The following is a 72,089-nucleotide window of genomic DNA, read 5'->3' as shown; positions in this document are numbered from 1 at the left end:
ACTTCTCCCATGACTTATCTCTAAAGTGGGTATAAAATATTTATTAACCTCACTCTAATGATATATTTATTTGCTGCATTTTGTCCAGCCACTAGGTATCTCTGCATGCAGTATGGAATTCCAAGTGGGGCATGGTCCCTGGTAAACAAGGGAGGCAAAGCTGGGACTCAATCTGTGTGGAATCTTGTTTGATTATGTCAATAGATGTGTGTGTTTCTTTCAATAAACACTACCTGTTTTTCCATATGTCCAGGCCTTCACTGAGGGGTTGAAAGGCATAATTAGTCTGCTGGTCAAATGCTTTAAGACCTTCATATGAAAGGCGGTAGAGATATGCAAAGTATTATCATGTAACTCTATAACAACATGTTGTCTGGTATTTACAAGGTAATATCCTTGTCACCTTAGAGCATCCACCTTAAAAAAAAACCTCCAACAAATGTGAAGTGTTATTTCTATAAAGAGACTCTAAAAGTGCCACCAAAAGTGAGTGTGAGAACAGATGTTTTGGATACAGCCTGCTGGAGAATAGTCAGTGTTGCTGCTAGATATCACCCTCTTTAACATAGCATCTCAGGGTTATACCTACTCAGAATGATTGCCATTGTTGTTGTGAATGGGAAATTGACTGATGCCACTCAAACCTAGGCATGCTGAGAGATGCTGACAGAGAAGCCAACAAAGCTGAAATCGCTTGTGTACTCTAAACAACTACTAATTAACGCAGAGATGGGCTTTTGTCTCCATGCAGAACTGTATAATGCAGGCTGACGGATGGCTTTTTCCAGATGCTACTGAAGAATGGCTTTATTATCCCTATCTTTGCAACTTGAAAAATCACTCTTGGTTCTTTGGGAAAGCGCTAGGTGGGTTCTGCTTCCCAGTCCTTGTCATTTCTGCCTCTGACACTTGTTCTTACCTCCAGATAAAACAAACCGCCCCCTCTTCCCTGATGCCATTCCATCAGACAGCATTGGTTATGCCAGTCATAAAATCAAATGTGCGTTGACAACAAAGGGTATGTCTACACTGCAATAAAGAACCCCTGACAATGAATCTCAGAGCCCAAATCAATTGACTCGGGCTTACAGGGGTCAAGCTACAGGGCTAAAAACTTCAGGCTGGAGCCTGGGCTCTGAGAGCCCATGAGGGGAGAAGATCTCACAGACAGAATGTCTACACTGCTATTTTTAGTCCTGAGAGCCCAGGCCAGCCCCGGTTGTGCTTCGGGTCTCTTACGGCAGTGTAAATGTATTCTAAATCATCACGGTAAAAATTCCAGTATGGATAAATGTCCATAAAGGAAGTAAGATGTGGAGTTAGGAAAAAGAATGGATTAAAGTGCATTTAAAAAAAGATTAAGGCTAATCAGAGTTTAAAAAAAAACCATTTTGGTTACTTTAAAGCAAACGATACTATAATGTACTTGGTATATTACATCTTCAGTTGCAAAGTAGCATCTGCTACATAAAATGAAATGAATGAGTTACCATATGCAGGCAGCATAATGCGGACCCAAATTAAATGAAAACATTTCAGGCTATATGGTCCAATATGCAATTTGGGCCTTGGAAAATGCTGAGGTTTGTGCTATAGTCATTAGCAGTTGGCTAAAGTGTTGAACTTGCAACTACACAAACACATTCCATTTTTTAGCAACAGAGGCTGTCATCTGTGCATTCCATCTCCGGGAGGCATCAGCACTGGAGATTCAGGCCCGTATTGTTTAATTTATCATCTTTTTTTTATTTCTTACCATTTGTTTTTGCACCAGGCTGATTCAAATCTTTTGCAGCAAATGAAAATTTGCAGCAAAAGATCTGAGAGTGGAGCCCCAATTCAATGAATCGATTAAGAGAATACACTTTCATTTTAACCAACTGCCATGACAGAAATACAATGGAACCTTTCCAAAAGAAATAAACCTGTTAAGAAAATACATTGCTAATGTACCTAAAGATAAATTGAAGTAGACAAAGACATCTGAAACTGATCCAGCTACCACCTTGCCCAGCTTCTTGCCCTCTGAAACAAATACCTCTTACAGGAATAGTCTTATTAAGAGACCAACATTTTTGTACAGTAGTGTGTTATTCATTTAACAGATTGGTCTAAAGCTGCAGAAAAGAATCCCTCCTGCGTGAGTCCAGCTCCCTGAATCCGTACCATTAGCGGTTATTCTTCTTGACCTCCACTTGTTTGACTTAGGCTTGAGGTAGAAAGACTTAGGAAGCTGCAGGAGCCTCTCCATCGCTGGAAAACAGAAGAGTTTATTATCATGAAGCACTGATCCTTGTGAGAGTTCAAGGCTACTGAGATCTTGTGAGAGTGTTAAAAAGAAAATGATATATACGTTAACGGGATGCATCAGGTGGTGAAAAAGAAGGGGGAAAAGCCACATTAGAATAGCAATGAAGAGAGGCAATGGTTTGCATAATGCTTCATGTCTCTATGGCTCAGGTAATTATGCCCTCCCAAACCAGAACTGCATAGTCTGTGGTTTTACTCTGCTTGCTCGCATCCTAATCATTTGAATAAGGAAGATGCTAGCGATGGCTGTTTAAAAGCGATGACTAGGAATCCCCAACTGTGTGGCACGGACTGAAGTATTTGATGAATAAAAATACAACTGCAATAGAAAGCAAAGGGAAATGCAATGTCTGCTGATGTAACTACCTGTGCATCCATCTGTAAACTCTGAAACACCTGTAAAACCTGTAGGAAGTTACTTAGTAAGAAAGGCCATGTACACCGAATTTGCAGGCCATGTACACCAGGAAAATGGAATTCAATGGAAGAATTATGAAGAATAGCACTGTAACAAAACTGTGTGCACCTCGGACATCAAAGATGACATTATGCTGCACACCATGGTCATTTAGGACTTTATGTAGCAATGGGGAAAGAACTTGGAACCTTCTGGAAATCACAGGCTTCTACTTTTTAGAATCTCCTTCAGAATTCAGCAGTATTGGGACTGAAACACATGTTGCAGTTCTGAGCCCATCCATTAGAGGGCAGTGGGGTTCTAAATATCCACCAACCAGTCCATTCCATGTCATCAGTAGAAGAGGGAGTTGACTAATGTAAACAAACAAACAAAAAGTGATGGTACTTTTTAAAAATAAATTTGCTTCATCTGTTCTCAGACTTTTTATGCCCACCAAAGTTCTGTCAATGATTAGTATGGTTTGTATTAAAATAGCCCTTAAAGGCCCCGGCTGAGATCAGGACACCATTGTACCAAGTGCTGTGCACGCACCTAACAAGAGATATTTACTACCCTGAAAGCTTACAGTCTAAGTAGACAGAACGTTGGATAGCAGAAAGAAAGTATTATTAGTCCCATTTTGCAGCTGGAGAGCTAAGGCATAGAGAGATCGGCGGGATGCCCAAAGTTACACAGGAAGTCTATGGCGGGAAGTCTCCTCATTCATCCCTATCGCAAGACCATTTCTCCTTTATTGGCAGGAATGTCGGCCAGGTCAGGAAGTTATAGCTGAACATTGCCAAGTATTCATGGGAAGTGCCTTTCTCATCAACATGTCGCTTGCTTGTAGCACCTCCCTGTTCCAAAGGAGGTCTCCTGTCAAAGTATGGACCCAGTCCAACCTTGCTGGGCTGATGAGGTCTGGCAAAGTGGCATGACTGCAAATCTTCTCTCTAGTTCAGGATGAGGAAACATTTCCCACCGTCTCCTGTGGAATCTCATCTATTCAACCACAGGGTTAACACTGAAATGCTATGCCACATCCCGTTCTGTTAGCCCGAGTAATCTCCATGGGACGGGAATCCTCTCTATGCCATTAGGTCTGCCTTTTCCTGATACCTTTTGTTGTCTGTCTATCCCCTTCCTCATTCCTTCAGGTGCCTTAATATTTGTTCTTTCCAAGATAAGTCTTGCCAGTCCTCTAAGACACTCCAGGGCTCTGATCTGTTCTCTCTTGGTCTCCCTAAAGCATTAGTGAATGGACTGATGACTGGCAACGTTCCCATCCTCCATCCAAAAAGAAAGGTGAAGCGCTGCAGAGAAAAAGACACGTTTTCTAAAAATCTGAGCAAGCTGTTTTTTCACAAGTGAGCACGCATGGTTCCTTTTCCCTGTCTCTTTCATCCTGTGGGTGCATTCCGCACACGCAGCAGGCAAAGTTCAATAGCAGACAAAAACACATGCAAAATACCCCTATCCTACACCTGGTGTCTATCGCACCAAAGGGCCTGATGTTCACCTGATGTGAATCAGTGCTGACTGACTGAAGTCAGCGGCGCTGTGACAATTGGCGGCAATTCGGGTTTTGACCCTAAATGTTGTAACGATGGGATACGCATCTTCCCAATTGTCCCTGTCTGTGTTAATCTCTGACCCTCCTCCTTACTGATGTAATGACATTCATCCTTGGGAACCGCCTTCAGTGGCTGAAGTAGCCTCCTGATTCAGTGGGTGCACTATGAGAGTCCCTGCCTGGGATGTGGCAGGAGAGGCGGCACCGCTCAACATCTGGACCCAGCTGCTCACAGCAGGGAGAGGCCCTGCCTAGAGCCTGGGACATGCAGAAGCAGCACCCTATTCACTCCCCAGAAGCTCCCTTGGACAGATTTTGCCTTTAGGCCTCCATAGCGGGCTGCCACTCTGATGACGTTGCTGGGAGTGGCGCCACCTTGACGTGGGGACCGGGCTCTGGAGCTACGCACGGTTTTTTGTGCAAAGGAGCAAATGCAGATCACCCTCCACAGGGTATTTTGCACTCTTGATTTCATTATTTCTGTGAGTGCAATTGAACCCCTGAACCCCCCCTGCTAAAGCCAACCCCAATCAGCTCCCTTTGTTGTTCTGTCCTGAAAGTCACTATCACAGACAGCTGCTTCGTCCCCCTGTGAAGTGAGCTCCGTCCAGTTCCCAAGGAAGAAGTATCCACCTCTCACAAACACATCATGGGCACCCCAGCCCCACCATGATGGGCACCCTTATTGGTCATCTCAGTCGAGAGATCTAGGAATGCATCATGAGGTCTATGGGGTTGATGCCAAGCCCACTGAAGTCAAAGGAAGGCAGGCAGGGCAATGTCATGGACTGAGATTCAGGAGGCTTGGATTTGATTCCCAGCTCTGCCACTGCCCTGCTGGGTGGCCTTGAGCAAGTCACTTCACCATTCTGTGCCACGGTTTCCCGCCACCCTTTGTCTGTCTTGTCTACTTTGAGCTCTTTGAGGGCAGGGATTGTCTCATATGTTTGTACAGCACCTAGCACAAAATGACCCCAAACTTCGTTGGGGTTTCTAGCTACTATTACAATAAATAATGATAGTAACGGAAAGACTCTTATTGGCTTGAAAGGTCTTTGGATCGGATCCTAAACTACCCACAGGGCTGGGGATGAGGGCAGGGATGTCTGACACTGGAAAGGCAGGGAGGGGAAAACTCGTACGACCATTATATTAGCAGAAGACAGTCGCTATAAATAGAGGACTTTGATGTAGCACCTTTCACCAGCCCCAAATGTATACAAAATAGAACACAAATGACACATCCTGCCCTCGTAGCACCAGGAGTAGTCACTGGTGTAATTAAGGAGAGTGTGTAACTCTAGGAATTTGTGCTACATCTTCCTCTAGAGGCCTAGCACAGAATCTGCTGCTATGTTTGGTTTTTTTTAATGCACCAATTAAATGGCCCTATTGTACGTTAGCGCTAACAGTTAGCCTTATTGTTTGTAAGTGCTGTCCTCATTTTCCACGTACCAGATTTGAAAGACAGAACAACAGGAAAACAAATGTTGCCTTAGCAGAATATTCTGCGGGAGCTACGTGTACCTTGAGTCAAACTACAAACGCTGCTCGGACATGTCAAAATGCATTAACGGACAAGTTGTTAATCTTCTCTTTCACTTTAGGCAGCCAAAGACCAAAGCGAAGACAGCGGGGTCAGGTGTCCAGGATTTCTGAAGGTCAGAATGAAGGCATTTCTCGTGTAAAAGTGGCTGGACTCAAAGGATTAGTCCAGTTTCTCTGGTGTGTCTATCATTTAGACCCCAAATATTTTGCATCTAAATGATACACACTTACTCTCGTTTTTCAAGCAAAAAAGAGCCCAGAAGTGATTGCAACCCGGAGGCAGCACTAACAGATACTCTGGCAACATATGTGGATTTTATTGCTCCATGCCAATTTGCTTTACTATGCATGAAAAAAAAAATAAGTTGGTGCTGTTACCTTAGCAACTGCTGCATCCCATTATGGTGATGTTCTGCCTGAGGTATGGGAAGCCTTTTCTTAAAGGAGCCTGCACTTATTTATCTATTTCTTTTTTCTTGGCAATGTGCTAAAAGTTGATGCTGCCTCATCAGCGGCACCTGTGTGCATTCTGGTCCTGAACCAGCAGGAAACGCGATCATCAGTTATTCTTGTTGTTTACTATTTGTATTAGTAGAGCTCCAGGACTCCTCTTCAAGGATCTGGACCCCACGGCGGTAGGCGCTGTCCAAAGACAGAACAAGATGGTCCTTACCCCCCAAAGAGTTTACAATCAAAGTGTAAGATAAATGCTAACAGGTGGAAACAGACAGATAGCTAGGGGAGGGCAAGGAACCATTGAGACAATATTGGTCAGCGTGATAGGTGATGGACTTGCTGCTAAGCTGCTAGGAATAACAGCCTATTATTAGAGCTGGGTGATGCTCCTGGAATCGTCGCTTTTTGCTTGCTTTTGCGTCATTACCGTCCCAGCACATAAACAAAAAGCAGAAACCCCAGGGTGTTCTGTGGATTACAGTGAAGATCATAACCCACCTTAGTGTCACTCCAGACTTGGCCCAGTTTCATAACAGGTCTGCAGGCCTGGTGGAGAAGATGCCCTGAGTTTTGGCTCTATCATGGACTCTGGAAGTTTATTCACACGGCTCTATTGCCCCCGTATCCCCCACCCTTCCTGAAAAGTACTACATTAAATGTTCCAAAGCCATGCTCTTGGCCATTGCTGAAGAATACGATAGTTATTTCTCTATGAAAGGTCTTGACCTGATAAAGTGCTCTATACAGCTTTGTAACTGACAGAGCAGCACAATGAGTTTCTATTACAGGAGGAAGACTGTATTGTGGAAGCCTTTAAACACCTCCACATGCAATGATGGAGGCGTAGGGAGACTGGGAATCTAAATGGCCCAGAATGAACTCCCTGTGAACTAAAGAAGTGACATGTCATTATAAAGAATGATCTGTTTGACCTCAAGAACCTTTTCTCCACTCCTTCAGTGATCTGTGGATACTGCCCTAATATCCTTGTCCTACCTGCATTGTATGAATGCCTACAGAATGCTGCACCAAAGCACAGCTCTCTTTTATTTTTCCCTCCCCAGAGTAGAATGGGTCCCTACCATGGCTGCCTCCATTTGGGACCCATCATCAGGAGTTTCCACGTCCTGATCTTGGAGCTGGCTGGAGCCTTCATCTTAACCATGACTGCCGCATTGGCAGCAAGGATTGTCACGTTGAATTTAGACTAAATGCTCTTCAGAGCAGGATTCATTTCTCTACTTGCTGTGGAACGTGCTGGCCATTTTGAGGGTACCATTGCCAGTTTTGCTATCATTTTAGTTTTTCCCAAGTGATAAGGTTTTTCTTAAGAATAGTTTTGTTTGGGTGTCAATGCTAGTTATAGTGTAAGTGACTTACCAAAAGCCATATAATGAACGAGTGGCAGAGTCAGGAAGAGACCGAGGGGATTGCTCCAATGAAATACGACTACTGGAGAATCCTGGCCGCTTCTGAGAAAACGTGGAGTTTTCAAAACGTGGCACTACGTACAGCTACATCAGACAAGATCCTACGACACTCAGCTGAAACTGCACATCTAAATAGCTGAGAAATTTGGATCAGGGACTCGCCCCAAACTTGACAGCTGCCCACTATCTCTGTCAATGTCCAAATCAATGTCCCATATTCAAACACCACCTATCCCTATCCTTTGGAGAAGCTCAGGTCCAAAATTTGTGACGTGGATTGTGAGACCATATGTAATCCAAAAGAAAAAGAATGCCTCCCTGAATAGGCAATGCAATTAGCATTTACACCCCAAGAGGAAGAAATACGCTTCCATGCTATTTTCTCTGTCCTGTCTGTGCATGCTGGATTCTATATGAGTCTGCTGCAGGTTAGATCCTCTACAGTTCTATGAATATTGCCACATACAGGGTGAGAAACCTAGTGCTTGATACAAATTATCCTGTCACACAGCATGAGGGAGGATCCCATGCCAGCTATGCTCCTGCCAGGCCCCTTTCTCCTGTCATTTGACTCTTCAGATAGGAGATCAATAATACGGGTCAGCTTGGAAAATCAATCAGTCTGTGGACAACCCTTAACAGACAGCCTAAGAAATGTCAGCATAAATAATAAACCTCAAGAGAGGCTCGTAAGTATCTGGGGTTGCTTAATATATGAGGGTTGCGAGCAGGGGATGAGATGAGTAGGGTTTATAAACTAGTATCACTAGGTGCCTCCATTAATCAGTATCTTGGCTTTTTGCTCATCACGGCCCACGTGGTGCTACGAGCAACCTCTTACAGTGTAGTTCAAATGTGTTCCCATAGCAGTCTCAGATATTTTTCAGCCTACAGGATGGTTCTTGCTGCTTTGTGAAAAGGACACAGCTTCTTTGGGAGGACTGGATGGCTTAGGGAAATGACAACGGGATGTAGAGCGTTTCATCTCTATCTAGGTTGCTTGTTTGAATCCAACCCAAGCCCAGAGAGAGTGAAAGTTGTTATGATCTCATGGATGTTTTGCAGCCTACGACATGTCGCTTTGTCGGCCTCTGTTTCATCCAGCTCAAAAGTCAAAGGGTATCGCTTGGCTGTGATTGGTCACAGGAGTCACATGGTATTTTTCTTGTTTCCCTGATCTTGCAGGTAGGTGGATTTTGGTGCCAATCCTTGTGGGAAGTGAATTTAAAATTTGCTCTATGCGGGTGTTCCAATGTACGAGCTTAAAATTTGGCCTCCTGGAACATTCATGAAGGTAAAACTTGACTGCACGATCTTTGGGGAAAAGTGAACGTAAAAGGAGCCTGAACCCAGCAGAAGTGAATTTGCATAAAAACAAATACAAATGGCCATGGAAAAGTTTTTGCATTTTTGTCCGGCTCTGTAGGTAGCAAAGCCTTGGAGAGGTTGTTTTCACCATGCCTGGAATATTCTTACTCTCACTGGGAGAAGACAGCCGAGAGAGGCTAGTTAGTGGTTGTTAGAGAGCCATAATAGCCAGCTTACAGAATCAGCTTTGAGGGAAGCAGTCAGTCTGTGTCTTGAGAGGAAAATGGAAGGTTTTGTTTGTCTAAAGCACTCGTAGTGAAAGGGAAAGAAAACGAGGCCACATGAATTAACAGCAGCCATGTGGCCAGCTGGAGAAATAGCCAGACCACTGGATAGGACTATTCCCAATCCTTTAAAAATTGCAAGATTATTTCACATGTGCTGCAGCTTACATGCAACATGCAGCGGTACTGGATGGGGCAGGCACTGGTAATGAGGTAAACCGCTTTTTACCTATTTTTGCTGTTCTGGTGCTGTTTTTGAATCTAGCCCAGCATGGTCCCTCACGTGAAAGAAATAAAAGTAGAGGAGCCCTGAGGCTGCTCTTACTTGTGCCACAGAACGGCCAGGCCAGGACTGAAAGCTGTTTCCCTCTTGCAGCTGTTTGGTGGCTGATGGGCATTGCACTGGTTCCCAGACAGCTGAAAACACCATTGTAATTGGCACTAATCGACAATCTGATCAGAGATGCTGAGAGATGATTGAAACGGGAGCTAGCCCCTTGTCCATGGAGTCACTCAGGTAATGGGTGAGGAAGCTGACGCTGCTGTCAGCTTTGTAGGTGAATGGATGATCTTGGTGTCTAGGATTGGGCAGCTGATCCAACACCTTTCATGAGCACGAGTCCAATCAAGCAAAACGAGAAAAGGCCAGTCGACCTACCCTGCCAATTCTGTGAATTCCTGAATAATAAAGCGGCACGTGACCACAGCCGGTGGGTCACTTCATTTCCAAAGGATGCTTTAAATGGCTAATGGCCAACCTTTTAAAAAATAGCGTCGGTAAAGTTTGAAAAACATGTGAACATTCACGTACTCACTGATACTGCTTCTGATTCCAGCAAGTCGGTTTGCATGCTGGCCTACAGTCGCCACCACTGGCACCTGTGTTACGTCTCTACAGCTTGCCAAAGCGTATGGGCACTAAATTACCATCTCACTCTGCTACCCGGGGTTCTGCCAAGCCAAAGCTCTTGGTAACTTTACTCTGTGCGAGGTGGTGTCAGGAAATAAATCCAATGGAATCACGGCCATCCAGCTGATAGATGGACTGGTAGAACCAGTGTAACACAAGAGCGCGCTCACGTTAAAGCTACGCTTTACTTAGTCTCAAGCACGTCCGCAACAGGTTACCAAAACACCCCCAGCCCTCAATAATGACTGAAGGTTGAGATGGCTCTCGAGCGGCATGGCGGCAGCTTTCTGATTGGCCAGTTCTTCCAGATGGTGTTGGGGGACACCAAAACTGTGTCCAAGATCCCAAAGAGTCCAAACCTCTCCCCCTCACTATCCTTGTTAGTGGACAATAACACCTCAAGAACAAAACCTGTGCGGCAAGCAGTTTCAAAAGCTAATCAAAAGGTTGGCTCAAAGGACACATTAACTAGATGTGTACTCATTAACTCATGTAGTACTCATTACCGAGATGTGTTCCTGGGAATCTGCGCGTCCTGAGCCCCTGACAAACATGTCCTAGTGGGCATGCATAGATAAGCTTCTGGCTTTTCTCTTAAAAGACAGATCCCAGCATGTCCACCAGAGACTTCATCACAGGGTGAGCCAAAGGTGAGCAAGAGGCTCCCTTCCCCTCCTGGCTTCATCATGCCATGGCTCCAGGGGTCTGCAGAAAGGCCTACTGATTTTGGCTGCTGTTAGCAACACGTACGATAATCAAATTTAAAAATGTTATTAAAGATAATGTTTTTAAAAAATGGTCAGGTACAGAGTTTAAATGGAAGAGTTCCTGGACATCCAGGCATAACGTACAGATTATCAGCGGGTATAGAGTTTGGTTGAGAGTCAGGGAGATATCATCACTGCCCTTGGGATACTATCCGCCTGCTTGGTAGTTCTTCCTCTCATGCGATTACTCCCGCATTCGTACTGAATAATTTCTCTTCTGCCTTTGTGTTTTCCACCATCCAACCACGCACGGACCGTTATCAGCCCCTGTGCCCGCTACGCATGCACGTGTTGTTCAGCCAATCTCTCCATCTTTCCTCCAGTCAATCCAAGCATTTCTACTGCTCTGCTCTGAACTCTTTCTCATTCATCAATACCTTTCTCGGGAAGCCTGGCCCAGAACCCAACACAGGATTCCAATTGAAATCCCACTGAGAGGGACCAGGACCTTCATTTTTTTTTGTGATGTGACACCTACGTGCAAATAAGCCCAAAATTGCCTGGGCCATTTTTCCTGCCACAATGCACTGACAACTCTTGTCCCATGCTAAATCTTCCCTGTGTTCTCCCTTCCACTGAATGTTTCTGTTCTGTAACACTTTAGGAACACGAATTGTCATCCATCAGCTCAGTGGTCCGTAGACTCTGGTATCCTGTCTCTGACAGCAATCAAAGTCAGAACTTTCTGAGGAAGGTAGAAATGCCTTGTAATGAACATCAAGGGATAAAATGCCCAGGAGGGAAGATTCTTACCAACCCCAGGAAGCTGCTGGGTGACGCACATCAAAACATTCATCATCATAATATATACGCTGTGCATTAGCTTTTCATCCTGTAAAACTGAAATAACACTGACCCAATTCACCCGGCTGTTAACATCTAGGCCCAGATTTTTAAAGTTATGTAGGCATTGCTCCCCCCAGTGTTGCAAGGCCTAAGTGATTTAGATGTCTAAATCCCACTGGTAAAAGTGGCTTAGATACTTCGGACCTAGGTACCATTGACTTTCAGAGACGTAGGCTGCTTAAATCAATTTTGAAAAGGAGACTTAGGCAAGTCGACACCTAAAACGTGGCACCCAGGCAGCTGCGCCACCGTGGCACTTTAATGACGATGCCCTAAGCCAATGGGAGAGAGCCCTCCGTCGGCGTAGTTAATCCACCTCCCCACGAGGCAGTAGCTATGGAGAAGTTCTCCCATCAACACAGTGCTGTTTACATGGAGGGGGGAGGGGGGTATAACTATGTCAGTCAGGGGTGTGGATTTTTCACACCCCCTGAGCGCTGTGGTTACACAGAGATAGACCAGCAGTGAGGACCAGACCGAAAGCTGTGTCCTCACTAGAAACGCTGCGGTGGAGCAGCGGTAGCTCTTCAGTGTACACTCCCTACAGTGACAGGAGGGACAACTCTCCCCTCTCGTTAGTTTCTCCACCTCCCTGGGAGAGGGTAGAATTGCTCCGTCCACCTAGTGCTATCCACACTGAAGCTGGGCTTGGCTGAACTATATTGCTCCAGGGGGTGGATTTTTCACACCCCTGAGCGACATAGCTGGATCGACCTAAGTTTTTAGGGTAGACCTGGCCTTAGGCTTGGTCTACGTTACCGATGTTACAAGGGCACAGCTATGGCACTGCCCTGGAGTGTTTTTGGTGCAGACCAGCCCGTAGGCCTTGCAATGCTGAGCAAAGCTACTTCTAAATACCTTTAAAAATCTAAGCCGTAACAACGAATACCCGTACATTTTTTTGCAATCCTTGGCTAGGAGGTACTTTGTAAGGGTATGTATGAGGCAACAAAAAAAAAAGGTTTCCTTCCTATGCATACAATGTGTGTACGCATATATGTGGGGGGGTATTTATGGGAGAGTGTAAACAAGAAGAGTCCTGTAGCACTTTTGCTGTATGCACACTAACACGGCTACCCCTCTGGAACGTTTCACTACAGGAGAGTGTGTTTCTGTCATGCTGTGTAGAAAGAAGAGTCTTTTCAACAGTTTTATGTTGATCTAAATACTTTGCATCTAAGAATTTTATATATACGTGTTTCCCTTTTGGGGGGAGGTTTTGGCATGGCCATGATCCCGATCGGGTACATCCGCCCCACCCCACCTCCCCAAAATCAACCAATCAATCAACCCATTTTAAAAAAAAAAAAAATCTTTGACATCAATGAAAGGCACATGGGGGAAGGCTGAAGGCTAAGAAAGGGCAGCATACCAGTGCTGAAGTTTAAAATGAGTTCAGTTCCCAGATAAGTCTGCAGTCCTGGGTCTCTTGAACAGGGAATGAATGTGGGGGGGAGGGGGAAGGTAGAGGGATGCTGTTAAATCTCCCCCCTCCCCCCCAAAAAAATCCCTTCTTTGCCTTGTAAATATAGGGGCTAGTTCCTATTTGCCTTTGCTCTCTAGGACCACCTCTTGCTTACATGCATTGTAGTTTGTCACCTAGACATGCTGCAGCTGCAGGGCCAGGGCTTGCTTTAAATTCTCTGCAGATGGACCCTGCCACATTCATCCTCAATCCCTCTGAGCTGCCTCCCTCCGACCCAGATCTGACCCCTCCTCCCTCTTCAGCTGCCTGCAAATTCGATCCTGATGCTACACTTCCCCTTGCCCCCCCATTCCTTTCTCTGTATCTAGTTAAATTTCCCCCGCCTTTGTTGATGTCACATCCTGTTTCAAACATCCATCCCCCCTGCTACTAGCCACTACCTTCCAATCCCCCTTTTTTTTTTTTTAATCCCCGTCCTGCCTCCAGCAGCCCCCCTTTTCAAGGCAAACTTTTGGCAATAGCAGAGAATCATTTCGTGCTCCGTTGAATTTCTCCTTGCAAATGTCTTTCGATCAGGGGAGCCATTAAAAATAATAATAATAATAATTTTTTTAAAAAAAGCTAGAGAGACAGATCAGAGGGAAGAGGAGAAACGGGGAGCTCACTAAATATGCAAAGCGAAGGCTGTGCTAAGCAGATTTCTTGCATTGAATTCTCGGGGTGCTGAGAGACCAATAACAATTTTAAAAATAGATATATTCTGAAGGACTCCAAAGCAAGGGAAATCGGTGATCAACGCAGGAAAACACAATAACCCAGGAGGAGAGAGGGAAATCTGCATGCCAGATACCGGGAACTGTGTGCAAAAGATGCAACCTACAAGCAAGCTTCTGAGCCTCTTCTTTCTCCTCTTGATGGGTACAGAACTAACTCAAGTAGGTTTCTTTTCTCTCTCTCTGCCAACGCCATTTTCTACTAAAGCGATAGAGCACAAAAGAAACTAGAGTAGCAAAACTGCATCTTTCTGTCAATTTCACTCCCCCCTCCCGCATCCATCCCTCCCCCTTCTTCTTCTTCTTTTTTTTTTTTTTTTTGGAGCATGCAATAGAGGTCATTCATCAATTTCCTCTCCTGCGATGCAGGCAAGAAGCAGGGGTCGGGGGGGGAGCGCAGTGCATAGGAAGTATAAAGGTGTATGTGTGTCTAGTGAAGAGATCGGACTTAAAAGGGGGGGGTAGATTTTTTTTTAAGGCTGCCTTTGTGCGTTCAGATCTGCTATAGATTTTTATTGCAGCCGGATTTGGAGTGGGGCAGGGTGGTTGAATTCAACTCTCCCATCGCCACCCCCATTAAAAGTTGAAATTCAGGTAAGGTGAAACTGTGACTCTGTGGTGTGACTACCTTTTGTTTCGCGAGGGGAAGAAGGGAATTCATCATCATCTACCACAACGTTTCATCGCTCAGGATCCTGAGTGTTATCCTGATTCCTCCCCCCACCCTTTCTTCTTCTTTGAGAAGTCTACAATTAAAGATGAGCCTGGTACAGTCTCAGTGCAATTCTCAGTAAATGGACAGGAATTGGGAATATATGTGATAGCCTTAAAAATGCAATAGTTGAATACTTGTACTTGAAATGGAAATTCTGTTATTGATAAACTAGGGGTTGGATGGTCTTGTCTGTCTACTTGTATGTGTTCTATTTTCCCTTAGAAAACATGTAATTTCCACCTGCAATCACTTCTGTTTCATACCTGCCCTTTATATAGATGGTGTGGCAGTAGCTTTTCTAATTTAGGGTGACATTTAAATGTTCTTTAATGTTCCCATCTGTGACATGGTTGGGGGCTGATTCTTTTTCTTTCTATTTTGATTGCCTTTCTATACTGTCCAAGTGCACCTAGTGCTGAGTTAGGCAAGGGCAAAAGGGTTCTTTGTGGGAGTGGAAATAAAAGTCCATTCCACTTCTTTAAGAAAGAAAGGTGATTTTTTTTGGGTGGGGTGGGGGGTTGTTTTTTGCTTTTTCTTAATCAGGCAAGAAAGGAGCAAAAGTGACCACAAGGTGATGCTCCATGGGGGAGGGGGTTAATTGAAATGTTGCCTGGAAGCAGTAAATAAATAGCAATGGACCTTCCCCCAGAGGCTCTTTGATATACAACCAATTAGCAACTGGGTTCACATCCTAAATGCTTTATTTTATTATTACTCTCTCCCCCTGCTAACAACAGCCTCTTAAGTTACTGCTCTGGCCTCTGAGATTTAGTGGATAAAGCATTTTTTACCTACAGAATATTTCTGAGCTGCTGCTGACAGGAAGAAATCTCCAATACAAAGTCTTCTTAAAATTTTGGGGGGGGCAAAGAGGGGGGAGGGGGCTTATTAAAAATAATTCCAAGTTGCCTGTAAAGTGGAAGGGCTGGGAAGTAATTATAGCTATACAAGACTCACCAATAAAAATCTACTGGGTGTAAGAGTATATATATATATATATATATATATATATATATATATATATACACACACACACACATCAGGTATATACTCACTCACATACATGTGCATGTGCCAAACTGGGCAAAGCTGGGTGAAAATGTACAAGAATTGCTCTGAAACAAACAAATAGTGCACTCTGATGAAGCACCTGCCATTCTTCTTGGACACGATAAACCCCAGCGATCTCAGACTGCCTCCTCTGCACGCTTGAGTGGTATTCTCACTCCCTTTGGTCGTCCCTAGGCAAGCAAAAAGAGAGTATCTATTTCATGGGGAACCTGAATTTCTTGGCCGCATCAAACACTTTCCCCCAACTGCTTAATGGCTTCTTTTTCTTTTTTTCTGCACCCACCTTCTCTGCCTTGGCATTTGCCTGTAAGGACACCTGAGCTATTGCATCTCCTTGTGCTGAGGCAGCTGTTGGTGGTGGCGAATCAGATTCGGTTTTGAGGGCTGTATAAGAACTTTTGTCCCAACTTTAGTCTGGGGGAAACTAAATCAGCCCACTCCAGCTGCGAAGTTTGGGCCAAAATAATCGCTGGCTTTTGTGGAGCTATCCCAGAGCAGTGTTTAGCCCACGGGTTTTAAATAAAAACATAGATTTTAATTTGGCTAGATTTTAGTAAAAATAGGAGCTGGGTAGGTACCCTCCTGGCTTTCACTGTCTAACTTGAGTTGGTGCAACCCTGGATTATAGTCTCATTGGGTGGCAACACTGAGTTATAGGCCTATTTCTCTAACCTGCCCTCCTGTTCTATGGATAAGCTCTCCAGAGGAGATGCGGAATTGTTTGGCTCTGCAGATCTGTTTCCGAGTTCTTGCATCTCGTTTCTGTAGCACAGCTGCCAGATGCAATCCCCAAATATGCCTTTCATCCCTTACGCCGCCCAGTTCGATGCCTTCCACGTTTAATTGGGTGCCAAATTAACATCTCTATCGCATGCGCTGGAGTCACAATCCCATTCACATCCCCGCACCCGCTCCAGAGAGCCCAATGAGGGAGGGGGGATTGGTTAAGGGAAGATACACTTCTAATCAGGCAGCTTTCAGTGACAATGCAAAGGCTGCTGTCATCCCCTCCTCTCTCTCCTTTTTATAACTGGTACCGTTCACATCAGGCCCCAAAATAAATCCCCCTGTAAGGGGTGATAGAGCAGACTTTGCAATGGTAAGGTGCTGAGCCCCTTGCTTTCCTTTCAGTGAGCAACTGCTGCTGCTCTGTGTACAGAACGATCTCCTGGTGGGAGAAGGGATGGAGTTGTTTCCAAAATCTCCCTCTGATCACATCTGAACATCCTAAACTAGAGCTGCATTCTCATTAATCCCAGTCACTCCTGCTTTCTCAGGGTTTCTCAGGGTTTCTTAGGGTTAGCTGTGCCCTAAACCTGAATTGTCTCCTGGAGCATGTTGCGAACTGATCCAGTATTGTGGATTAAATACTGAAAAAGTAGCACATGCTTCAGACCTGACTAAAAGTTAATGGGAATTTTGCCAAAGACAAAATAACAGGAGTTGACCAAACTTCTGTGTCAGGAGGTTTTGCCATTGCTGTAACTTCAGTTTGCTGTTTGATTACCCATTTATATTTTTATTCCTTTAGACTTCAGTATTATTGTCTTTATAATTTTAGAGTTAGTTCCATATAGAAATATTCAGAATTTTACAGAGTCAGAGGGTTATCGTATCCTAAGTCCTTAAATTGCACTTTGCATTTTCCTTTGGATTTTTAGAGGACGGTGAGCCAAATAAGCAATGATGAATATTTCAGTTGAATTTGAATGGACTGGATTTTACAGCAGCAACTAAGCACTACCTCTAAGGTTTAGGTACAAGGGTATTCACTGGTACCTTTACCATTGGAAGGCAAAACCCCAACTCTTCCATCTTCATGCACGCAAGTTTAGCCACAGTTCTTCTGAGTTCAGAATGAGAATTTTTTTTCTTTGGTGGCTTCTTTGGAACCCAGAATGATAAAAGGGAACATCCTCAAATAACTTCAGTGGCGCTATGGCACTTTATACCAACTCAGGATCTGCTTCAAAGGGTTTATTATATATGGCTATAGAAGGACATTTAAATATACAGCCTGAGTCTGATCTTACACTGGTGTAAATCAGGAGTAACTCCAAGCAATGGAGTTCGATCAATGGAAAATAGGTGTGGGATAGAGAGAGAGCCAGTCTGTAATCCTGATTATCTCTCTTTCTCTTTTCTCTCCTCTCCCCCACCCCTGGTTTGTAATGCATTCAGTCTCTCTTGAAACAGTGCTGTGAACTACACATTAATGTAATTATGAAATTGCCAGAGATTTTCTCAGAAGTTTTGAGGGTGCATAGAGAAGTAAAAAGCATCTTGACATTTATTTAACCAACAACAATTTAATCCACAGATAAAATACACATTCCCTGGGGCAGGGAATTTATTAAATATTTAGGGCTCCCATTGAAAGGTGTAAAGGGAATTTTGCCACTGATTTTCAAAATATGTCTGGGTCAGGATACAATTGTCAATAGCACAAAAGTGTGCACTTCCAATGGATCTGTAAAACCCTATAATTGTGAGTACAAATGCACTGTCTACCTACCAGTTTGCACTCCTTGTATAATTTCTCAAGGCCCAAAGCTGGGTGCTTTCTAGTTCAGGGTGGTTCATTGACACTGGAGTCAGAACAGGAGTAAGTTCATCAAAGTCAGTGGAGTTTACACTGCTGGTGTAAAAGTGAGAGGAGGACCAGGCTTGCATTTTTGGGATCATACCTGTTGCTTTGTGACTGAAAATGTGGCTCTTAGATTTTGGAGCCAGAGAGCAGGGAAGGAGGGTAGTACTTCTCTGAGTCCCCCTGCACATTGATCCCTGTGCAGCAAAGTTCTGACTCACGTGAACAGTACACCTTAGACTGTGCTAGTCTAGGTGTAGCTATCGAGGTGATTTTCAGACGTTCACACTGATTGCCAGGCTCTCTCATCCCCTATTGTGGAACCAATTCCACACTGGTAGAATTAAGCAGCAAATCTGCAGCCTGTAACATGTGGCAGATGCCTCATTTCATAAACCAATTAGTGTCTCATTTCACTAACTTCAGCTTTCACCAATCAAAAAGAAAGGTAATTTTCAGCCTTGGGTTATATTTATTACTCAAGTTATCAGTCCTTGTAATCAGTATTAGCATCACTGTGTAAAGTAATACAAAACTAATTACTATCTAACCAAATTAGGTAGATGAGGACTGTAAACTGCTTTGACAATGGAAGAAGCCAATTCTCAGTTATGAATGATAAGCTGAGGCTTTTGCTTGCTACTATGAATTCATGAACTATGGGGCCATAATCATGCTTGAGACCAACACTAACATGACTGTAGCTGTGCAGAGACGGGGAAGAAAAGGAAATGTTTCTTTTCAGGTTTGTTATTTAATAATGATTAAGCTAAGCTTTTCATGAGGCAGGTGGTGTGCAGGAAATATTGTGAAAGAGAAGTTAGCACTTTGTTTTATATACAACCTTTCATCTCAGGATCTTGGAGAAATCTGCAGATAACCATGAAATTGAGACGGTATCGATATAGTGCTTTTTGTACGCATGGGTGACCTGACACACAGAGAGGCCATGTTGTGTCCCAGATAGCACAGCAAATCAGTGACAAAGCTGGGAACAGAATTCTGACTTCTTATCTCTTACATGCTTTAACTGTTACACCTCACTTCCCTCTCAGAGCAGAGAGCAGGAGAGTTGACTACCAGCCTCCTGTATCTTCTCAGTACTGAACATCTCGCCCCTTTCTGAACTAGGAGTAAAACCCAGGAGTCCTGACTCACCGTCCTCCCTGCTCTAATTAGTAGACACTACCCTAAATCTAGTGAGATCACAAGAGACCTTGTGGGAAGGACGAGAGCAGGGAGAAGAGGATTAAAGCAGTTTCTTTGCCAGACTTCAATACTAATTATGATAGTATAAAGCAATTGACACACAGAACAATGGGATATACTTATTTAATAATTTTAAAAGACTTTCTGACAGTGGCCCTTAGCTGACCTATGGAAATAATCCCCTCTGTCCACACTCCCATTAAGGAAACATGCTCATAAAAGAGATGCTGATAATTACTCCTGGTACAAACCTCATCTCTGCACCCATTAAAGTCACTGCAAAACTCCCATTAACTGTAATGCTGCAGTACCAGGCTCACAGACTTTGGACGTGTATTGGCATTTGCTATGAGATTGCGGGTTTAGTGTCAAGAGCAGCTTTAGCTAAACACAGATTTAGTACAAAGCAAAGACCTGTAAAGGGGATTATTCTGTTCTGATGTAATACTGAGAGCATGTTCTTTCTGCTACAAAATATAGGGTCTACTACACAGTGTGTAGAGAGTGAAATTCACACGGCACTTGCCATGTGTAAGGAATTGTCCAATGTTCACAGCTAGAATTTAACCTCCTCGTGACAATTGTGCGGTATGCTGTGCCTCGCCCCAGAAGTGGCTGCATTCAGTGCAGCTCTATATGCCTAGAGCCAATCATGCATACCTGACGCAAAACTCCCACTGAAGCCAATGGGAGCTGAGTGTGAGTAAAGTTTGCAGGATCAGACACACAGTTTGTGAAGCACATCGGGATCGGGAGGTGTGACGCACAGGATAAGGAGGTGTAAGGGGATATAAAACAGGAGTCTATATTGTAGGTGAAAGGAAGCTGGTGATATTTCTATTGCTGCAGTGCCGTCCTGCCCCATTGAGGCATTCCTAGTGCTATAAAAAGCCCTTACACCCAGCTCCTCAAAGGTACGGAGGTCTCTAACAGCAATTGATTTCAAAGGGAATTAGACACCTAAATACTTTGATGATGTGGGCTCCACTGACTTCAGCTGGTGGGGTGGGACACACGGACAGCAGTGGGAGGCCGGCCCTGGACTTTATATTGCTTTCGGTGTGCTGTGGAAGGACTGTGGGTGAAATAATGCTCCTCGCTCTCTGTACCACCCCCCCAAAAAAACCCAATTCCTCTTCTCCCCTTGATCTGTTCATTCACCTCCCTAGCATTCGAATGGGGCCATGCACAGGGGTTACAGTCAATTGAAGCAGGAGGGGCAGCTCTCACTGCCCCAGCCAAGGAGGATGGAGGGGCTGTAGGGGAAGTACGATTCTCCCAGTCCTGGATGGAAGGGGGCGCTCCCTTCTGCTATTATCCGTGGAGTGGGGAGTTGTGGTCCACTTCCTACATAACATAAGAATGATCACACTGGGTCAGATCCCAGCTAGACCAGTGTCCTGTCTTCTGACAGGTGCTTCAGAGGGAATGAACATAACAGGACAATCGGCAAGTGATCCGTCCCCTGTCATCCAGTCGCGGCTGGCTCCCAGCCCTGGTTATACTCACCTATTGAGGAGAGAAGGACAGAATGCCCCTTCTCCATCCGCACTGTGCTTCTGAAGGTCCCTGGCAATGGGGGTGGGGTGAAATGTGATGACTTCTTTGTATTGCTGCAGCATCTCAGAGTCCCGGTCCTGGACCAGGACTGCATTGTGCTAGGTTCAGTACAAACACCGGGGGGAAAAAGCCAGGAAAATACGTCGGGAATTGGGGAGAACTGAGAGGAAACTTTGCAAAGACGTATATTCTTTCTAATAGCAACTCTGCTGCCCAGCCCCCTACCCTATGTTCACAGGCGTCTCTGTTTATCCATACACACACATACTATGTACCATATGCTGTTGGGATATATATACTTATATCCAGTATGTTACGGGTCATTGAGGCTCAGTATGTATGAGGTGAGCTTGATAGGAATGCGTGTGTGCATTCGAAAGAAAGAAAACAGGTTAAAGTTGGAGTTAAGGGTCTGCCCAGGACTTTTGTGCGAACTTCCGAAAACAACAACTGGTGAAGGGTGATGGCAGCCTGCCCGGAACCTTTTGCTGGAAATTGTGGATGCGAGACCAAGGCCATAGAAAGGTGAACACAACAAGAAGATAGATGACGTGACGGCACGGGTTGTAAAAAGAGGGACTAAAACGTCTGTACTTTGGAGTCTGACATCGAGCCCGAGCCCCGACTTTGAAGAGGCGTGTAGTGCTGGCTCCCCACGCATTAAGACTGGATCTGAGCCCGACTGGCCATTGGGACTTCATCCTACCTTCGGACTCTGGTGTAGTATATTTGTGATATGAATGTGGAGTGAGTGAGTTTACACTGTAATCAAATAATAAAATACTCTGATTCACTTTATTACCAATACTGCGTCCAGTCTTCAACCTTTTTAGCCTTTCCCCCCATCCCATAGGAAGCTCTCTATCATGAGCCTATCAATACGGCCATGTACGTACAACATTAGAGAGAGGCCCGTGCTAGAATCCTGGACCTGACCTCTCCAACACTGAAGGGTTTGAATCCAGAGCAGGATCCAGGGCCAGAGTTGTACTGTACAAGCAGTCCCTGTCTGTGACGTAGACCGAACCAAAGCCCCAGGGGAGAAGAGCCCCTGAAGCCTGATCTGGATTTGAATGATGTCCTTTGCATCTATCTCGCCCTTCTCTAATACACTACTAGGCACCCACATGCACAGGGCAGTCCAGCCTGTTTAATGTGACCGTCAGCTTGCCACCACATTTTCCCCATTTGCTGGGATTTCCCAAAGCAAGGGGCCGGTCCGCCTCGCTTCCAGTTCTCAAAGCTTCCTTCCAATCCAACCTTGTGAACTCTCTGCATCTCCAGTGTCCCACAGCCAGACGGGCAGCAGCTAATCGGTGCTACTTTAAAAGTGAATAGCTCCTGCGACAGATGACGCTAAGGGGACGGATCCTTTTCCCTGCCCCCCAGGCCCGGAGTCACTGGACACGGTAGAAGTGGTGCCGGGCGTGTTGCACAAAGATGAGGAGCGAGGCAGGGGCTCTGGAAGCACACGCACACCTGTGCGGCCCCTTCCATGCCATGGAACGCAGTTCTAGAGGGGCTTGGAGTTCCTGAGCTTGCAGGAAGCTGGTGGGGGGAGGGACACATAGGCGCAGCACCGATGGAGCTATCGCTACCCCCCTCAGGCACTGTAGAATGACTTTGCTGCTGCTCAGTGGTCTAGGGATATAAGATTCATTCTCCCAGCCTCAGTAGGCTACCCAGACTCCCAGCCTGATTACTCTGGGCTGTGCTTTTTGGACAGGATTTGCCCTATGGGACAAGTTGTCCCCTGTATACAAGGCCTGTATGAACCTTGTTAGCCTCCTTCTGAGGAACTGAGCAAGACTTCAATGGGGCAAAAGTCTCATGTTGGCCCTCTGAGCCGTGGTGAATTTCACCGAAGGGTTATCTGGGGCCGGCAGCAGGAGGAATCGTGCTCGGGTTTCTCCCTTCCAAAGGAGCACTGATGTGGGATGTCACCGAGCTTTTCCAGAGAACCGCTGATAAATAACCACTCTCCCCCCCACGGCCATCCCGGTTTTGATGCTCAACCAAGAACCCTGCAAAACAGATCTCAGTGAGGTAATTAGTTCAAAGAGGAATTCTTTTGGGTGAGTCCCGTAGTCTGTGTTATACAGGAGATGAGACAGATAACCCCAATAGTCCTTTCTGACTTTATCATCTATTAAGAGGGCCTTATTTCCACTGACCTGAACCCCGCCACTATATCTGTCCCTGCATTTGTGGGCGCACAGTTGTTTGTGAACACAAGGAAGCATGATATGGCATGTGAAAATAAAAGGGGCACTTGCCAGTCAGGAAGTTGCTGCATTTGCACATTACATTGCCACTGACATAAATACCCTTTAGGCTCTGCATGTGTAACTGACACAGCTTGGGACAGCAGCAGTGTGTGAACCCAGAACCTTCCCTGCTAAAAGGATGAGCCTCTATCTTTTGAGCTAAAGAACTGAGCTAAAAACCTCTCTGAATCAATAGGAGTCTTTCCACTGAGATCAATGGGCTTGGGATAGGATCCCAAGCAGCTTCATAACCCCTTATGTGGATGGACCAGGCACTAGAGGGAGACAAAGACTTGTCCTGTATTAGTGTTTCACGCACAAATACAGGCACAAATTTGTTGACCACATTTAAGAAGGTTGGCTTCTTTGGTCAGTTGCAATCAGATGGGTACATTTTACATTACCTGTGGGGAAAAACTTTTCCATTAGTGAAATTTTCCATTAAGCAGTTTGCTATTAAGTGGGAGCCATTCTATACCATACATTGTTATATCTTTCTTTCCTCATCCTTTATTACTATGCAAATAGTAATACTGTGAAAATAGGATCTTTTGTTCCCTAACAGTTCATCTTCTCCTGCTGCTTATTATCTCCGTACAGCAGTAATTCGCTCATTGTGACATCAGAATTGGCTGCTCTGGAAAGATTGATATCATGGAGACATCAGGTGTAGAATACACAACAGGAACAGATAAACTCACACACATAACAAGCCTCTTTTCAAGCCAAATAACCGGTGAGATAAACAATGAAGCAGTCAGAAGAGACGTGATCTGAGATATCTAGGCAAATCTGAGACACAAAAATGGTTTTTGTCAAAAATTCTAAGAGGTGTCGGTTTCTCTTTAACGGCCAGATCCTGCTTTGCGCTGGAAAGCTTCCCTCTGCCAGGATGAAAACAGTGGGCCTGATTCTTCTCTCACTTACACCACTGTATCCCCATTGACTTTAGTGGCATTACTCCTGATTTAGTTTAGTGAAAGTGAATGTAGGTTCAGGCCTAATGCATTTAAACACCAGTCCTTATTGCTTTTTTTGCTACCGCCTTAGACCATGCCAGTTGAAAGAACCAACCTCTAACGTACGCTTCAGCAGTCACAATGAGGGTTTCATTCGTGCATTTCACTTAGCTTGGGCAAAGGAAATACATGGGTCGTTTTCACTTGCTGGGGCTTATGACTTAGCACAAAGCTGCAGTGTTGGCATTTCTAACCCTGCATGACAATATTTAAATCTGAACAAAACATGAAAACAAAAAACTCGTCTCACTTAATAATTAATTGCCATTTAAAAAAATAGAATAGTGGCATAACTAGTGATCATGGATTTAGCCAGGCCTCCATGGGGGGAGGGGCTGAAATTGATGTATCTGTGTGTGCCCCTTTCCGCTACATCCCAGTGGGACTGATTGTATGGAGAAAGTGCTGTGGCAATTTGTTGCCATCTCAGGTTGAGTTATAAATAATGGAATTAGGGTCTGGCTAGGAAGTCTCCCATCCAGGCATCTGTAAAGACAGTAAATGCATCATGTCATTGAAGTGTCCGTGATGATTTTGCAGAGCTGCTGTTCTCTCAATGTCCCTGCATAACTCCCCTTATGTTAACAGGCACTTGAAAGAAGAGAATAGACTCCCGAAAAGACCCTGGCTCTCAGTTACTTCATAAGAGCTTTGGAGCATATGGAAGCAAAGGAGCCTAAACATTTTAATTGGTTTCTTTTTCCCTTGAAGAAAGATTTGTTCTTCCCTGTTTACACCAGCTGAGGATCTGGCCCATAATTTTCCTAAAGGGAAGGTATTTAGAACCGGGGATTGGTAGCTCAAATGATGGGGTTTTCTGTCTTTGTGTGATCGTGGGCAAGCATTTTGGCTCCCTGCGCCTTGTTTGCGCTGTCTGTGAAATAAGTTCTCACGAAGGTCCTGATCCTGTGCCGTTCAAGTGGAGCTTTGCCACTGTCTTCCACAAAAGTAGGGTCAAGCTCAAAGATGTTACAAATTTTAACAATTGGGAAGCATTTTTGCATCCTCAGATGAAAGATTTTGTATAATACTATTACTACTACTGAATATCAGTGAAAGTACCTATATGTACTGAGGGGGAATGAATCTTTACACATTCCTGGTGGAAGAAAAGCTACAGAATGCATTTTTGTTATAGTTTTTAAATAACAAAGTATGTTAAAAATGCTATGTGGGTAGAAGGTGAAGACCTAAAAAAGATGCTAATTTCTTTGTGCTTCTGCACTAATTCTCCTTATATGTATTTGGTGAAGATTAGCACGAGAGGTGAGCTTTAGCTCATACCCTGCTTACCAAATGAGCATTGAAATGATATAAACACTGTACTGGCAAGTGTTGTATGAAATCAGACACTCAGATACTATGGTGATGGGCACAGTGTAAGAACCTGAGCAGACTAGAATAGAACAGAAAGACATGATTTCTTTTAAGAGCTCTCTGCAGACAGAGCTTGACCTTAGATATAGGCATTCCTTGCTACCGTCCTGGTAAGAATGCGGGGACAGATTGATCGCAGTAACACCAATGTAAATCTTGAATTGTTCCAATGAAGCTACAGATTTACATCTATTTATTTGTTGGATATTTGTGCACTGAAGGAAAAATATTCTACCGTCTACCTGTATTTATGGCAGCCTTCCATGGGAATTAATGGATCGTGGGAATTCACTATAGGAAATATCTGGAGGATTGGGACACTAGGGTTTGGGATAATTCTCCCTCCCCAGTGAAGGTCTTCTAATGGCAGCAGTCCAGCAACACGAGCAGCCCTATCATAACAAGCCATGGTGTACACACGGGGAGCCATATCCTCATTTTAATTCAATTTGTACTCTGGCAAAGTGGCATCAAAGTCAGCTAGCGAGACAAAGTGGGTGAGGTAATACCGTTTATTGGACCAACTTCTGTTGGTGAGAGAAGCAAGCTTTCACGCTTACACAGAGCTCTTCTCCTGAAGAAGAATATATTACCTCACTCACCTTGTCTCACTAATATCCTAGGACCCACAGGGCTACAACAACACTGTGTACACCAAAGTCAGTTACAGTTTTGCCTACGGTGAGGACTGAGTGACAACCGAGCAACGAGCTCCAGATTTGGTGCAACGAAAGAAGGCAAAAGTGGCAGAGAAACCTTAGTTAGTTTCAGGTTTCCCAGCGTTATTGGATCCGACCCAAAGCACACTGGGAATTTTCTCATTGTCATCCCTCAATGGCCTTTGGATAAGGCCCATTGTGGACAACAGTGACACACTTCTACCCTGAGAGGGTCCTTCTAGCTGCGGGAAGAGCATCACGTTTAAACCCTTTCAGTCTGCAGCCATTGATTGCATCCAGAGACTGGCCCACATCATGTTCCTGTTGTAAATTTCCACTGCCATCAAAGGGAGCAGAGCAGCAGGCCTGGAGTCAGCACTTGCACACAGCCTTACCTGTCTCCTCTTTGGGGGTCTCGTGAAGTGTCCACATTGCTTCGTTCCATCTCTTAAAACTCCCCTGATCTCGCCTAAAGGCAAATCCTGCTTCCTCTTCCCTGTCCCAGGAGAACTCTGCCCACAACAGGAGATGGTGGGGATCCCGTAAGGATCCAAAGTCAGGGCCAGGTTATGGTTATGAATCATGGGATTGTGCATGCACGTAGACCAGCTCTGTGAGGGATGCTTCTGCAAACACGTCTCAGGGCAAGGCAGTGGCATGCCACTGTCTGTTCCATCTTCTGAGACTTTGATCCAGCCCCGGTGAAATCAATGACAGTTCTGCCTGTGATCTAACAGAACAGCAGCAGGTTGCAAGCAGGGCAGAGGTTGTTACAGCTGTGAAACTGCAGTAGTGGCCATGAAATGGATCCTTTTAGCAACCTGGGGGAGGAATCTAAAATCCCATTCCATGGGGTTCTCCTGGGCAAAACCCCTGTACTCAGCCCTGGCTGATCCCCATCAGTGGAGGTTTTTAAGAACAGGTTGGACAAATACCTGTCAGGGATGGTCTAGGTTTACTTGATCCTGCCTCAGTGCAGGGGGCTGGACTTAGATGACTTCTCGAGGTCCCTTCCAGCCCTAGATTTCTGTGGCACACTGGACAGGGTTATCCCATTATGGCAAGGAAGGAAATATGGTCCAGTGATTAGGATGCGAGCCTGCAACTCAGGAGATCTGCGCTCAGTTCCCTGATCTGTGTGATGTTAGCCTCTCTGTGCCTCTGTTCTCCATCTTTAAAACAGTGATAACTGCGCTGTCCTACCTCATAGGAGATATCCATTAAAGACTGTGAGGTGCTCAGACACTATGGTAATGAGGGCCCTGATAAGCATGGTAGACGGTGAATTTTTGAATGATTATTTACCTAAAAAATCACATAGCAGCAAGTTCTCCCTGCTTGCAGAAACAAATCCTGGTTTTCACCAATGTAAATCTGACCTGTAAGAGACCAAAAATCTACAGGCATCACCAAACTTTCTCTGTTGGTCTATATTCCACTGCCAACGTCTGCTCTTCAGCTCTCTTATGCTGACAAAGGCAGACTGGGAGTTGTCTCTTAACAAATCAGTTTCAGAACTATTTGGAATTTCCCTGAGGGGAGTTGGAGTTATCAAAGGGGATTGGGTGTAGGATGATTCATTGCACCATCGTATTTATTATCAGTGATGATCCACTGTATTATAAAGCATCCTTTTGAAGGGGTGACTGCAATACCAATCTACACTAGAAGGTGGCTCCAGAATCCAAGAATTGCAGAGGTTCTCTGGTAGCAGAGCTGCATAAGATGCATGCCAGTCACTGTTTGCAATTGCACTTCAGCAAGAAACTAGCAATTTTTTGCAAATACAAAGTTAAACACCTTTAAATCCCCTCTACACGCAAACAAAGGTGAAAACTACAATGTTGCAGTAATAAAACTTGCGCATTGCAGAAAGAAGTTAGAGACAATTGCATATAACAATCTTACCTTAATTGTTTTGTTGTTTCAAATCTTGAGAGGAGAAAAGAGTTTGTATTACTATTATTTTTTAAAATGCTGTGATTACTTCTTGTTCCTCTGGAAATCTCAGCAAGCAATGGGATAAGCATCTGATTCCCCCGAGACTGCCTTTATTATTGTGGAACAAGAGATGTGATTTCTATACTTGAGGGAAGCCTGCACATGACCAGAGGATTAATTTTGTAATCTCTCTTTTGCATGTGGTATTTAAATGTTAACCTAGAAAAAAAAAGATGGAAATGTGAATTTCTATCAGAGAAAGTTATATAAGCCTCTTGAGGAAATCTTTAATCTTGAATGAGTACTGTTTCCTTATGGAGATGCCACTTTCAGTGAAAATGTTTTGACAAATCCATCAGCACGGTTTCCAATGAAATAGCCATGCAGCTTCATACTTACAGTTTGGTTCACTGCGGTGCAAGAAACCAAGAAGCCAGATCCTCTGCTGGTGTAAACCAGTGTAGCTCCACTGACGTCAGTGATTTGCACCAGATGAGGATCTGGCCCAATGCGTATAATATGACTTAACCTGTCAACTTTTGAGTTGATTGGGCATTTTTTGCGGAGGCTGCAAAATTTCCTTTAAACAGAAAAAAAGCTGCAGCCTCAGCTGTGAAAAAATTGATGCCGCTTCATCATTTAGGTCTGAAGTCCCAGGTGTCTCATCTGGGGGCATGTAGTGATCCACTCGTTCGATATAGATCATACAACGTAGACTAGTGGGACAGACGTGATCTGAAATGCATGACCTTCGACCGCCACCCAGCTGTTCCAGACTGCTGAGGACGCTGAGGTGTTTGTGCTTACTTTTGCTTCCCCCGTCGGTCTTTTGTATCCAGTTGTCTGTCTCATCTTATATTTCGACTGTCATCTCTATTTGTGCCATGACTAGCACAATGGGGCCATGATCCTTGACAGAGGAAGTACTGTAACACAACTCATAATAATGATTAACCATGAGGTGCCTCACTCACCACCCCCCGGGAGCCATCAGATTGGCTGGGGCTGAGGTGTAGAGGGAAGCTTATTTCCTCAGGGCTGGGGAACATCTCTCCCAAACTTAAGATAAGGAAACAGACATGTTCAGCGTGTAGCTCCCCATTTCATTTCATGGAGGATCTTCTTCCTCAGTTTGACACCCCAAACTCCCCGCCCCATGAATCGCAGCTCCTCCTTTTTAAGATGCTTGTTGGGCATCACCTCATCTGCCTTCTGCCATCCTGCTCTCTTGACCGTTCTGCAGAGAATCAGGGAGGGCTCTTTGAAGTTTGCTGCTGCTGGATTTTTCTCCTTCCGTGAAGGGTCGGGCTTCCTTTGGCACTGGAACAATTGAGCCTAAGGAAGGAGAAGTCTACCTGGTGTGAATCAGATTTTGATTGCGCTGCCTGATTGCAACGTGGCGGTTGAAGGTATAAATGAGGGCAGGGGAACATGATGGACTTTTCTTGTTTTCATCTGCACGGCAGGTACAGGAAGAGCCACCAAGTTAGGGTGGGAGTGCTGAGGGTCAGAATAAATCTAAGTGTATGTCTACACTGCGATAAAACACCCGGGCCAGCGAGTCTCGGAACCTGGGTCAGCTGACTCTAGTTCACAGGGCTAAAACATTCAGTGTAGATGCTTGGGCTCAGAGACCTTCCCCCCTCGCTGGGTATCAGAGCCCAGGCTCCAGCCCAATGTCCACATTGTCCCAAGTCCACTGAGCTGGGCCGGCTGCGGCTGTATCCTGGGATTTTTATCGCAGTGTAGATGTACCCAAAGTGTCTGCGGCCCAGAACATCACGCAAGAGCTGTGTCGGAGGAGAAGCACAAAGAGACAAGAATAACAAAGCCACAGCCCGATCTCCCGCTTTGACTGTCTGACTGTCCCGTGAAAGGCAGGGTCCATGGAAACACACCGTCTTACGTTGTGAAACAGGAAAACTTGTCCTTTCCGCCAACAGATGTTGGTCCAATAGAACAGCGGTTTTCAACCATTCTAGGCTGCCTACCCCTTTCCAAGTAATGTAGTCTACCACATACCCCCATCTGAGACAGGTCATAATATACTTAGGAAAACAGGTGGGGAAGGGTCTGTAAGAGAGAACACGACGCGTTGTCCGCCATGACAGGATTTTTCTCGCGTACTCCTAGGGGTGCGCATGCCCCGGTTTGATATTACCTCGCCCGCCTTGCCCCTCTCCTATCCTGGACCCAGCACGCGGCCACAATACTGCCAACAATTATTATCTGGCCTCATCATTGTCAAAGGAAAAACTAGGCTCAGGCAGAAGGGCGCATTGCTGGCGGAAGCTGTGCCAGCCCGTGGGTTTTATCCGAATCAAATTTTTCATCCTCCTTATTTTAATGATCTGGGTCCTTCCTGATATTGGTGAACGGGGCCCTGTTGTAGCCCTGCTTTTCTCTCTCTCACCAGCCGTGCCTGGTCCAGCAAAAGACAGACTCGCAGCAGAGGAGGGTTGGAAGGTGACCTCAGGAGGTCATCTAGTCCAGCCCCCTGCTCCAAGCGGGACCTCACCCACCTTGCCTCTCTGACACTCAACTCCAGAAGGCTGCCTTTGCCTCGCTTGGCAGAGACCAGCCCCGGACGGCGGCCAGGGGACGCTAGAGAGAAGCAAAAGGCGGGTGAGGATTTAAAAGAAAGAGAGAGAGAAAAAAAACCCTTCTCCAGCAGTTTGACATCAGAGTGCGTTTTATTTTCACACCCGCGCCTGGGGTCCTCCCCCGGCCCCCCCCCCCCCCCCTCCATTTCATTCCCACCCCAGAGTCACTTTCAGGCATGTCCATTGCACCTAGCCGGGAGACGCGGGGTTTTGGAGGACGGGATCCTTCCCCATTTAAAACAACAACACCCCACCCCGACGACACCACCCGGCGCCTGGCCCTCGTCTCCCCCCCACCCCCACCCCGAGCACATACCCCGGGGCAATCCCCCCTTTGCAACGCCCCCCCCCCCGCCCCAGCTCCCGGGGGCCGGCGGCCGTGGGTGAGCGGGCGCTAGCGCAGCGGGCGAGGCGCAGCGGGCCGGCGGGGCGGCGGGCGCCGGGGGAGGATGTCTAAGGAGCCGGCGGCGGCCTCGGCCGGCCGGTGGCCGGTGCAGCGGGCGGCGGCGGCGGCGGTGGCGGCGGCGCGCCGAGCCCAGGAGCCCGGCGCCGGCTCAGAATGAAGGAGGGCGGCGGCGGCCGCAGCAGCAGCCCCCTCCCGGCCGAGCGATGTCGGTGCCTTTGCTGAAGATCGGCGTGGTCCTGAGCACCATGGCCATGATCACCAACTGGATGTCGCAGACGCTGCCGTCGCTGGTGGGGCTCAACACCACCAAGCTGACGGCGGCCACGGGCGGGACCTTGGACCGCAGCACCGGAGTGAGTGCCTCGGGGCCGGGCGGTGTGTGTGTGGGTCTGTGTGTGTTTGTGTGTGTGTGTTTGTGTGTGTCTGCACAAAGTTTGCTCTTGATCCGAGCGGGGGGCTGCTGGCGGCTGCCCTGTCTCCTTCCCCAGGGTCCGTCCCCTCCCTCCCTTTGGGGGCTGAGCCGGGTGCACGCCAGTTCGCTGTCTAGGGTTGGGAGAGCCCGGAGGGGAACCGGAGTGAGACCACTTCCCGCGCGGCTCTCCGCAGAGCCCGTGCCTGGAAACGGACTCGATGGATTTGACATCCCCCCTGCCCCAGTGAAACGTGTCCGCACGGGGGGGGCGGGGGGGGGGGGGATCCGATGCGGCCGTGGCCCGGAGGGTGGTTTTGGTTTTCAAGGCTGGGCGGTGTTCACACGGGCAGAGCGCTCCCTGATCGTGCGGTGCCTGGCCGGGTGGAAGATCCGAGGGGTTCGGGGGGGGATAGCGGCGTGCGTTGGGTGCGGGATGGTTTGCAGTTGTGCTGGCAGACGATCTGGGTTTAGCAAATCGAATCGTGCAATAAGTGACTTGTTCCATTTCCCCCTTTGTTCCCCTCGCCCCACCCCCCTTTAACTGGACTGGCTGTTTCTGGGTGAATCCAGGAATCTCTGGGTTTCTCATTAAACCGGTTGTCAGGCTGGAGCTGTTGGGGAGTTGAGCTACAGCCTTCATTTGCATAGCGGCAGGGCGAGATTGCCACAGTCAGAAGAAGGGCGCGGTGAGGGCACATTCCCGGCGTGACTGATTGCCGGGAAGGAAAGGCACCGAGCTCTCTGGGTCCTGCCACTTCTCTCCCTGCAGAGCTGCCGTTGGGCTTTGGCGCTGGCTGTGCAGCTAAGGTGCCCCTCAAATCCTCCATCCTCTTACATAACAACCTGTTAGCTAGAAGTCTGAGCGCGGTCCTTCGGTGGGAAGTGGGAGCCGTGGGCAGAGGCTGGGAGTGGGGGTAGCTTCCTCTTTGTATTCCCCTGGCTGAAAAAACATCAAAAATTCTCTTGTCATTGTATTTCCCTCTAGCCTGAGGTCAGGTGTAAGTCCCACAAGAACGGATGCACTCAGATGCCTGTAATCAATAGTCATTACTGGGAGGGAAAATGCATCAGGGAAGTTGCAAGTGCATTTCAGTCATGCCTTACCTTCCCCCTTGCCTTTTCTGAAAGGGTAATATAGACAGGTGTCTTTATCTATGGGAAAGGACTGAGCATAACAATCCTTCTTTCTTCCCTTAGCAGGAAAGAATTGACACCTCTCATCTCCAGGCTGTATGCTTCTTTTTAATAACAATTAATAAAAAGATGTAGTATTTTACAGCCCCACTGTTTCTAGATGAAGAGTATTTGATATAATGTCAGTTAATTGTGAGAGGATTTAGCAGTTTATTTCCTGGACCAAAATAATTTCTATCTATCTATCTAATCTATCTATCTATCTATATAGTCTGGTTCTTTGCACCGTTATTTATTGTAGAGTAGAACCTCAGCGTTAGGAACATCTCAGGAATGGAGGTTGTTCGTAACTCTGAAACGTTCGTAACTCTGAACAAAACGTTATGGTTGTTCTTTCAAAAGTTTACAACTGAACATTGACGTAATACAGCGTTGAAACACTACTATTCAGAAGAAAAATGCCGCTTTCCCTTTATTTTGTTAGTAGTTTATGTTTAACACAGCACTATCCTGTATTTGCTTTTTCCCGTCTCTGCTGCTGCCTGATTGCATACTTCTGGTTCCAAATGAGGTGTGTGATTGACCGGTCAGTACGTAACTCTGGTGTTTGTATCTCTGAGGTTCTACTGTATATTTAAGCACTAAAACAGCATTTTTCCTTCTAGATGGTAAAATATTGGTCTCTTCAAAATGATCAGAGACTGTGAGCAAATAATGTATTTTGCAAAATACTGTGCAATTTAAGAGAAATGAAGATCAGAGATTCTTCAGGGGCTGGAAAATGTGTTTAGTTGGACTCCCTTTCCATGTATGCATTATGGAAACCCAAATCATGGTGCTGATTACATCTTCAAGGTTGTATTCCTCATTAGCTGGCATGCTGTTTCACTGGTTATTTTGGGCTCTCTCTCTTCCTTGGATTAACAGAACAGTTTAAGAATTATTGCAGTGCTCACGAAAATCTTCTGGGCACTTTAAGTAATGGGGAGGGGACGGGGGGGAGGAGGAGGGACAGTAAAAATACTGGTTGTCTTTTCCTCCTAAGAGCTAATTCCTGTTTCAGGATCTCGGAGAGCTCTGCAGATTCCCACTGATTGCTGCTCAGTTCAGAGTCAGGAAAACACTGTATACTCAACTAGCACATCAGGATGCACTTCATTCTCTGTTTGCCAAGGAGAAATGGAGTGCGTCTTAATAATAGCATGGCATCAGGTTTCACACAGGCTGGGTGTGCATCAGAATTCACTTTAACTAATGCTGCCAACCAAACCCTACTCTCCCTTGATTTTCCATGCAACATATCCCGGATCTTCCCCATTGTGTCCATATAATATGCTTCCACTTTTGCTCTCCTTTTCATAACATCAAACTCTTTGTTTACTTGTCCCCAATCCATATTTTTGCATTACAAATGCATCCCATCCTAACATGATTACTGGGCTCTCGGAGGAACCTTTCCTTTATTTATTCCATGGTTCCATTATTTGTCTGTAATGTTCCTCTAATGCTGCTTTTTTATTTTTGTGGTGGCACTGAATGCTTCCAGTGCACCCATTTCCCTACACACTCGCCAGACCTCTAAGTATCCCCCTGTTTTACTTAACCCACCCCCTTTTCCATGTATCAACTAGGTGTTGCCTACCAACCCAGAGGAAAGCTGGCAGGTCTACAGCTCTGCCCAAGACAGCGAGGGACGGTGTATATGTACAGTGGTGGCACCCCAGCAGACGATGTGCTCACGTGATGCCAGGACAAAGCAGCTGAGGCAGCTGTTAGAAAAGGTATGGAAAGGAAATTCCATTATGTGGAAAGGAGGAAGGATGGTCTGGGGGCTAAGGCAGTTGGGATTCAACAGATCTGGCTTCAATTCTTGGCTCTGCTATGGACTCCTTGTGCAATTCCTTCTGTGCCTCATTTCTACATCTGTAAAATGGGGGTACTAATACCTTTCTACCTCATAGGCGCGAGGATCAATTAATTAATGTTTATAAGGTGCTTACAACTATGTCTATGAAGGGTTTAAAAGTATCTAGCTAGAGGGAGGTTTGTGCAAGCCTTTGTGGAATGTAATAAGATCAAAGATCTATGATACTGCCCTACATAATTCATTAGGGGGGGGAATTCTGCAGTTGACTCTAATCACATTATTTTTCATTAAATTAACACTTAAATATTTTCAAAGGGTGAGTCTCGAAAAGACAAGAGAGGAGCAGAATTAAAAATGAAGACCAGGCTCTTTAAGCTGTATTGATATTAAAAAGGTTGGATAACACCGCATGAACCATAGACATAAAAAAAATTGTCTGAGGGCTTGCAGTTTTCTTCTTAACATTGACATCCATGTGATTCGTCTTTAATAGTCTGCTGTCCGGGGAGATCAGAAGACACATCCCTGATATCAGGAAATTCTCTGGATAATGGATCCCATTGAAGAAGCACCATTTCTTGTGAATGGTGCCATTTTTTTTCTAAATCTAAGTAGATTCTTGTGTTGGGGCATGTAATTATCCCTCGCGTCTAAATACCGTACTATGCGAGCATCTGAAGTACGTGGCAAAATAATTTTTATCCTGGTACTTGGAGAAAATTGATGTGTTAGTCACCCAAAACATTGATAAACCTGCACTTAATGTGTTTTACTATGCTCTAAATGCTATAAACTGAGACAAGAGCAAATAGGCACTTCAACATTTCTCCTTTGTTTGTAACATAAGCTTCTAAAGAAATGACACACAAGCTTTTGTTTCCTTACACTATAAGGAGAACATGCCCAACAGAACAAAATCTGGAGTAGGAACAGAAATTGCTGTATGGGGCAGCACCAGTACCAAAGACCCATCTAACTATTCACATGAATAAGGCAAGCAGATTTTGAGCCAAAGTCCTAACCGTTCTTTGCTGTTCCTATGGGAACAGTGGGTTTGGGGTGAAAGACCTAAATTGTGATAGTTTCCAGGGCAGAAGGTGCTGAAATATAAATGTTCGTTGTTTTCCTTAGACAGCAAGCTGCCCTTGGGGTGCCAACATATAAAGTAAGGGAAGAATGATGTTCAAAGTCAGATGTTCATGTGTGTGTTAACCTCTCTCTCTCTACACATATACCATCCCATAAGAGAACCCAGAAATAAAGGGGTGAATCTCAGCAGTCGCCATGAAGCTCCATACCTCTGTCTGGGTCACCATTGAAACAAAATCCTTTTAGTAAAATTGTAATTGCAGAACTTCCAAGCTCACAAGAAAGATCTGCTGCTGTTTGCAGGCATTCCTGCCCTTTGCAAGGATCTGATATTTTAACTCCCCTAGTTTTGTGTTGAGAACTAGACTCACATTTTGCCACCACAAATAGCAAAAGAAGCCTAGCATGTCAGAGGTGTAACTGTTTGGATTTTCCAAGGAGGAAAGCAACCGTAACCTATTATTCACCTTTGTGGGTAATAAAACACTCCCTTACCTGGTCTGAGCAAAGTTGCATTTTTTTGAGTGAGTAATTTTTTTTTTTTTAAGTAGAAGAAATTTCTTCCTTAGCAACTGTTGCTATAGGTTTTGCACAGAGGTTGTGGCAGTTAAACAAAAGTCCAGGCTCAAAGTCATCAAAAGCCAATCTATTCTAAAACACATTGACACCAACATATGAAAATTAAGCTAGGGCCTGTTCCGGTGAGTTCCCCCATCTCATTTTACTTCCAGAGACACCGAGGTCACATGGAACGTCACGTTTTTAAAACCCCTTCTGAAGACCAAGTTACGATAAAACTTGAAAAAAATCTGGGTGTGCTCCATGCTACCACAGTGTATTTCTTTATCGCCCTCTAGTGGCTAGACTATGGGTGGAGGTTTGAATCTGCAACTGCCTTCAAGTTAATGAAATGGTCCCTTAGGCTCAAGTAGTGGTGGCTCACGTGTTTAGTGCCAAATGGCCCAGGCGCAAGGGGGCTTCTCATAGACACTCTACCCCAAAGGATAGCACCCACAGACTGGGATGATCAGCATCTAGGACATATTACATTAGCTGATGTGTCTAGCTAGAGTCACCAGCTAAATTCTGCTCCCAGTTACGCAGGTCTAACTCTGGAATAACTCCATCAATGTCAAAGAAACTGGTATAATTGGAATTAGAATTTAAATTTTCATTGTATTGTTTCTTTGCTTCCCTAAGGTGAAATCGGCTATTTTTCCCCTTGGCAACCATTGGCTTGTCTATGCCATTGCTGGAAAATAAGGTTTTATGAGCACTTAGAATATGTGTGTTTCATAGGTTAAAAAAATACTCTTAACAAAGGTTCTTCAGGGGTAGTAAGTGATTGGAAGAAACTGAGGGGAATTTAAGACAGAGAATCTCCAGATCCAATGGAGCACTTAAGCACATGCTTGACATTAAGCACATGAACAGTCTCATTTAAGTTTAATCAAGTGCTTCAGTGCTTTGCTGGATCAAGGCCTTAAAATGCCAATGAAAATAAAAGGTGTCGATCTTTAAATGAGGGATTTTACATTATTGTCAAAGATCACGAATAATAGGAATTGGTTTTTAAAAATGTCCACCGTAGGTTGCTACTTAATTAAAAAAAAAATTAACTTATTCGCAATGAATGGCATGGATTTGAACTTCACACCAAGCACATCTCTGAACACAACTTTCTGAACTGTACGTCCTCACTTGAGCACACTTCCTTGTTTGCCTTAAGTTAATTCATGCACAGTTGGGCTTTTAGTTGGGAATAAGTGCTGGCAGCATTAATGGACTGAATTTTTTGCAATTTTAAACTTAATCCCCATGCCCACTGGCTGATGTACAAAGTGATCCAACTATGCGGATGCAGGTTTTCTCAGGGAAGGAGCGGCTGGGTCAACGGGATAAAAACGTCCTACAAGTACAGGCTGTAATAGATATGCCACCTAGTGCAGGCAGAGGTCCTCACATTCCTCCCCATCTAGTGCAGGCAAATTACTGCCCTACTGTTCACCAGCACAGAATGATACACGTCTCTTTTTCTCTTCCTCCCCATTCAGTGCAGTCTACCTAAAGGGCTGATCCTGGGCAATGGCCCAGGTGGATGCTCGGACAGCTATTGCTGGCTGTGGATGGGTGGTACTGCCTGGATTAGGTACTGAAAATTATTTCTTCTGATCACAGTCCCCCAGATCTGAGCTGAGAGAAATTTACTAGCCTTGAAACCACTGGAACTGGTTGTCACAAACCATCAGACCTTAATGCATGGGTTCCCCTTCATTATTTGAATCGTTTCTTGCCATATTGTCCTGGTCGTCAAACGTTAATGGAGGACAACATCACTCATTTCACAAAACTGACAGAAGAGGTGGCGCTTGTTCCTGGCCTGGTTCCAGCAAAGTCCAAGCGGCCCAGGCTTCTGCTGGTACCACACACGTTTCTCACGGTCATGTTCAGGAAGAGTTACATTGGCTCAGTGAAGCTCAATGGAGGAAATAATAGATGGCAGTAATCTCTTCCCCAGTCCCCAAGTCCAATATTTGTACACTTAGCTTACCGGAGCCCTGAATGTGGAAAGAGAAGCTAATTGTGGTGGTGTGGGACTCAGAGGGCTTCTTGGAATTTGCAGGCAGAGGAAATTATGGGCATTGTACAGAGTAATATTTCCTTAAGAGTTGGGTTCTGATAAGACTTCCATTAATTTCAGTGGGCACTGAACCAGGCTCTCATTGACCTCCCTAAGTCCCTGGTTCAGCAAAGTATTTAAGCACGTGTTTTACTTTAAGAACTGGAGAAGTCCAAACTGAAATCAATAGGGTGATAATAATAATAATTGTTATTATTGTATTATGTTTATTTGTATTGTGGTGCATCTAAGGAGCCCCAGTTGTGGACCAGGACCCCATTGTGTTAGGAACTGCACAATTACAGAACAAAAAAGGTTGTCCCTGCCCCAAAGAACTTACAATCTATGCACATGCTTAATTGCTGTCCTGAATTGGGGTCAGAGATAACATCCAGTAAGGGCAGAAATGTTGGGAGGCGTGGAAATGGAATTTAGCATATCAGATGCCAGCGACCCTTCAAAATCAGGTCATTCTGATTATCATCTTGCTTCCTTCCTCATCTCTATTTCAATCACAGCAGCGATTGTTCTCACAACACTTCTCAAGCTGGAGATAAATGTTTTAAAACACTTGAAATTTGAGCTTTCTTGTGGTATCTAGTGTTGCTTCCAACCTTTAGAGTTCTTGAGATAGCGGCCACTAAAATTAGAGGTCTCAAGTTGGTCAGCCAAAAATTACAGCCACCATGATCAGAGGCTACACTGGGAAATATTAGCCTTCAATCCTGAATGTGTGTGTTATTTACCAGTTTATACAGCACTGCCTACCTCTGACTGTATTCTCTGTGACTGATGAAATACAGCTAATACTAAAGAAAAGACCATGCTGTTTGAATAGTGAAGTTTTGCTAGCTGGGTCTACAGCCTGCACTTGGGCAATCAGTGAATGTCTCATTATGTATGTGAAGCAGTGATAATTCATATCTGAACAGAAGTATTATTCTTAGTCAATATGCTTCTCTTTAACAGTAACTAATAGTCCTTCCTCCTGCAAAGGCAGGCATTGTATGCTGGCTCAGCCAATCCAAGAGACCATTAAGGCTCATGCCTTTTATACTTGACTGCAATCCTTATTTGCATTCATGATTGTTGGATTATTTTCTGGAGCATGGCAGAATAAATGTTTATCAAACCAATTTGCTCTGTTTTGGAGCACATGGTCATAATACCATCAGATGCTTCTGATTAACTAGTAAATAATGCATCTGCTGGTTACTCTTTAGCTTTGTTGACTGAGTGGGAAAAGGTCAGCATTTTGTATTCTGAGGCAAATGATGCTGCGTAGCTCCTATGAAAGCGTCTTTCTTTGACTGTGTTGCCTCTTTTTATTTATTTATTTATTTATTTATTGGACAGGTGCAAAACATGTCTCAGTCAATAGAGGTATTGGACAGGCGGACTCAGAGAGACTTACAATATGTAGAGAAGATGGAGAACCAGATGAAGGGGTTGGAATCGAAATTCAAGCAAGTGGAAGAGAGTCACAAACAACACCTGGCAAGACAGTTTAAGGTATGTATATCCTCCCCTCTGCTAATGAGGCTGCCGTGTCTCTTCCTTTGCTCCAATATACCATGGGCCAAATAATCAGAGAAGAAAAAACAATTCTCCAAACTCCGATATAGATGAACCTACTGTGTGGCACCGTCCCAGGTTTCTATTCCCTCTGCATTCTGGGCTTTGCTCAGCCAAAAATTGGTATCTAGCAGAGTTTTGCCTGAATAGAATCATATCTTGCATGCACTGAATTTCCAAGGAAGGAATTCTCAAGCATGCATTGAGAATGGGTCTCCTAATGTGCACCCTTACTTTGTAAATGATCAGAGTCACATGGCAACAATGATTTGGAGGGAAAAAATGCTGCTAAAGTGTGCATATTGCTTATTTTCCAGTAATTAGCCCAAAGTCCTCATGTTAAGTAACCTCAATAAACAGGTAGGCAATTCCTATATTTGAGCACAAGTGTACTCACTGAGTGAAACAGATCACTCCTAGACCTAGGAATGGGCAAGAATATGGGGTGAAATCCTGGTGCCACTGAAGTTAATAGGAATTTTGTTGTTGACCTCTGTGGGGTTAGGATTCCACCGCTGTACTTCACTGGGTCTGGGGAAAGATCTCATCCAGAGTCACGTCACGGACCCGTTAATTCTCTGAAACAGCCATGAGTTGGAGGATTACCACCATTTAAGTAGCACATGAAATACAGGACCACAGTGCCACCAGAGGACTTCCCCTCTTCATTCTTTGAGAAATGTTTCGATTCCATTTTCCTGAAACATTGTCCCACATTTTTTTAACAACTAGAGAGATGGGTGAAACTTTTTAATTTCAAAATTTAATTGCTGCTTTCAATTTTGAAATACCAATAATTGAATGGAAAAAAAAAAACAGGAAAGAATATTTGTGAAAATTATTGTCAATTTCACCCTCATTTTTCAACCAACTCTGATCCTCAAGTTCAGTTCTTCAGCTTAGATCTAAGTTTAGAACCTGCTTGACTGAGACAACCTTGAGCTCCAACAATGTGGTCTGATTCCCCTTCCCCCCCAATCAAGGTGATACATTCACTAGTGAGTGCAAATAAAAAAGTGTAAAACATCAGGGGAGAAGCTTGTCACGTGAAATAGAGGTGCATGGAAGACAAATAACGTTTAACCACATAGGCTAGTTTCCAATCTCATTCATGCCCATGTAAATCCAGAGTTAATTCCACAATGCACTCAGATGCCATAGTCCTAGGCAATTTATAAGAATCTGAAATGGAAGAGTCACTGGTTCTATTCTGGATTTACATTGGTTTAACTGAGATCAGAATCTGGCCTATTATTAGGCTTGGCAGAATTTGATTTTTATTTTTTAAATAATTTTGACAGATAATATAAAAGATATTTTAATTTTTTTTCCAGTTTTTATCATTGCTCAAAATTGCTCAAAATTATAAGAATTTTTTCTGATTTTTTATCGTGTTAAATTTTCACAGTTGAGGGAAAGTATGAGGAGTCAGACTACGGGGGCGCTCAGACAGTAATTATTTAATGACGGTATTCACTGAGATTCAAACACTCAAAGTTTTATAACCATCAAAACACAAATTGTCCACATCATATGTCAAAAATGTCCAACCCTTACGTCAAACTGTAATAAGTTCTCAAGCTGCATTTTTCTTACTTTCCCTATCTGTAAATTTCAATTATTATTGATGGAAATATTTTTTCATCGGTTTGTCTGTGCACGGTGAAATCAACGTTTATCAACATTTATCGATAAAAATCTAATCCTTCCAAGCCTACCTATTATGAATACTACCCAATTCTTCATTAAATGGTAAGTGCATGCATATTTACATGTGCATTGTTGTCTAAGGGAGCTAAGCAAAATGTTGTGTACTATGCCTTTAAAGACAGCCTTTCTTTTCATTAAAACTTCTTTCTGGAGAAATAAAGGCTGTGTTTCTGGAGAACAAAATTAAAAATGGTATGTTTTAGCATGATTTAAATAGCATTAAGGAATACATTGCTGCCAGGGCATTATTTTAAATAACAGTCACAGCATTTTGTTTCTGCCAACTCCAGCGTTAAAATGTGAGTGGTTTGGAGTTTTGGGTTTTTTCTTACCACGAGAGTATTTGTTTATGAATGGATGTCTGTGTAAGGCAGGTTAGTGAGCCAGCTCCTCAACCGTATTTCATTTTCTTGCTTGCAGGGTTAACTTAAAAGAAAGTTTTTTCAATGCTGCAGTGACCGAAGAAGCAGTTCACCCCCATGTAACCATGAAAAGAGGGTCACAGAGCATTTTGCACCATGCATTTATTTTTTATTATTTTCCAAATTAGCACCATATCTCACTAAGGAACCTTGAACCACAACCGAGATCTTCCTTTGCATGCAACTGTAGATGCATTTCATGAATAGTTTGAAACCCTTGTCAATGCATATATATATAATTTTTTTTTAAAGAAAAAAAAACAAAAAACAACCAGAACTCTTTGTGTATGTGATCTGAAGCATGTAACCCTAAGATGTTGCATTCTAAAAATGACAAATAAAGGCCTTTCCCAAATATTTTGGTGTTCTGCAGACTGTTTAATATGCTCTTTCTAATACATCATTTGGATCAAAAATAATAATGATAATAATAATTGTGGGAATAAGAACATTGCACTCACATAGGAAGCAGCCAGGTCAAGACAGAGTGTTGCAGATTTTTGCACGCATAGCACTGAACCAAGCTTATTTTAACCTTGCAGGCAATAAAAGCGAAAATGGAGGAACTTAGGCCTTTGATACCAGTGTTGGAAGAGTACAAAGCCGATGCAAAATTGGTATTGCAGTTTAAAGAGGAGGTCCAGAATCTGACGTCAGTTCTAAACGAACTCCAGGAGGAGATTGGCGCCTATGACTACGAAGAGCTTCAGAACAGAGTGTCAAATCTTGAAGAAAGGCTTCGTGCATGCATGCAAAAATTAGGTAGGCTCAGAACAATATGGTGACATTGGCAAAACACCAGCCATGTAAAGTACATGTAACATCTGGAGGCAGCAGTGCTGAATTAGACACCTCCTTGTGCTATCTCTGCACTGGCTATAACAAAGGAGCTCACACAGCAGGGTCCGATCCTGTAAACGCATATACACATGAGTCACTTTACTATCATGAGTAGTTACTCGAGGCATAAGTGCATGCAGGATCATATCCTTAGTTGGACATGAGACTGTGCAATAAATGGACAGTGAAATGTGGTAAATAGACAGGCTATTTTAAATACTGCATAAGCAAAACAAACACTGGGTCTCCATTTAACTTATGTATCAATGTCCAATCTTTCTGCTAGCTAGAATTGGGATATATACCAAGATTTCTCTGCATAATATTTTAAATAATTTGTATGCGGGGCATGATTTTTTACCAGAAAGGAGCAGCCCTCAGCATTATTTGCTCATGTTTGTATGTGGGCTGCAACCACTATAAAGAACCCCAACCCATCACTTTCTTTCAGTGAAGGAATAGATAGAAGTAAATGGAAGCTTTTAAGCACAGGAAACCAAATTCTCACCTCACTGCCGCTGGTATCGATTGGCCATAACCCCACTGAAGTCAGTAGATTTCTTCTGGAGAATACATCACTGTAAATCAAATCAGAATCTGGCCCAAGGCAGAGGGTGAAAATGTTGGCCCTTTGAGAAAAAGAGAGGGGGCTGCATTCTGTTTACTTGCTGCAAGACATTTCCCCAACATTTGTTGACTTGCTCCATCCTGATTTAATTTCCACTTACATTATTGACTTGCTTGTTAAGCAATTTAAGTCATCTAAACACATTAACTGATCCACAAGTCTATTTTGGTAGCACATTTGAAATTATACTCTCAGGTGACTTCAGTAAAGATCAGCTCTCTTCTCCTCGCTGTATATTTTTGGCAAGGTACCACTTTATTTCTCTGCTGTCTATGCTATTGGGATTGTTTCTGTTTGTTTTTAGACCTTTCCATCTTTATTAGGAGCTTCCGCCCATTAGAAATTGATTACTATTGTTATTTTAGCCTGTATCTGTTACCTCATAACCTGCCTGTCAGTTAAAAGCCCACAGAGGAAAATAAATTCAGTTAGAACATTATATATACACAGACAAATTTCCATGGGAGCAAAGGGAAAAATTTGCAAAACTGTTTAAGTGACTCAAGTAGTTAACACGCACCCTCTAGAGCAAAAGTCTAATTGAAAGTCAATGGGATTTAGGCTCCTTGGTGCCTAACCCATTTTGAAAATGAAGCTTAGGCTCTTAAATTGTGTACATGCTTTTGAAAATGCTACCATCTCTGTCTGTTGAAGAAGGGAAAAGCCCATTTCAGAAGGAAACTTAACAAGATTGGCCAGGTCCTCTGCAATCAGCTCAGTCTAAATTGATGGAGCTAGGCTGATTTGCACCAGCGAGGATCGGGCCCCTTGATTTAAAAATAAGAGTGGAAAAGCATCTTTTCCCCCCCTGCAGAAGAGATGCATGCAAAGCATGTCACTGTGGCTCCTTGTTATTTAACATGGACAATATTGCAGTGGTTTTTGGATAGTAAAGAAAAATTCTCCACATCTGTGCTATAAAGGTGAAATTCACAGCACAAAGGTCTGTGCCCCACTTAAGACCTCAAAATATGGCTTTAGTATCACATAAATGGTGCATAGACTTTATACTGGGCCCTCTGAGTTTTACCCTAAATGTTTGAAAGAAAAATGTAACCCGGTTATTATTATTTCGTATTATTATTATGGTAGCACCTCCAGGCTTTAGCTAAGATTGGATCTGCATTGAACTGGGCCTGCATATATTTGCAGTGAGAGACAGTCCCTGCCCCCAAAAGCTTACACTCTGGACAGGCAAGCCAGAGGTAGAGCCTGAGGAAGGAAGTATCATTATCCCCATTTTCTAGATGGAGAACTGAGACACAGAAAGATGAAGTGATTTGTCCAAGGTCACAAAGTGAGTCTGTGGCGGAGGCTGGTATTAAACTCACATCTCCAGAGGCCCAGTCGAATGCATTAACCAGAAGACAATTCTGTTCTGAGAAAGCAGCCGTATTTACTTCTTCTCCTTTGAAGGAAGAGATGGGGTTTCACACGAGGAAACAAATGGAAAGCAGTGATCTATTTTCTGTCCTACAATAGGGAGTGTCTCTTCAAACCTAATGCTTTTGGTTGTCTCTTATGTTCCCATTCTGTCTCTTGGGGAATAAGAGACGCTTTCTCTTTTCCAGTGCCAGCTCTCTGCTGACCTTTAGTCACTTGAACTGTAGGAACTGAAGAGTGGGCATATTAATAAAAAAAATAACATTCTAGAGCAGAAAGAGAAATATCACAGCTGTCTCCGAAAGTGCAGCAGTACTGCCAATATTTTAACCAGGGGCTTCGATAAAAATGCCCCCAGAACATGTGATAAATAACCCATGGACCAAAGATATGTGTGATTTCAAGGAGAATAATGGAGGGATGCAGGAATCTAATTTGAGCTAAGCAAACACAATTAATTCTCTTCGTCTGTTGGCAAAAATTCCTTAGCTCTTGTCATTACCCTAATGTATTTATTTGTTCAAGTTTCATTTGCTAAATAACTTAGCTAATTTTTGTTTCTTTTGTGGATTGACCACAAATATTCAAGAGATGAATTTGGTTGCCTAGGTGGGCTGAGAAGTCACATGATATTGTTCCTCTTCTCTGATAGGATGAACACATATAATCCCATATGTGAGCACTTCTTGGCAGGAATGCGCATGTGTATGAATTTAAAATTCAGGTTGCACGAAAACTCATCCGTGCAGCTTTGAAATTGATTTTTTTTTTTTTTTGTTCAGACCAAAATTTTCATACCTGGATGCTTAATGTTAGTCTCCTAAATCTCTATTTAGAAACTTAAATACAAATGGCCTGAGTATCACAAATGCTGAGCATATGCAAATCCCATTGGAGTCAATGACACTTATAAGTGCTCAGCATCTTTGATTCTAAGGCCACTTATATTTAGGTGACTGACAGGGTTTTAGAAATCTAATTTTAAAGACTCAAGGCTGGCCTCCTTAACTGGTATGACTCAGCATGAGATGACTGCCTTCAATGGGGCTATGCTGTTATACACCAGCTGAAGATTTGGGCCCCACGTTTGCAAATGCTGGCCTGCCATTTGAGCCAGTCACTTAAATGTTGCAGAAAGGGGACACAAGAGCGGGCGGCGTTGAACATGGCTGAGGTCAGCCTGCTGAAAAATACAAGTGTCTATTTGCAGACTGCGGTATTCATAGCTCTCCTCCAGGAGGACGTCTGCAGCACTTGGCAGACAAACATATGTGAAGTGCATTTGCGGGAAAGCATTTGCACCTTTTTCCTGAGAACCGCCCTGGCTCCGCTGAGACTGCAGCAGAGTGCTTGTACTGCTCCTTTCGAGGTGCAAGAGACGTGGCTGAAAATGTCTGTGCCCAGGACAAGTCGTCCCATGCAGGGATGATGTAGCAGGACCCAGAGAGAAGGGGCCAGCTGATGTCAGTGGAGCTATGGTGACTGACAGCAGCTGAGGATCTGGCGCAAGGTGACTCTGTCAGATGCAGGGAGCCCAGGTTGACCTTCCCTTCAGTGCTTTAACAAGAGACTCCAGATCCATCCCAGTACGTCACTGAACTCGGGTTCCCTGGGGGTGAGAATCTGGGCCTTTTGAAAATAAGCCTCTTCTCATGCTGGCAATTCTGCTTAGGATCTCGCCATTACTCCCTATTTAGGGTCAGATTGTGATACACTCACTCATATTGTGCAGCACCCTACTCCATATCTAACCCCACCCTACTGATCCCAGTGGAAGTATTCACCGAGTAAGGTACTACTCAACATGGGTAAGAGCATGGCAGGCTGGCCCTGGGGGAAAAGCACAAGTAACCCACTCTGTGGAGTTTATTAGCACTCCACTCTCGGAGTAAGACAGAATTCCTTTTGTGCATTGCACCAATCTCTGTCGAAGTGTTGGGGTTCCCCTCCCCACTGTGCTACGTCCGTTTTACGCCCCTGTTGCGCTGTGTGTTTCAATTGTGATAGGCTGCTGCAAAACTAGAGCAGCTCAGCGGTGCAACGGCCCTTTGATTTCAAGCCGTGAACGTGCTGGACTTTTAGTGCATTGAGGAGCCATGTTCAATCCAATCCATTGTATTCCCCCTGGAACACTGCTGAGTAGGAATGTATTTTAAGAGCTAAAGGGATGGCTGTCAGCAGTGCTGGGCAACAGTAGCTCACACTGATAGCAGGACCTCTGAAAATCAGGCTGTTGCAACACCTGCAGGTATTTTTCTGCGAGGAAACAAGTGGGTGTTGAAAATGGCAGGTCCTTCCTATAGTCTACACCAATAATCCCATTACTGGCTCAGCTCCAAGTGGGGGTAATTGTATTTTCCCTACAGATCCTCTGTGTAGTTCCACAGCTAAGACTCTGGCCCACTGCTTTTCACAAACTGTTGTGTAGTGCTGTTGTATGTTGTTTAACCTGCTCCATCTCAGAGGTGGTTGCACTTCAGCAGTGGATGAAGTGATTTCTTTATGTAAATTACGAAGTTTTGGGGGAATCTGCAACAGGATAAAACCTTCAGCAACAGGGGTAAGGGCTCCCTGCCTGTCACATGACTCAGCAGGGCATTTAAGAGAAGGGCGTGGCCTCTTTTAGGGGGAGATGATAAAGGCAAGGGAAAAAGCTGCTTCTTGTTTGGTCAAGGGAATTGATTTATTTTGGTGCTGCCTCTTGAGTTTTGTGCTTGAATGATAAATGGGCCCAGAGGCAAGCATCTAAAACAGATGGGCATGGCCCTGATTCCTTCCTGGGTTGATGAGTTAGCCCAGCAGTTTACAGAATGTTTTGGGATGAAAAATCCCATGTATACCATCCCAGCTGGGCAAATCATGCAGGCAACTTTCTGCAACTTGGTATGGGTATATTTTAAGTAGGTTTGTTTTGGCCATGCTCTTGTGTGTTTGCTGTCACCATTCATGCAACTGAGTGTTACTGGCTCAGATATTTGCAGGGAGTGAATTCTGCAGCAAGCGTTTGTGGGAATAGGCTTTGAAATTTGTGCTCGCAAGTATTTGCCCTGGAAGTGCTTCCATGCATGCCCTGTCATGTAGTTTATCTGGTCAATTGCAGCTAACCAAAATGGATTACATTCCTAAGGTTCCTTTCTACTCCAGAGTATATAGAACGTGAACATGGAATGAATTGATTACATTCCTAGAACAAATTCAAGGAAAACTTGGATCTGCTCACTGATATTCCACCGGCACAAAATGAAACCAAATTTGCTGAATAAGTTAGTTGTTAGTTATTTGCTCAGCTCTATAACTGGGGAAAAATATTTGTATTAGAGACGTGCAAAGGAACCTCAGTGAAGGTTCAGGCCTGTATTGTGGTAGGCACTGTTCAGAAAATAAAAAAAAAACCCAGTCTCTCTCCTAGCCATGCTCACAGTCTTATTTACAGTATTACTACCTTAAAATGCTATCAAATACCTGTTCTGCATTGGCCTGGCCAGCTTGAAGGTGCTAGACTAGCCACAGAGACCTCTCACAGTGTTTGAACCCCCCTCCCATTTTCTTGTCTGTATCATTTTCCCTCTCCCATCCTCCATTGCCCTGAACTCCACACTGCAGCAGAATGATTTGCTTTAGCCAAAGTACCTCTCCTCTTGTGCTTTTTTCCCCCTCCTCCTATGCTTTACTGAAGAATCAATATTGAAAACATTTCCTGACCCTGGTGTGCGTGTGCGTGCGTGTATATGGCAATGTGGAGGTTTTCGTTAATGTTTCAAAGAGAACTCTTGCAGAAGTAGTGAGACTATCACTCAGAATTGCTCCTTGAACTAAAGGGTGAGTTTAAGATGGTAGCTGTTCTCTGCAGGTTTGCAATTTCCTCCCTTTCCAAGCATCCTCTTGATTCTTAAAGCACTGATAGATGCTGACTCTTCTGAATCCCTGTAAAGGATTTTGCTCCCTTTGCAGGGATTCAGAAGAATGTGTACACCCTAATATGAAATGGGGCTCAGCACAGAATAGGGAACTGGTCCCTAAAACAAAGCAGCAACAACAACAACATCCTGCCTCACAATTTAACAATTTAGGGACCAGAAGAGAGCAAGTGTGTTCTCCCCTCCCCTCACTACCATGCACCCATCTATCCCAGCTGCATTTTGATTAGCAGTCAGATTAGAAGTCTGTCATCCAGGAGACAAAGGCAAGATCAGTACAGAGCTTTCCGATTGCTAAAGAAAAGTCAGTTTCCATTTCCAGGACTGTCATTGCAAAGAAAGAGGTTAGATCCCGCTGCTTCTAATGATAAAATAAGTGTGTGTAAAATCACACTGGACTAGATGCGTCTCCAGTGAGTGCAAATGGAGATGCGTTCTTAGATTAACAAATTCAGGGCAGACGTCTGATGGCCTTTGGTGCCTCTCTCCTTATGCTTCCACACAGCGCTGCTTCACTAGACGGTGCAGCCTGAGAGTCCACTCCATGACTCAAAGGAGCATAACCCTCCTCCCCACCGCCACCTTCTCCATGCCCTGAGCTGCCTGCTAGCATCTGGAGGAGGGGCTGGGTGAGGGCATGTCCTAGGATGGGGGAGAGAATCTATCCCTGGGAGAGAAGCAAGACCTTGACTTGGCTGGTCGTGCTATAGACTCATGATAAGTTTGAACCGTCGAGTCCCAAATCAACCAAGCCCTTTGTTGTTAATCTAATGACCATGTGGCTTTATAAATGGCCGCTCGGCCACCACGCCTCACGCACAGGCTGTGTAAAAAGATGTATTTTAACCCCTGTTTACACGCCTAGTGAAGACAAGACAGTTGTAATTGGAACCCCTGTTAGCTGGCTGCAGTGTGCCCTCACCTCCCTCCAGGGCGACCTAGTGACGGCACAGTCCAAAGAAGGAATTATTAGACACGAGACTGAGAACTTATCCTGTGGAACACCAATGAACTGAGCGTTGAAAATCTCAGCCTTAGACCAATATTTGCCGAGCCAGCCTGGTGTTTTAGTGGCATTGGTCTCACTGCATTCTCTAGCCCTGGGCCGTCGGTCTCTACAGGAACCCAACTCAATGTGACAAACAGTATTGGGGGAAATGTACGGCTGGAAGGGACCTCAGGAGGTCCCATTGTCCATGCTGTGGCCGGGCTAAGTGTATTTAGACTATGCCTGAGAGAAGTCTGTCTAACCTGTCCTTAAAAACCTCGAGTGACTGGAATTCCATAGCAGTTGTACAGTCATGTTTGTTTTTTCAAGCCTTTTTTCCCCCTGCCTCAGGGACTAATTTGTAGAGACAAAATAAAGCAAAGCCATGTCATCTTACGCTATTTTCACCATCCAGTGACTTGAAATACTCTCCGAACGGCTGAAATCGCACTACTTAAGCATCATAAATGGTTCCCTGAAGCTAAAAGAGACAGAAATACTGAGCTATTTGGGGTTATTCCGGTTTACCCAAATACTGGGATATTCAGTATGAAAAATATGAGTATAAAGAAGCATAAATATAATGACAGAATCCTGCACATATTATTATTAATTATTTCTATTGCTGTACCACCCAGGAGCCCTGGCTAGGGGGCGGTCCATATATCCCTACTACTCTTGTTTCTGAGACAAAAAAGACGGAGTTTGCTATGTAGGCAAATACTCAGCGCCTACAAGTTTGAGAGGCTTGCTCTTTGTAACTCAAGAGTGAACCCTAAAGTGTGAATAAGGAGCATCATTTAGGAGCACCAAAAAGAAGGCCCATTTGATGAGGAGCTTAAAAAAAAAAAAGGTTATATGACAGGCAGTATAGTTTAATGGTTAAATTAGGGGCCTCAGGGTCAGGAATTTTGGATTTTAGTTCCAGCTTTGCCATTGACTCATTGCATGGTATCGCCATGAACAAAGTACATCATTTATTTGTGCCTCCACTTCCCAAGCTGTAAAATGGGACAACAATACAGAACCTTTAATGACCGAGGCCTTTTGAGGCCTAACTAATTAATGTATGCAAAGCAGTTTGAGATTGAAGGCTGTATGTGTGCAAGTTATTGATGTATTCATTTATAATAGAAGGGATATACGATTCCATTTGATGAGTTGGATTCACGTTGAAGGGGTCATTACACCTAGCAGAAAGCATTCAGAACCTCATAGAGTTTTCCCCTGCAAACAGTTCCTCCTAGGTTTATATCCAGCAATTGCATGAAAAAGACCATTGTGTAATGACTGTAGTTACTTCTTGGCTGGAATGAACAAATGCCACTAAAATTCCCAATGCAGTGCAAAGAATTTATAGTTGCCAATAACAAATAATTACTGATGTTGTCCTTGCTTTGTTGAAACTCAGGTAGCTAAATCAGTAGTGCATCAGGCTTTTATTCGGAGGGTCCAGGGTCCAAGTCCTTGTTCCAGTCATAGGTTCTTGATCTACATGCTAAATTTATGAATAGGTTTATATGATGGAGTTACCTGTGAAAGCAGGGGCTGGATTCAAGGACCGAGGAGTTCCCTTCTTGTCCTATGTTTCTAACTGAAGTAAATTCCTGGCAGTTTAGCCCTAGTTTTTTAGATTTTGCCCACTGGCACCTGAGACTCAGGACAGATTTAAACCAGACACGTAGCTCTGGAATAGGATCAGCTCTAGTACCCGACTGGGAAGCTGTTATAGATGTGCCTCCAGCTAAATGCATAGTGAGCTGTAGCCTAACTACTTGCAAACAACACCAGTTTACCCATATCAGCTTTATAAGTGACATCAGCCGCCCTGGGCTGCTCAATGGACCACAGGGCGGCCCAGAATTTCCACAGAGCTGAATGATGTGTCTGTGTCCCTGCCCCTGATGTGTTCCTCCCAGCTCTAGCCACACCCCCCGTTTACCCCTTGTGCCAAGACTTGGTGGGTGGGAGCGCTCAGAAGGCAGCTTTATGACTATCTTTCATGGTGTCTCTGTTGGGGGAATCTCCCCCCAGATAGATCCAGAGTTTTAAGGGAAAATGTAGGGTCCTTTTTCACTGCTCTGGTGCTTTTGCCCAGTGTAAAGGGGCTGGAGCAGTGGTAACAATCTCAGTCCATGTCTGCACCCACTACCGAATAGCTAAGGAGCCATCAGGGGGCTAATTAGAACAGACCAAGGGGAAACTCAAAAAATAGGTATCCCAGAAATCTTAGGCATGTTCTTAATAACAGCTTAAAAATCAAGGGCCCGATGCTGAACTGCTGGAAACCAGCACAGCTTCACTGATGTCAGTGGAGCTACAACCAGCTTCCACCTGAAGATCTGGCCCCAGATTTCCAGTTTTGGCTAAAGACACCATGTCTGCTGCAGTGCAGGTTCAGTTCAAGCTTCAAAATCCACTGGCAATAACATACACTCCACTTTCACTTTACTACTGAGACCTTCTCCTTGACTGAAGTCTCTCAGATTTTAAAACCTAAAGAAAAGAGCCAGGGAACACCTTCCCAAGTTTAGTTTGCACTATTATCCATGTTCTTCTACCCTTATGTCGGCTTATTAAGGACATGCTTATGCAGGAGCTGCTTTGCAAAACCGGTGCTAGTAATTTAAATGACTGGTCCTGTAGCAACAGTACATTCAGTATCAATCTGCAGTTCCTTCTGCTGCATTTTACTTTGTCATTCTCACGTGCATATATACTAAAGGGCAAGCGTCTCAACAGCCTGGAATGGCAGTGTTACTGGAACCTGCGGGGATTACTGTAAATACGAAATCACCACGTGGCTATGTTTTAGCCACTAAGAACGAAGCACTTGCTGATATTTATTTGTGTGACTCCTGAGAAAGGTTACAGATTATATTTTAGTACATGGAACCGTGGAAGAGATGGATTGATACAGGAGATTGATGCAGCAAGGAGAATGGATGAGTGGTTAAAACATCAGAGCCAGATTTCTAAAGGTATGTAATCACCTAAAGATGCAGATAGGTGCCTTTTCAAAAGTGAGCAAGGCACCTAACTCCCACTGAATTCAGTGGGTTTGAAATTAATGGGAGTTAGGAGCCTAGGTGCTTTGGAAAATCCCACTTGTTGCGTATCTAAATCCTGAGGCATCTAAATACCTTTACAAAATCTGGCCATCAGATTTTAGTTCCAATGGGCATGTTTCCGTGTAGGTTCATTTCCCAGTTCTGCCGAGCTCACTAGCGTGGGCCGGAAGGAAAGCCGTGTGTTAGATCATTAAACTAGTGATCAGGAGATCTGGGCACACTTCTTGGCTCTGCCACAGACCCCCTGTGTGACCATGGGCAGATCGCTAAGGCCTGATTTTCGAAGATGTCGACCACCCAAACCTCCAGATAAAGCCAATGACAGCGGCAGGGGTGCAGCAGTTCTGAAACTCCTGCCCTTAATCTCGCTGGGTTTCAATTCCCCATCTGTACAAATAGGGTGGGGGAGAATTTCCCGCGTCACAGTGGTTTGTGTATGAAGAAGATTCTTTAAGGTCTGTGAGGTGCTCGGGTACTATGGGGATGGGCACCAGAGAAGATGAGATAGGTACGGGTAGATAGTTTTGCTGGGAAGATAAGTATATTTCAATGTAATGCCCCACCTTTTTAATATGGAAGAGGGATGTGTGGGAACTCAGAATGAGCAGCACCAGGTCTATGATAACAAAACTGAGCAGTCGCTATACAGCTAATTTCTCCCCCTAACTCCTCTCATTTGCTATTCTGCAACATTAGCAATACGGCTGTTTTGGGGAAAGCTCGTTTTCTTAGGGGCACTACGATAAGGACAATTGTTATTAAGTGGAATGAAATAAACAAAAGCATCCGACAGTCGTTTGCCGTCGAATTGCCCTTAATTAAACTAGCTTCCTTTGAACTGGAGAGAGGTGATGTCACAGCAACGCGGACGAGTTTTAATGCCAGGGTCATTCATCAGCGCTACTAAGTCCTGAAAGGCTCAGGTCTGCTGCACACTCATTCGTTGCATTGCTCACTGACTTTCCACTATTTTACAGCTTGTGGGAAGCTGACAGGAATAAGTGACCCAGTCACAATAAAAACCTCTGGATCAAGGTTTGGATCATGGATGACAGACCCTCTAGCTCCAGAAGGTGAAAACAAGGTAAGATCACAATATTTCCCTCCCCCCATCCTACACATGTTACTCAGAGCACTTTGCATCAAAGACTCTGAATAGAGGTCCAATCCAAGGTCCACTGAAGACAGTGGAAAGCCTTAATGCATCTCGGAGCTTTACTAACGCACATTGTAACACTTCTTGAAGCTTTGCCTCTTGGTTGGGTTTATTTATTTATTGGAAGGGGGAAGGTTTATTTATTTATTTTGTTTCTCAAATGATTATTTTTGTCTGTGAATTTGATTGCTCACGGAAAGGTTCCAGACTCACAGCCACTGGAGTTCTCTGTTTATCCACTGATGAGCTTTGGTAAGGAAGGGACATGCTTCCCCTCTGCCCACCACAACCTGCCTCAACTCTGGCATGCAGCTCTTACATCGTTCCATCTCCAGCGTTCAGGCCGTCCTCAGTCTGCCTACTGAGAATGCCAACCCAGTTTGCCTGTTAGGGCCGATTACCATTGGGTTGTCAGTGGAGAGGACGTGAGTGCACTAGGAACTGGACTGAGACCCATCAAACTCATTCTAGGCAGGCTGCTCCACATTTGTAACTGTTTCTGTTAACTTATGAAGCACATTCCTAGGGGGCTCAGTAAGACAATGTCCTTATTTCAGCCTGGATACCTGAATGCAAACTCCAAGTATGTCACAAGCGCAAAAAGCACTCCAGGAGCTTCTTGTTATCAGCTTTGAGTTAAAATCCATTTGCTGTTTATTGTTCTGATGAGTTCACATTTCTGTTTAGCCAGCTAATGGCAAAAGCCAGTTCTCTGTAAAATCAATGTTTCCTTAGATTTTTTTTTTAAAGGCCTCCTGGTCTGAAGCATACTTATTTCTAACGTATAATGAACAGGTATGTGTCCTCTGTGAAACAGATGAGAGGGAGGCTCCAATATTTGGCGTGTGGTTCAAATCTAGATGTATTTATCATACTTGGACCAAACAAACACTGGTAGATGATGGCTCAGGGTGCAAGTCAGTATAAAATTAGGCCCATAGTTATTAGCCAATGGGAAGGGGCCATCAAACCCCCATTATTTTCTATAGCACTGCTGCTTGTATCTCAGATAGTCATCTGAGCAAGCTGCATCTCCCCTCCTCCTCCTTCCTTCACCTTCATTGTTGTGAAGAATTAATTTGGTGCATCGAGAGAGGTTTTTGTGTTTTGCTTTGTTTTGGTCTTTTCAATTCAGACTGTTCAGCTCTGATCACAAGGAGGTGGGAAGCCAATAACTAGCTGAGAATCAATCTAGGTTTCCAATGACTGACGGAATGGAAAATATCTGAAGGCATTTGCTGAGGAGGTTACAGGACACAAAACAAGCAAACAAAAAAGCTTGGGGAAATGGCAATTCACTATTGTTTAATGCGGCTTTAGTCAAAAGAAGGGGAGGCAGCAGGCACAGTGAAGGCAGGGTGGGAGGGCAAATTAATTGAATTGCTCACTCTTGGTTTGGTTTCCTGGCTGAGACAGGGAGGAAGCATGCTAGAAAGAAGATACGTACTGATAATTCCAAAGCTGATTTCAGTTCAGAGAAGCTTCTTAGCTCTGAACATGGGCATTAAACCAAGGGCACTATGCAGAGGTACAGACGGTCTGTCTCTTCTACCTTCCAGCTTAATCTGTTTAATTTACCAAAAAGAAGGGGTGACTTGATTCTAGTGTATAAATGTCTTCACAGAGAGAAAATATTGGGTATTAAAGGGCTCTTTAATCTAGCAGAGGGAGGCATGAGAAGAACCACTGGCTGAAAGCTGAAGTCAGACAAATTCAGACTGGAAATAAGGCACAGGGTTTTAGCAGTGAGGGTGATTAACCAAGGGGAGTGGTAGGTTCTGCAGCTCTTGAGGTTTTCAGATCAAGATGGGATGTCTTTCTGGAAGATACGCTTTAGTTATTGAGTTCAGTACAGTTATTGAGTTATTGAGTTCAGTACAGGAGCAATGGGGTGAAATGTAATGGTCTGTAATATATAGGAGGTCAGACTAGATGACCTAATGATCCCTCCTGGCCTTAAACTCCAGTTCCTTGCCAGCTCCTTAGTTGCCTTACTCAAGAGACTCTGAGTCAACTGCAAGGACCAAAATTCCGATGAAAGGGGTTTTATTTTAGTCCCAGGCGTCCCTGTTACAGACATCACTGGCACAAGCAGAGAGTGTGTCAAAGGGAACAAGCCTCTGTTGCCAGATAATGATAACTGTCAAGCTGAAGCTAAAATGCTTATTTTCAAGGCTGAGGTTCCGTGATTTGGTGACAAACCTTCATTACGCGTTTATCGCTATTGTGCCTTCCAGCCGATGCAGATTTAATGACTTTACATGGCACTGGTGCGGCAGAGTGACAGTAGATCGTTGCTCATTATTCCGCTGTGTTTGGTTTCATTCTCAGTTCTATTGTATTCTACTGTCAGGCCGGGCCTTGCTTATCCATATGCGTGCAGGGATTTTTAAAGTCCATAAATGCTTATGGTTCAGCAAGATGATTGGCTGCACCGGATCCGTCTGATGTCACTTCTTATAATAATTAAGCCAAACTTTATGCTTATCCTCCTTAAAAATGTAATTATGGAGCAAAACCAGAACACTTCCCATTTCACTCTCAACAAGACACAGGATTGGACATTTGGGGGTATTTACTTAATCCACTGATGTTAGTGCAGTTACTCCAGATTTACACTGGTGCAAGAGGGGAATCAGGGCCATTACATCTTCAGAACAAACTCTAATTGGCTGATTGCATTATAAGGGCCTTCTGTGGTTCCTAGCATCTTCTGAAAGCTATTTGTCTATCATTAATTATTTGTATTATCTTAGCACCTAGGAGGCCTCTCTTTAATAGCTGTCACATATTTTCTTTTCTCCAGTAAATGATATTTTTTAGTGTAGGTAGGAAGGGCGCAAAAAGGGACTGTCATATGTTATTTACAATAGATTTTATTTGAAACATACACACATGCCATGGATTAAGTGGCAGAGGTTGAAGTTGATGTTGGATGGTGACCGAACTGTTGCCCCAGTCCCTAAATGGGTCATTTGTTCGTGTCATGAAATCATTGAATGCAATTGGGTGTGATTGTGAGTCTCTCAGGAGAAGTCTGGAAATGAAATGGCAAGAGGATGTTGAAGGCTGGGATTGATGTGCACTGGCAGAGCTGCGTGTGGAAGAAGCTAACTCAAAGCCAGATTGCACTGTCTGGCTCAAGACAATGCTATCAATCGCTTGTTTTCTGAAGCAAGGAATCTCATCAGATTCAGCCACCCTAAAATGCTAGCATTATAGCAAGGGTATCTGCTTTTGTGGTTTTAAAAATACCCAGAGAGTTTGGCATCTATTACTTTTTAATGCCAAATAATGAAATAGGAGCAGCAGAGCAATAAGAACGCTCGGTTTTCTTTTTCTTTTTCTTTTTTTTTTTAAAGCATTGCCATAATTTCCCAGTTAAATTAAGATAAAAATTTTTTTAACCAAGCCATTGGAACCTCCCAGTTCAATAAATTCCATCTTTGAAGGGGGGAAATGCCACATCCCTTCTCCTGAGATGTTCTCTTTCTACCACCCTGCTGACCCTTTTTTTCAAGGGGCTCAGAGTCTTGTTCCGTCTGGGACCTTCTGAAGCTCTTCGCAGGCCTTTCAAGGGAAGTGCATGGAGCACTGCAGTTGTGTGTACATCCTTCATCCACATTTACAGAGTGTGTCAAACCTGAGCTGCGTTTGAAGTTCACTGCAGATGTTTTGCAGAGCTCTCTAATTAATTTGCCATTCTAAGATAAGCAACCAAAAACAATGTGTGGATGTTCATATCCATACGAGAGCAGATGATTTCATATGACTCTGGCAATGGTGGCACTGTGGGGATATGATCAGCTGATGTTTCATGCATTTTCAGTGACATCTGCTGTATGTTTGGTTACAGGAGGTAGTGCAGCTTCTTCTGGAAGTAGCATAATTGTGTTTTACATTTTTGATCAAAACAAGGGCTCTGTGAAATTGACAAATACTTCCCGAAACATTTTTTGAGGATAGCTCATCAAACTAAAGAGGGGCTCGAACCAGGAGTTTCAATCGAACCCCTTCAAATTTCAGATGGTGCGGAGATTAGATTAAAAATCTCTGGGTTTGATTCCACTCCTTACACATCTGATTCCCGGGCAGATCCAGAACCAAAAGGTATCTGTTTTCCAGTTTAGATGGAGTCAAAATCTCATGAGATCAACCAAGGCTCTTCAATCTACGTCTGACCTTCTGCAGTGAAATCCTCATCCTGAAAGTTTTGTTGTTGATTTCAATGGGGCCAGAATTTCAACCTAAAATCTGAATCCCAATTCCTACCCTAATCCAGATTGAGGTTTTAACACTGCCTTCTTAGCACATCTGCAGTTAACTTGAATTTTTCCATTGACACGTAAGCGTTCAATCCTCCTCCACAGAACTCAGTAGACGTTTTGCAAGGACCATACAGATCAAGGTAGTAGTTGTTTAAAACATGTGCAAATACACCTAAAAGTCATCCCCACTACTATTTCATTTATTATCTCTCCTCCATCTCAGACAATTTCTGATGTAGAAAGCAGCTGTCTTATTGTTAAGCAGCTGCATACAAAATGTCATCAGCAGGACAGATTTTTTTTCTCCTCGCTAACTGTATTGCTTTGTAATTTGCTTCAGTATTGGTTGCAAACGATTTAAGCCTTTTGTAAAGAATCTAGACTGTGTCCCTAGTGAACTGACATTTAAGTAATAATCTAAACTATCTCCATTATCAACCAATAATCTAACAAGAGTGAGATTTGATGTCTTTTATCTATTGTGTTGTAACACCCTAGCTTTGAGCTTTTGTTGCAGGAGAGCAGGATTTTTAAACTGATAGGAACTTTCCAGTGAATTTCCTTGACAATGAGCAATTGCATTCTTATTCTTGTGCATGCTACTTTAATGGAGTTCCACACAGCAGATGATATAATTTAATAAATGCTGCCACAATGACGCCTACGGGAAGCAAAAGAGGCATCAACATAATATACTGTTTTTGTCTGGGCAGAGTAAGATGTTAATTGCCCTGTCAAAGGACAATGACAACCACCTTGTATTTCAAGGCAACAGCTTAAACTACAGAGCTGATGGAGAGAAGTTAGCTTCTCCCTCTTGGAAAGCTTTTGTGCATTAGTTAATTCAAGACAGTTGTTCTTTAGATTGTGGACTTGCTTTTTTGATCATCGGGAGTATCCTCCAAATGCACCATTTTCAAACAGGTTGCCAGTTTGAGCATCTCCTCCCAGCAAGTTGCTCTGTATTTCTTGTGCCTGCCCACAAAAGAATGCACTGTTAATAACTGCAGACCTCCATGCCAGTCTCTGAATAAGCAGGTTCTTGGAATGTGCGTTCTGCTGCTGAACTAGTGGGCAACCCTTCTAGAACAAGTAAGGTCAGAAAGAATCTGCCCACACAAGTCACCCATTCCTCACAAGTATAATGAGACGCAGTAGGAAAAGGATAACAGTTTTTTTCCCTCATAGTTAGGCTTCCCTAGTTTAATCTTCAGATTGTTACCTTTTAACATCTAGTTTAGTTTCTAAGGTAGCTTCTGATGTTGTCACCCTTCATATCTTCCAGAAAGGGGGGAGAGGGAATCTCTTTCTGTATTGCTCATTTGTTATGGTGGTTCTCTGCAGCCTTCTAACATGAAATGTTTCCATTGTTTGCCTAGGTCTGGTACATGGATAGCTACCACAACAACCGCTTTGTCCGAGAGTACAAAAGCATGTCGGATTTCATGAACACAGACAATTTCACTTCTCACCGTCTCCCTCACCCCTGGTCTGGCACTGGCCAAGTGGTCTACAACGGCTCGATCTATTTCAACAAATACCAAAGCCACATAATCATCAGGTTTGATTTGAAAACAGAGACCATCCTCAAGACCCGCAGCCTGGATTATGCTGGTTATAACAACATGTACCACTACGCCTGGGGTGGACATTCCGACATTGACCTCATGGTGGATGAAAATGGCTTGTGGGCTGTCTATGCCACCAATCAAAATGCGGGGAACATTGTTATTAGCAAGCTGGACCCCAACACTCTGCAGAGCCTGCAGACCTGGAACACCAGTTACCCGAAACGCAGCGCTGGTGAGGCCTTTATCATCTGTGGCACGCTCTACGTCACCAATGGGTACTCAGGAGGAACCAAGGTGCACTATGCTTACCAGACCAACGCCTCTACTTATGAGTACATTGACATCCCATTCCAAAACAAATACTCACACATTTCCATGTTAGACTACAACCCTAAGGACCGAGTCCTCTACGCTTGGAACAACGGGCATCAGATACTTTACAACGTCACCCTCTTCCATGTCATCAGGTCTGATGAATTGTAGTCCACTTTTGTCTAGAAACTAATTTAAAAAAAAATTACTAAGGTCAAGGAAAGGAAACACACTTATTTAAAAAAAAAAAAAAAAAAAAAAAAGCTGCCAAAATAAAGTATGACGTCACAGAGGATTATACAACATACACCTGACAGATCAGCATTACCTCTACATTTCTAGAAGTCCAAGCCTGTGTTATATAGACTTAAGAATAATCATATACTTGCAGCTGGAACTGCACTTTAAGAAACACTGACATTTTTTGGTTTTGTTTCGGTTCCAATAGCAAATCTACAGTACACGCTAAAGAAGTAAGGCAATGACTGTTGGAAATTATCATTGGGGAGACTCTCTCTCTCTCTCTAACTGTATGTGAGTTGCATGGACATTTTCCTACATCATGGTCAGCTATGATGGATGTGTGATTTGTATTTCTAAGTGGAGAAGCTGACCTCTGAAGGAGCGATCTTGGTCTTTGGTTAAGACTAACGCTGGTTAGTTTGACTTGCATTCCATTGCAGCTACTGTCTCTCAACTGTGTTTTTGTCTCTTAGATTAACTGTGCTGAGACCCAAAGTAGCTCATGGATCTGTGTCTTAGTAACTATTAAACACGATGGTTTAAGTATGTATTATGAACAAGTTGTTGTATCCATATTGTTTGAACTTATGTATTCAGCAAATATACTGTATCATGTATGTCTGTTATTTACCGGAGGTGGCAAAACTTTGTATGTCTAGTTTATGCAATGAATGTTGTAAATGCAATGATGTAGTTTGGATTAATAAATGATGGTTTCGTTTCTAAAACAATTACAATAAATCAATGTTCACCCCTTATACACAGGTAACCAATTTCATGTTGATAATTTAAAAAATATTCTCTTCCTATTATAATATCTACATAGTGTTATGGTGGATGGAAATAACTTCTGTGGATATTCTGTGGCATCAGATTCCCATATGAAGCCTTATGAGGATGGAATTGTGAAGGAAATACATTTTTTTAAAGAGGAAAACTTTGTACTATCCACAGTTAGCTAAGGAACAATAAAAATACTAGGAGACTTCCCTGTTTTGTTTATTGTGTACGGGGCGTGTGAATGCAGAGGGTGGAACAGTAGTAAATTATAGTGAAAAAGTCCGTTCTCAATAATAGCTGTGAGCAGCCATCTTGTTTTGGGTGTCAGTGAAAGAAAAATTGGCTAGCTATGTATAATAGCTGGCACTGGGCAGCAGTAGCATGAGGGATTTCAGAGGTTTGTCTGCTTTCCAGTGTGCATTGTCCAAAGAAACAGGTGGATGCTGTTTCAATTGCAGGACTTATGCATATGTTTAGGTTACGGTGTATGCATCGCTGCCCACGAGCTCTGCCTGATGTGTACCTGCCCTTCACTCAGCCCCTGGGGTTTGGGCAGTAAGTATCTTCTGCTTTCAGGAGTTAAATTCCTCATTTCATTCATATAAACAGTCTCTACTACAAAAGTAAGCAAAGCATTGATGCTGTATCGATTCACTGCCAACAAAGACGGACTCTTTTGCTCCCAGCAGTGCTGAGCCTTTCCTGATCTATATCCTGGAATAAACCCGGTGGATTTCAGAGCAGCATTTGACGTGAGGCTTCTCTGCACCGTATTCATCAGTGGTGAAGACACCGAACCTTGGACTTTAAGTTTGAAACTACAGTGTTTTCAATATTAGAACGACGAATCTCTCCTCCTGCTTGAAAGACATGGAGCCCCAGTGTTCCTAACGGCTCGCCATTGCCTCTGCTCATCCTCCACCACGTGTCAGAGACACTGGGTCCAGTTCAGCATCAGATTGTGTTGTTTTGCTTGTCTTTGCCCATTGTGAAGACTCATAGGGCTGAGGAGTGCCATAGCATACAGCTCTTGCCTTGAAATAAACCCTGGGTGTACGACAGCTGAAGCTGCTGATGCTTTCTGGGCCCTACCACCTTGTGGATGCCGATATGCCCCCTCTTACTACCTGCAAAACCATAATCCTCAGACATCCTGCCTCCCTGACCCACTCCTCCCTGACTACCATGGACCCTTCCTCTGTTGATGGCCCATCACCACATCCACAATCTGGCCCTCTGCCTACTGATCATTGCTCAGCTGATCCATCAGAGCCGGTGACGCACATGGTGCCCCATCGCCATTTCCTCCCCAAAGCCATGTTCCAGTTGCCTCTGACCATCAGCAATAATATTAAGGCTTATTGCAATGCACTGGAGATTAGTGCAGGAGAGGGACAAATTGCATGTGATCTACCACTGGAGGCTCATGTCCCCATATTGAATCCATGTCGGGCGGGCTGGGAAGATTGTTCTTGTAATAATTAAAGGACCAGTCTTGCATTTCTTACATATGTGAGCAGCCCCCATTGAATTTCCCTTACACAGACTTTTACTATCATAAGCTTATAGTCTTTCAAAAAAAGAGAGAAGCAGATATGTCTTGGAGCACCAGCAATCAGGCGTCTCGGCTAAGTATTACAGTGCAAATATGTTGCTATCAACTAGATAAGGCTTCTATCAGGGAATTCCATAAATTGCCAGTGACCACTTCGGTTGTAGCAAGGGCTCACCAATCATAGGAAATTGAACATATGAGAAATACAATCACAGCAAATTGAACATATGGGATTTGGCCTCTTGCCTGAACACATAATCCCTGCTCAATGTTTCAGCAGAAGATGAAGGCAAAAAAATAAACCAGGAAAAGAATGCAGTTCCCCACAAATGGATGGCATCATGGCCATGGGATGGTTCTTCACGACTCGATTACTGAGCCAGTTGTGTAAATCTTGGAATCCCACCTGGGTGATGACTTACAGAAATGAAAGCTCATAAGAAGAATGGGGGGCTGCTTTCTGGGGATTTGATTATATATCACACAGCACAGTTCTAATGCACTGAATTGCTACATTTGTAGGTCTCATAGATTAATAGCAATGGTTTTCCTTCCTAGAAGTTAAAAAAGGGAAGAAAGAGCCACAATATAATTGGCAATTGTATCGAATTTCAATGTGCAGTAAAAAATCTGGTAAGCAAGGAGCCTTTAAAGCACTTGCATTGTATCCATTTAACAAGTGCATTCTGTGAGCAAGGATGCATTTAAGAGAAGCTCAGCTGTTCTTTGAAAGATTTAGGGCTGGATTCAAAACCCATTGAAATCAATGGAAAGATTCCTATTGACTTCAACAAGGTTTGAATCAGGCCCTTACTGCATCAAGAACACACTAATTGCCCAGCTATTTAGGTGTATCAGGACGTATCTTTCTTTGTGTCTTTCATTCCCTTTATGGATTTGAATTATAATTGTTACCATAAGTATATCATAGAATATTTCTCTAGCATTACTCAAGTGCCACGCACTGTACACTGGATTGCCTCGGCCTCGATCCTATATTTAAATTCTGTTTTCTAGTCCAGTTCATTTAATACAAAACTGAACCAACCTCATATCCTTGAACATTACAGAGACCAACCAGCTTTCCCCCTAACGTGCCAAAGTTAATGAGATGAGAAAAGTGGTCAAAGTGACTGCACCTTCGGCCTATTTACCTGTTGTGCATATTCTATAAATGGACACCATATGGTCACATATTTTTGGTGTGCATTATTTTTCAAGTGGATGAGCCATTCTGAGCAGATGTGTCCAAGAAGGATTCATTTCTTTCACAATTTATTTAATTATTTGGTATATGAAGTACACTGGGCCAAATACAAGTCAATGAATTGCATCAGTGAAGAATTTGGCTCTCGTGTGTGTGTGTGTGTGAGAAGTTAATAATTCAGAAAGCATTTCTTGGAAAGGACTTTGCTAAATGTATGTGTGGATTTCAGAGGCTGCATTGTGCTAAGTGGACCCGAGAGCCCAGATTCTGCATTCAATTACAACAGCAATATTTAATCCCGGATCTATAGCTGAGCAATGAATTAAACTACCTTGCCTTTGCCTGTATTTCAAGTCAGCACTTGGTCTATCATTGTCCTTTGATTCATTTGACCCATTGATCTCCAGCTGGTTCATCTGTAGTTCTGGATGAGTTGGGTTCCATTAATGGAAAGAGGCACCATTTACATGATCAAGAGATGATTTGGGGGTTGGACTAGATGACCTCCTGAGGCCCCTTCCAACCCTAATCTTCTATGATTCTACAAAGGAAAGAGAAATAAATTCAATAAGACTTATCTCTTTCATTCTTGGCTTCACCAGGCCAGGGTTTTTTCCTGTCTTTACTAGATTCATCATCTTCCACTGTACTGCACCAAGTTACCTACTTCTCTTCCATGGGGTCATAATGATGACATATACAAAGGACCAGGAGTATCTATCACTCTTCCTCCCACTCAGGGAAAGCTCTCACTGGCAGCCCTTTTCCACAGAATTTGAATGAACCTAGCCCTTGTCTACTTCAAAGCTACAGCTCAGGGAGAGAGAAGAAGAACCTGCCTAGCAATTTTTTTTTTTTTTTAATAACTATGGTCCAAAGCTCAGAAACTAAGCAGGGGAGATCAACTCTGCCTGATCTCTCCGTACACTATCCCTTTCATCTCTACCCCTCTTATTCTCTTCTCCCTTACATCCCATGAGCTCCTACTGCTTTCCTTTCTGCACCTTCTTTCTGCCCAAATCTCCCTGCCCTCTTCTGTATCTCCTTTCTCTAGTTCTACTCTCTGTTCTCACCCTTTTATTTCTTTCCCTCTCTCCCCTGATTTCTTTTTCCCCATTCTTTTTCCCTTTTTACATTTTCCCCTTTGATTCGTCCTCTCTCTTTTCCACTCACTCCCTTCCCGCTTTTCTCTTTTCCCTCTTTCACTTTGTTCAGCCTCCGAGCCCGTATCTTCCTCTCCCTTTCTCCAATTTAATTTTTTTGCCTCCCACATGGTCCTTGCTTAGAAAGAGCGATAGGGCAAATTTCCAACCAAACTCAAGCTGCCCTATTATCCCAGGAGAGGATGTAAGTACAAGGCAAGAGATTGGCCTGAGCCGCCACCACAATTGGCGGTGTTTGTGACACGTACATCTGTGGCTGGGTTCAGATTTCAGTCAGCCTCTGTCTTTATAACTGGCTGAACCAAACCCCTGTTCAGCACCCCTTGACTTTGAAATCCAGAAATGAACTTTTGTGATTACAGCTCATCTGATTCTAAATTCCCTATCCAGGTGCACAGACGGCTGGTTTTGACCACTTTTGAGGGCTCAGTCATATGTGGGCATACATATTTGGAAGCCAAGGCTGATAATTTGGCATAGAAGTTGCCAAGTCCATGATCAATGCATGATGGCTAGTGAAATGCATGCATCTCCTCGGGAATGTGTTCCACACTAAGACACAGGGGAACGATTCTGTACTGTTAGGTTGAGCAGCAGTCACTCAACTTCAACAACGTGCATGCAGGCATCTGTCCCCTACCCAGAAGTCTGCTTCTTGATAACCAAAGATTATTGCCTGCCATCATCATTAAGTTAAAAGCTAAAAAAACGAAGAAAAAAACAAAACATTTCCTTCCCATTACTTGCATGACCTGTATTAGTTCTGCAAGCAGTTAACTCGGAGCCCATGTGGAAACAGATATCATAAAAAAAAACAATCCTGGTCCCTTAATTAGCTCCTCATTATCTGAAAGCGCCATAGCTGAAGCATAAAGATGTTGCAGAGCAATTTGTTGAGTTTCAAATTAAAAGTTTTAGAGCTGTTGAGCCTTTCAATACTTTATGTTTACAAATGACTTTGGAACAAGACCAATGCACACATTTCCTTCACTGGGGAAATATGGCTGTGGAGCTTATAATTATTAATATAAAATCTCCAGTTTTAATAAAGTCATAAAGTATGTCAATGTGGCTGCTATTTTTCTAGCTGCTACAATAGAGATGAGTCTCTTCTGAGTGAGTGCTGATGAGTAGGAATTATGAAGAGGGCAATTATAGGCTGATTTCATAATAACTCCACTTTTACAACATAGTAAAAACAAATATACACCTCCCTTTTTACATTAAGTCACTATGGGTCTGATTCTGCATGATGTTGTCAGGTGCTGAGTGTTCTCAGTTCCCACTAGAGATCATGGGAGTTACAAGTGCTCGACATCTCCTGGGAGGTGAACAGCTCATTGCAGATTTAGGCCTTTTATGACTAAGTTATGGTCAGATGCGCATGGACTATATTTATCGTATTGTGCAAGCTGTTGGTATGGAGCAAATACATACTAAATTAAACAAAACAAAACCAGGAAAAACCCAGATCTCATCTATGAAGCAATGAAACTTGTACATGTCTCACTAATATTTCTTTGAAATTTCTAATGCCGGTTTCAACACAGTGGCTGACAGAGAAGGGGAGAAAAAAATCATCAGTGGATATTCAAAGTGCTTCAAGCAAAGCAGTGTACCCAAGCTGTGTGAAACATAGACAACAAAATTCTGAAATAACTGGGCTGGGCTGGCTGGCCCCTGAAAGAAGAATCAGGGCCCATTCTGTCCTCGGCTGGCTTTTCTAAAGGGAACAAGCCCAACCCAGTCCACCTGCAGTAATTAACTGCCTGGCTGGCTGATTAATGAGCACCTGGACCTATTAAAAGACTAGCAGAGGTTAGGGGAGGTGCACCTAGAGACACTGGCAGAAAGATAAACTTATGTTACACTGGCCCCAGGAGGATGAGGAGGTTCCTGAGATAAGGAGACAGTGACTGTTAATAGCCCAGCCTGCAGAAGGGATGTGGTGCTTCTGAATAGGACGGTAAGCCTACCTGAATGATTAGCCTGGCCCAGGAGGAAATTGTGCGATTCCTGAGCTTAGGAGGGGAGGTTTGCTGGTATTGGCACCCAGGCTCCTAGAGGAAGGATGGACTTAAAGGGCTAAAGAGTTTGTATCCTGAAGAGGAGTTAATAAATGAGCCACACACAATCTCGACTTAATTAGTCTGGTCTGGGAGTAAATGATGGCAAGCCCATGGCGAAGGGGGCGGTGGTCTTGCAGTGCCACGCTGTGCCACAAGGGTGTGAGCTCCAGGGTGGTGCCCTAGCACGGGCACACTTTCTAAAATGCCTGGATGACGTAGGCCGAGGGACACGACAGCCCTTCGGTGCCCGAGTCTCGGGTGTCGGTGCCCAAGTCCCAGCCTTGGCTCCAGTGAGAGCCACCAAACTGCTGCCGAGCCTTGTAAGGGCCTAAACCCGTTGGGCGCCTGCGTTTTCCGGGCGAAGGTTCCCGACGTGCCTATGTTGCAGGCCCGGCGGCACAGCCCTGCTTCCTCCACTTCGGTGTCCGGGGGCCCATCTCCCCGCCTGTGTCCCAAAGCCGCTCACAAACCAGGGGAAGACAGGCACCCCCCTGCCTGAGTCGCACGCAGGGCCCGATCGAGAAGGCGAGCGCAGGGGCCGCCTCCTAGATGGGGTCCCACTCACAATCCAGCTGGAGCAGGAGGTGCGTGTGGGAAGGAGAGGCTTGGCGGTGGCGGCCCAAGCGCTGTTCAGTACCTATCCACAGTGGGACAGTCATTGGGCCAGAGACCGAGGATGGGAATGACGCTGTAGTTCAGAAGGTAGGGCAGCCAGCTGGGAGGTGGGGGATAGGACCCCAGGACTCCCCCTCCTGCAACTCGTCTGTTATTTAGCCGCCGTAGAACAGCGCCAACAGAGGAGGCTGAGGGATCCCTGTGTCAGAACATCCCATAGCCCAGTGGTTAGAACTACTCAGAGGTGGGAGACCCCTGTTCAACTAGCAGAGTGGGGAACTGAAGCCGGGTTTCTCACATCCCAGGTGGGTGCTCTACCCACAAAACGTTTTTAAGGAGGCACCACCATCACCACCTCCCCCTCCGGCCATTTCGTGTGGAGTGAGGCGAAGGCTTAAATTCATACCCTCCAGTAACACCTGAGGCGCCTACGCCGTCTGACTCCGGGAGACAAGTCCCCGTTTGTGGATTGCTAAAGAGATGGCGGCATCTCCCGGCAGCCTGGACTTAGGCACCTATCTCCAAGAGAGGGCCGGGGCTTAGCTAATGTAGGCAGCTTCCTACCTAGCGGGCAAGTGTCTGGCGTTCTCAGGGTTGGGCACCTCTCTCTCTCTCCGCATTTGTTGTACCAGGAACCCAAGCGCCAGACTCCGGTTTTGTGGATTGCTGTGCTGTTCTTGTGATTTTCCCGGTTAGATACCATGACACTATGCATTGCAATGTCTAAGTCCTCTTGTGGATCCAGGCGTTGCGACTCTCAATGAGAGATAAGGGCTTGTTCACATGGAGACCGAGGCGTGTAAAGCCACGGCGTAAATCTACAGTGTGCTAGCCCGCTGCGCACTACATTTCTATTTAAAAGATTTAGGCTCTTATGTGCCTAAATCACTTCAGCAAATGGGACTTAGGCTCTTAAGTCATTTAGGTGCTCTTACAGTTTTTAACCGATATCTAAATTTGGGAGGGGGAGTTCACCGCAACCCTCAAAACCTGCGGCAAGCTGTGAAAGGACTGCAGACTTTCTGATGAGCACTGAGCATCACATGAACCTCGCCAGTATTTTTGGGTTTGGTGCAAACAACAGCAAACTCATTGAGCAAATTCAGCGGTGAATCTAAGTCAATCAGTGTCACAACACACGTTGGAACAGAGGAAGCACAATCCCCTGAAAACGACTTTCTCCCCCTGAAAAGTGATCCCAGAGCCCGATTTTATAAGTGCCTGGTTATTAGAGGCCATTGTCGAATCATAGGAAGGAGGGTATCTCCTTGGAGAGAGGAATGATGGAAGCAGCTTTGGTATGTAGCAGGGATGGAGGGTGATCTATGGAATACATGACAAACATCAGCTCTTGGATGCTGTGTGGACTAGACTTTTGTTCTCAGGCTGTGCCGAGGACTTTTGATAATGTGATACTTGTGTTCTCTTGGATGTTGTAAAACCCTGAGCTGATCTCTATTGAACATGTCATTTATATTCCCAACTGTTTTTAAGGGAATCTGTCAAATAAAAGTTCAATGTAACCGAAAAAAAGAAAGAAGCAAAGGAGAGACTCTGAATGAGTCACTGCACTATCATCCGTGGCTGATCAGGGCAGAGGCAGCTTGAAGCTTTCAGTGAGCGCTTGGCGGATAGGGAGCTCAGTACTTCCACCAAGTAGACAGGGTCCAGAGTTACAAAGGCAGCAGTCAGACACATAGGATGGGAGTATTTAGAGCCAGTATTTTGGTTCAGAGCCAGCTCTATCCACTCTGACACCTGATTTCTCTATAGATTTTGATGGATATTTGTCTCTTTCCTCACTTGGGCAGCACATGCTGTGCCATCAGCACCCTCTCAGCTTTGGAGTTGCTTCTCCCTGTTTGAAGTATCATCCCTGGTTAGCTCCTGGCTGAAACTGCCGTGTCAATAATGGGCCAATTCTGACGCTCAGGAGATCTCCCTCTCTTTTCCTAAAGGCACTGTAACCGACAAAATGAAAAATTGATCCCATACACGCAATCATTCCTATTTCTGAGCATCCCAGTGCGGGGTTTCCAGGTGAGCGTGCACACCTTGGAAATCTGCTCCCTACAGAGTCATCCAGATCTGCACCCAACCATAGATCTCCCCCCCCCCCCCCCCCAGTTAGGTGCATCTAGACCTCTAAGATGAACAAGTGACCTTGGGGAAAGAGAACATAAATCTGCCATCTGTGGCAATTTAACATTCACCAGTAGCATTACACTATGGCACTTGTCACCTTTAATGAATGTTAAAGCCTTCTATCAATAAATCATGCCATTCATTTCACTTTGGGCAGTCTCCTTTTTCAGTCAAATTAGCTATGGCATGCTATAATGGAAAAGAGACACTCTGGCTGGAAAGGGTCATTCGGAGGAGCTGACATCAACTCAAGGAGGTCCTTCCTTGAAGGAGACATTCAATTAAACTTTTATTGCATTTTGCCGAAGCGAAGCTGTAAGTGTGACTCTCAGGAGCTGGGCTGGGATTTTAGATTACAAGCTGAGTAGTAATTTTCTAGGGATCTTGACCTCTAGCAAAAGGTGTGCACATGTGCTCTGTTTGGAAAAATCCTGCTCTGGCGCAATACGGTTTTTAAATGGGAATCACGGCTTTGAAGCGAGAGTTTGCCACTGATGCTAGGTCATGAGGCCAGGGGGAGCAGGGAAGGCAATGTGGTATACAGCCTAGCTCCTCAGAGGTATTGCATAGAAATCAATGGGCGTTAGGTACCTAAACAACTTTGAGGAGTTCGGCCTAAGTTCTTAGAGCTCTGAACTGGGACTCAAGATTTCTGGGTTCATTTATTCGCTACGTGACCTTTGACAATGCATGCTTTCTCTGGGCTTCACCACGCCCGTCAGCACAATGGGTGTGATCAATTGCTTACCTGCTATCCAGAGGGCATCGTGTAGCTTAGGTAATTAGTAATTACAAACCACAATTACAAAAATGCCAACGGGCTAAATCCTCCCATGTAGTGAGAGGTGTTTGCTGGTCTATAAACACATAGTACTGTCATTACTGCAAAGCAAGCCCTGCTGCAAACAACAGAGCTAATGCTGCTGTATCTTAGTTTACTGACAGCAACTGATTACGAAATAGTAGACCATGACCCATTGTTAACAGTCTGCATGTTCCAAAAACAGAGAGCCAAAACCGGGGGGTCCATAGTTGCGCTGTTACTGTAATGTGTTCGTTAGCATTATGTATAATCTAATATTTGCATTCTATTAGAGGCAAGAGGGCCCCAGTCAGCATCAGAGACCCTATTGAGCTAGGTGCTGTACAAACCCAGAGGTAGACCTTCACCCTGTCCCAAAAAGTTTACACTCTAAGAAGAGAAGCTATGTACCTTTTTTTCCTCCTCTAAGACGTATTCTAATTTAATGATATTCTCTAATTGAGGAAATGTAAACAGAGCATTTCTGTTTTAGGCAGCAAACTTCAGTTATTGGTCATTCCACGCTGGATCAAATCTTGAGTCCTTTACCCAGTCTTCAGCTAGGCACATAGGAGAAGCTACATCCTTCTACTTGTCTGCAGGGCGGGGTGTGTCAAATTCCCAAACAAGGCAAAGTGAGTGTCTTGGGCTTAGATGAGCGTTTTGGCTGAGTGCTCAAGCATCAGGATTTGACTCCGTGTCCGTGTTTTATTTAAGACGCGTCAGTCCCTCTGCCTCTTGTGTTGTTCAGGGAGATTCTTTTTGCAGGGGGTTAAGAGGTGGCTGGATGCCACAGTGAAACTTCATGTTCCCGGCTAGCATTGATTTGTGATTACTGATGAAGTAGCAACAATCTTTCATTGCTGCTGAAGCATCTAGAGGTCAGGATTCAGGTGGCAGAAGTGACAGGCTTCATAGATGTTTTCAATAACCTGCAGAAATCAGATGAATCTCATTCCAAGGCCAGACCATTAATATATTTAACTGAGAGCTGTGTTGTCATTTTGAGTTAAAGTTCCAGCTTGCTTCCAGAATTGGGTCTGAACCAAAACCCTGGATCCAAAGCCAAATTGTGAGAGTCAGATCCTCTGATCTGGTTTCT

At 44.2% G+C, this 72,089-nt stretch overlaps 1 protein-coding gene across 2 annotated transcripts; it reads left to right on the top strand.

The window, feature by feature from the left end:
* Window positions 1–13,713: 13,713 nt before the first annotated feature.
* On the top strand, window positions 13,714–61,636 carry OLFM1 (olfactomedin 1). 2 transcript variants are annotated; one of them, XM_067541838.1, is made up of 6 exons: window positions 13,714–14,193; window positions 34,623–34,772; window positions 39,924–40,079; window positions 42,817–43,036; window positions 54,079–54,185; window positions 59,905–61,636. In XM_067541838.1, the coding sequence occupies exons 1-6, from the start codon at window positions 14,098–14,100 to the stop codon at window positions 60,577–60,579; spliced, it is 1,404 nt and encodes a 467-aa protein (XP_067397939.1). In that variant the 5' UTR covers window positions 13,714–14,097; the 3' UTR covers window positions 60,580–61,636. The 2 variants fall into 2 exon arrangements, with proteins under 2 accessions (XP_067397939.1, XP_067397938.1); XM_067541837.1 differs by lacking the exon at window positions 13,714–14,193 and adding an exon at window positions 31,211–31,798.
* Window positions 61,637–72,089: the final 10,453 nt, after the last annotated feature.

The sequence above is a fragment of the Emydura macquarii genome, unplaced genomic scaffold (genome assembly GCF_026122565.2).
Source record: "Emydura macquarii macquarii isolate MOO-44397 ecotype Brisbane River unplaced genomic scaffold, CSIRO-AGI_Emac_v2 contig_691, whole genome shotgun sequence".
NCBI lineage: Eukaryota > Metazoa > Chordata > Testudines > Chelidae > Emydura > Emydura macquarii.
The sequence above is the reverse complement of the archived record's forward strand: the minus strand, read 5'-3'. Positions and strand labels throughout refer to the sequence as shown.

Excerpts from the sequence above, each read along its gene's own strand:
- OLFM1 (XM_067541837.1), top strand. The coding sequence starts at position 31,649 with ATGTCGGTGCCTTTGCTGAAGATCGGCGTGGTCCTGAGCACCATGGCC. Across the intron at positions 31,799-34,622 it reads CCTTGGACCGCAGCACCGGA|GTGTTGCCTACCAACCCAGA; the intron begins GTGAGTGCCTCG and ends TGTATCAACTAG. Across the intron at positions 43,037-54,078 it reads TGCATGCATGCAAAAATTAG|CTTGTGGGAAGCTGACAGGA; the intron begins GTAGGCTCAGAA and ends ACTATTTTACAG.